Source organism: Hemitrygon akajei, chromosome 32 (assembly GCF_048418815.1).
Source record: "Hemitrygon akajei chromosome 32, sHemAka1.3, whole genome shotgun sequence".
In the NCBI taxonomy this organism is placed as follows: Eukaryota; Metazoa; Chordata; class Chondrichthyes; order Myliobatiformes; family Dasyatidae; genus Hemitrygon; species Hemitrygon akajei.
Window position 1 is genome coordinate 3,474,681 of NC_133155.1, and position 72,089 is coordinate 3,546,769.

At 44.3% G+C, this 72,089-nt stretch overlaps 1 protein-coding gene across 4 annotated transcripts; it reads right to left on the minus strand.

Annotated features, from left to right (window-relative positions):
- Positions 1–13,322: 13,322 nt before the first annotated feature.
- LOC140719632 (platelet-activating factor acetylhydrolase 2, cytoplasmic-like) lies at positions 13,323–56,515 on the minus strand. 4 transcript variants are annotated; one of them, XM_073034379.1, is made up of 11 exons: positions 56,365–56,515; positions 48,434–48,546; positions 33,535–33,682; positions 29,556–29,649; positions 27,051–27,119; positions 24,927–25,071; positions 21,112–21,225; positions 20,260–20,351; positions 19,332–19,502; positions 16,540–16,688; positions 13,323–13,586 (listed from the first exon to the last, which is right to left on the minus strand). In XM_073034379.1, exons 2-11 carry the CDS (start codon positions 48,521–48,523, stop codon positions 13,486–13,488), a joined length of 1,173 nt encoding a protein of 390 aa, XP_072890480.1. In that variant the 5' UTR covers positions 48,524–48,546; positions 56,365–56,515; the 3' UTR covers positions 13,323–13,485. The 4 variants fall into 4 exon arrangements, with proteins under 4 accessions (XP_072890480.1, XP_072890484.1, XP_072890481.1 ...); XM_073034383.1 differs by lacking the exon at positions 16,540–16,688; XM_073034380.1 differs by lacking the exon at positions 56,365–56,515 and having other exon boundaries at positions 48,438–48,546.
- Positions 56,516–72,089: the final 15,574 nt, after the last annotated feature.

A 72,089-nucleotide genomic window follows, 5' to 3' on the forward strand; every position in this document is an offset into this window, starting at 1 on the left:
TTGAATGACAATAAATTTGAATGAGCAATCTAAATTTAAATCGTCACCATGATAGAGGCGCTTTTCACAGTAGTGATGTCTGAAAATGTAACGCACGATGAGATTCGTGCATCCAGCAGACACAGCAACAGTTTATCTGTGCCACATGTGAAAATTCCACAAGCTGTTTGAATAAATGCTTTGTGGCCGGTTGCACCTCGACAGCATTGATGCCTCCAGACCCACCCTCCCATCCCTTACAAAGAGCCGGAAGGCAGAATCTGGTCAGGAAATGATCCAGTTCCTCCAACCGTGATTCAGTACATCAGAGAGGCGACTGTGATCTGAAAAACACTTGGTTAATAACACTTAGAACATCTGCACATGTAGAAAGATGGAGAGGGAGAGAGGTGAATTAGCAATTCCCTGTACACAATGACGATAGGAACGAAATGGATAGGGGTGCAACACATGGGTAGAGAGGCGTGTGAGCACACACAAATGAAACAGATACACCTGCATGCATGTGCACAGACATTTACTGGAGGGGGGGGGAGGGAGGGAGGGGGAGAGAGAGAGAGAGAGAGTGAGAGAGAGAGTGTGTGTGTGGGAGGGAGAGGGAAAGAGAGAGAGAGAGGGAGAGGGAGAGAAAAGGGGGAGAGGGGGAGGGGAAAGAGGGGAGGGGATGAGGGGGAGGAGAGAAGGGACAAGGGGGAGGGGGAAGGGATGGGGGAAGGGACGAGGGGGAGGGGGAAGGGGGAAGGGACAAGGGTGAGGGGAGGGGGAGAGATATAAAATTTGAAAATGCAAGTCAAATATGATGGGGTTTGAATGGCTTGTGAAGTCCCTGATGTGAAGGAAATTATGGAAATTATGAGTAGAGATGTAGAAAGAGCAGAAAGGAGATTCACAAGAATGATCCTGGGAATGAAAGGGTTAATGTATGAGGAGTGTTTAATGTCTCTGGGCCTGCACACACTAGAATTTAGAAGAATAATGGGGAGGGACTGGTATCTTATTGAAACTTATCAAATATTGAAAGGCCTGTATAGAGTGGACACGGAGAGGATGTTTCCACGGTAGGGGAGTCTAGGACGAGAGGGCACAGTCCCAGAATGCAAGGACTTCTCTTCAGAACAGGGGTGAGGAGGAATTTCTTTAGCCAAGACATTGAGTATATTTAAATTGAAGGTTAATTTGGCTAGATTGGTAAGGGGGTTCAAAGGTTATGGGGAGAAAGCAAGAGAATGGGGCTGAGAGGGAAAACGGATGGAAAGGCAGAGCAGACTTGATAGGCCAAATGGCCTACTTCTGCTCCTCTGTTTTATGGTATTAGGGGAGAAGTCATGGAATGATTTGAAAAGAAATGACCATTTTTAAATTAAGTCTTGTCTAAGCTGGGAGGGAGTGTAAGACTGTGAGGGAGGGAGCACACCCTGGGGCTAATATATCCTGACTGATTAACCAGCAGACCTGCACGGTTTTGAGATGCAGGTGGAATCCAGAGCCCCGGGAGGGAGGGAGAACGTGCAAACTCTGCACAGTCAGCGCTGGAGGTCAGGACTGAACCCAGGTCCACCAGCTGACATTAACCGAAAGGGTGATGGGTGAACGGGATGGACAGGGGCAGAGAGTTGGGGAGGCAAGAACAAAGGAAGATGATAAGGTTCAAAGATTCAAAGTACATTTCTTATCAAAGGATGTATACAGTATACAATTCTGAAATTCGTCTTCCCGCAGATAGCCACAAAACAAAGAAACAGCATGGAACCTGTTCAAAGAAAACATCACGATTAGTCAGGGTATCAAGGGGTATGGGAAAAAAGCCGGAAATTGGAACTAGACGGGAGAATAGTTTAGCTCATGGTGGAGTGGCGGAGCAGGCTCGATGGGCCAAATGGCCTACTTGTGCTCCTTTGTCTTGTGATCTTGTGATCAGACACCCAATGCGCTAAAAAAGAACAAATTGTGCAAATGGCAGAAAATGAGCGAATAAAAAACGGAATATTAAACATCAAACCACAGAGTCCTTGATAAACAGCCTGGGAACGTTCAGTCCAGTTCGGTCAATGCATCAATGTGTCGCTGTTGACAGCAGCCACTGAGTCAGTCTGCCCCGATAAAAAAGGAGTAACGAGAAACACAAAACCCATCACAACATGAACTGTAGTCCCCTGAAAATGAGTCCAATCCACCAACTGCATCAATCAGACGTTTACTCTTTTAGACGCTACCTGGCCTGCTGAGTTCCTCCAGCATTTTGTGTGTGTTGATTTGGATTGACAGCTTCTGCAAACTTTTTCATGTTTACAATAACCAATTAGGCTACTAAATGGTACATCTGCGGAATGTGGGAGGAAACCTCAGCAATCCGTGTGCGTTCACAGGGAGGAGCGTACAAACTCCTTACAATTGGCGCCAGAATTGAACTCCCAACTCTGATGCCAAGCTGTAATAGCGTCGCGCTAACTGCTACACTACGGTGGCACCTGCTACTCTTCATGAAGGGAGGATTGTAATTTTTGTATTGTAACTCCTCGGGGTAATATTTAAAGGTTAACTGTTCCCTTCCAAACTATATTCCTAATTATGATGACTCCAAAGGAGTTGTCTGTGTAGTTATTTCGAGGACATTGTTCAATAAGAGAGGGGAGAGTCGAGGCAGAAAATTATCTTTTATAATTAGCTCAGCTCTCATCCCTCACTTAGAACTCTAGTTTCCATTGGGACATTACCTCGACAGCTCCGAAATCCAATAAAATCACTGGTGCTCCTATCATATTTCTATCTGGAGATTCAGTGGAGGATAGGCCCTTCTGGTCCTTGGAGCCGTGCTGCCTAATAACCCCCAACAGCCCCTGATTTAACCCTAGTGTAATCACAGGACAATTTACAACAACCTATTAACCTACCAACCGGTATGTTTTTGGATTGTGGGAGGAAACCGGAGCATCTGGAGAAAATCCACACATTGCATGGGGAAGATGTACAGACCACAGAGGATGCCGGGATTGGAACCCAAACTCTGACACCCTGGTAACAGTGTCACGCTATTGTAGCGCCCTAATATAAACTCAAATCTCCGTGTAAATAAAATTCTGCAGAACACCACGTGGGAATGAATGGTGAAAATATGACCAAGAATTTGAACATTACTGTATTCTCATGGGTCCCTGGTATTATTTCAAATGTTCTATATTGCCCACTCAAGTCTTCAATCTTCATCGAGCCTCCTGTTTTCTCCCAGTTTTAGATTCTCCTCAGCCTTCCTTCAATATGCCTTCTCTCCCAGCCTCCCCTTCCTTCTGGAAATTTCTAGAACTAAAGCTATTCCCTGGACTTCCGCACTGATCTTTGTAACTAATTTATTTCCCATTTATTTCTGCATCTTAGTACAGGCTTATTTTTATGTTCTGTGTGTTTCATCCAGTCAATAACCTAATCCTAATTATTCTCCCCTCTAGTGAATTGTGGTTTGTATTATTTTTATAATCTTTCTTTCAGACTAGAGTGCGGAGCGAGTACATTAAGGATCTGCTCATCTCTGTGCTGGCTTGCAGCCGCTTGGTGCTGCAAATTCACGCTCAGCAGCACGTTGCCACGGTAACCAAGGGCTCGGCCACAACTCAGCTGCTTTCACACAGAGCGCAAACGACACATGTACCCGTGTTCTCACATGACATCTGCATGTTGATCACCCATTTCTATTTTTAATCCTATGTCTACGTGTGGGTGTACCTGAGCACATGTGAAAGGTTGCACGTTTGGCTTGATTTTTGCTTGTGAGCACACTGTGTGTGTGTGTGTGTGTGTGTGTGTGTGTGTGTGTGTGTGTGTGTGTGTGTGTGTGTGTGTGTGTGTGTGTGTGTGTGTGTGTGTGTGTGTGTGTGTGTGTGTGTGTCCTACATGCTCCTCCATCTGTTTGTAGGTTTTTTAAAATTTAAAGATACAGCATGGAACAGACCATTCCGGCAATACAAGCCTCAATGCACAGCAACCCCTGATTTACCCCTAGTCTAATCACAGGGCAATTTCCAATGACCAATTACCCTACTGACCCCTACATCTTTGGACTGTGGGGGGAGGGGGTACCGGAGCACCTGGCGGAAACACACGCGGTCACGGGAAGAACATACAGACTCCTTACAGACAGCCAGGGGGTGGGGGGGGGGATGTTGCTTTGTGTCTTCTTTTTTGTGTGCCTCTTTCTCTAGAGACATGTCGTACATGCTTGTCTACCTTTCCATTTCTTGAGAATGCTCTAGCTAGTGTCTGCACACAGCTCCCTCTTTCCCCTGTGAAGGCCTGCCTCTATGTCTGGCAGAAAGTCAACAACCGGGCAATATTCCAGGGAGAATTAGTCACAGATGGCAGCTCGACAATGGGCAGACACATTAGAAATCAGGGATGAGACATATTACACCCTTGTTTATGACACAGCCATTGCAGAACGTTAGGATTAATCCAGGGAACTGTTACGCACTGCACTTTTTAATCCTTTGGGAACTTTAAGTTAATTAGGCCTCTGACAGCTGGAGAAGGTACTTTTGTATTAATAGTTCTAGAGTTTTCATATCAAGGCATAAATGAAAAATGCAGTGAGGACTTGCCGTGTGGAATTACTGTTAATTATCTGCTCTGGCCAAGGGGTTTAATATACTTTAATATTATGCAGTAACAATCAATACTGGAGAAGATTTAAAAAAAAAACATTTTTCATTAACTGTGGCAGTAATTCAGCTGAAAGATACATTCTCCAGCTGTGAACCCAGATGTTAAACATCTGCAGGCTATTCAGCCACGAATGCTGTTAGCTTCCCGTGTACTCCTAGCCACAGTAAAAAACATTGCCAGCAGCGATAACTCGGCATCGAGCAGTAACCTAAATCTTAGACCAATTACCCGCCTCTCCACTGAGGCCTGCAAGGAAGGACTAAAGCCAGACCAGTATTTGATGTGTAGTGCTGGTGCAGTGGAGGGGGATTAACAGGCAATTTATACACAAGCGTCCATAAACTGGTAGGTGATAAATGTTCATATAATCTGTGCCACTTTGGTCCCCAAAATTCAGTGGTGATAACTGAGGCGCATCTTCTCACATGATGTTCTTGATCTCTCTGCTTTCTGTGCCACGGCTGACCCCGTATCAGCCAGCAGACCCGATGTTGAGCTTCACAGCACAGCATTTATTGAATCCCACGCTGATAGTTCCCTGTGCAGCCAGACCATTACCAGAATTGGTTTCTCTTTTCCACCCCGCAGTTCCGTTGACAACTTCCCCTCACTCCCACAGCCCTTTGACCCACCTCTCACTTTCTCAGGTGTAGCAATGTCAAGGATGCACTTTCATGCACGTGTGCGCACCCACACAAACATGCAGGTGCGCACACAATCACACCCTCTCCGTCCACAACCCTGCAGCAGCACCACTTGAAGCGACGCCATCCGTACACAGTCAACGTTCATCTTCACTGTCCATAGACTCGCCCAGTGAATTCTCTCACCACGTTGTCAGGCATTTGCTTGCGGACATCTGATCTTGAATGGGTTGCATCTTGCTTTATCAGGGTGAGCTGACATTTGGTGTCGTAGAGGTTAGAACACTGAGGGCAAGCAACCAGTAAATCATGATGTGGATGGTCCAAATGTGGTAACAGGGAACCACAGACACAGCCTAGATGTAGAGACATGTTATACAGCAACAATGTCATCCAAGGTTCAGGAGTTTCATTGTGTTATATGCATGTACTCATCTTTGTAATAGAAAACTGGATTTACTGTTAGACCGGTGGACAAACATATTATTCTGTAATCAGGATCTAGTCCGTTACTTAATGAAGTCTTCCTGTAGCCACCATTCTCTTATGCAAATGTAGTTTTAGTGGTAATCTTATCAACCAGGAATGTAAAAGATGTACCAAATTCAGACCCAAGCTGATCAGCTTTGACTGGGGTCCTGGTGTGCACCTATTTTTAATAACTTGCCCATTATTTCAGACACCAACTCCTTATCATCTTGGAGTTTGCTCTTACCCAAGGCATGCCCAGAAATTTCATCCTGTTTTGGTCTGCTAATTAATTACCGTGTTCAGCATAATGCCCATAAATTTTATCCCCCTCTTTAAAAAAAAGGAGATTGTGCAAGTGCATTTAAAAATTGGTTATGATGTTTTGCAACCAGCATCAGATGTTACATGTGAGCCTGCATAATGCGCCTTCCCTGCATTTTGTGCAATTGCAGACACTCTTTCAGCTCGTCATTCCCATAAGGCATCAACTCTTAAAGGCACAGTCCCCTCCAATATGCTGCAGATTCTCCAGGAAATCCCATTTTCATTTGATGGGGATGTGTGCAGCTGCTGAAGCGAAGACCCTGTCCTCAATGCCCACCACCAACCTTCCTGGAATACCTACCTCCCACTCGTGTGACTACTGCGGTCTCCATTGCAGGAGTTATGAACAGTTCCCTCCACTGTCTGCAACGAGCTTGTACGCCCTCCCCAGGACTGCGCGAGTTTCCTCCCACATTCCAAAGGCGTATGGGTTAGGCTTAGTAAGCTGTGGATTTGGGCTACAAGGATTGCGCTGGAAGTGAGGCAAACTTGCAGGCTGCCCTAGCCCATCCTCAGACTGTGCTGGTTGTTGATGCAAATGACAAATTTCACTGTATGTTTAGATGTACATTTGACAAACAAAGCTAATCATCATCTTATCTCTTAAGTACTGTGAGATTCTGAAGACTCCTGTGTCTTGAGTTTTGAAGATACTCTGTCAAATGTCCTAATAGCAGTAATCTCCTTCTAAGTGCCAAATCTCTTCCAAGAGGACCACAACACTATCGTGCTAAGCAGGCCTGCGTGCCTCAATGACCTGGAGAGTTATACTGGCTGGATTCAGGCCTTTATGCTTTGGTTCTTGGTAGGGTCAATCAGGCCAGTCTAAGAGTGGCCTACCAGTCCTCCAGGTTCGGGAGTTCAGCTCAGGGCCAACAATCCTGACTGGTAAAACAAAACTCTTACAGAAACAGCAATGAAGGATCCTTCTACTTCTGAGTGTGACGGTATTCCTGAGTCTCCTCCTGGGATTTGCATGACTGTCAGTAGTGAAAACTGAGAAGAAGCTACCGACATGATGAAGGAAGCTCTGAATAACACCAGAGATAGAAGAGCTTCACGGCTGCCCGAAGCACCAGCAGTGTAACTGACAGTAAAATATCACCACAAATCTGGAGGTCTGTGCAATGTAAACCCAGATGAATGACAGGTGACAAAAACAGTATGTTCCACCCAAAAGACCTGGCACAATGTAGGTGTTTCATTGCTACCCCTGTGAAGCATCTGATTACCTAGTTATTAAACGAGTGGTCAATCAGCACTTTCTCACTGGTTACTGATAACAGGTAATAAGTACCAGCCAGGCCAGAAATGTCCGGAAAGCCAGAATGAGAAAAATGAAACCCTACCTCATCATTTCATTGAATACAATTCAAAAGACAGGAATAACTAATAGGACAACCTAATACCTGTGGCAGCTGAATTTGTTTGTTAGCCATACAGTGTGGAGTAGGCCCTTCTAGCCCTTTGAGCCACACTACCCTAGCAACCCCCAACAGACCCATTTAACCCTGACCTAACCACAGGACAGCTTACAATGACCAATTAACATATCCGAGATGTCTTTGGATTGTGGGAGGAAAACCCACACATTCCATGGGGAAGTCCTGCAGAGACTCCTTGCAGAATGGCGCCAGAATTCAAATCCAATCTCCAGAATGCTGAGCTGTAAGAGATCACGCCAAGCACTGTGCTACTCTGAAGGAATTTCTGAGAAATTAGGCACACTTGCATTTGGAAGGCAGGCTTTGTTCAGGGCTGGCAGCATCCATGGAAATGAACAAGTAGTCGATGTTTCAGTCCGAGACCATTCGCCAGGACTGGAAAGGAAAGGGGAAGACAAAGAAGATGCCTTTCTGGCATCTTCCCCCTTCATTTCCAGTCCTAAAGAAGGGTCTTAGTCTGAAACGACTGTTTATTCATTTCCATGGCTGCTGCCTGTCTTGTCTTTCCAGCGTTGTGTGTGTGTAACTCTGAATTTCCAGTGTCTGCAGAATCTTGTGTTTAGTGTTTGTTTAAGTCTAGGTCAGTTGAGGAGATCACGACTCATGAATCTGATAGTTTATTTCAAGATGTAACAAAAGTGTCATTGAGTGCAGAGTGGTAGATCTAGTCTGTGTGGATTTAAGTAAGGACTTTGATAGCAATATGTATAAGCCTTTTGGAAGGCCTTTGTTTCCTCATGTTAAGCTTCTAACGGACAGTTAGATCAGATTAGGATCCAGAGAGAGCTAACCAATTGCCTTGATGGTAGGATGCAGAGGCTGATGGTAGACCAAAGCCTGTAAGGAGTGGTGTTCCTCAGGGGTCAGTGCTAAGCCAATGGCTTTTGGTGATTGATATCTGGGTAGGACGTGCACCGTGATCGTTAATACACTGGGGAGTGGTGCACTGTGCTCAGCTTTGCAAACCTTGCTGCAGGATACCAGTAAGCTGGAAAAAGTCCTGAGGAGATTTACAAGGATGTTATCGGGAATCACGGGATTGAATTAGGGAGTGAGTTGAGCAGGTTGGAATTATATCCATCGAAGTGTAGGAAATTCAGGGGTGATTTTATAGAGGTGGACAAAATCTATGTGGGGCACAGATAGGGTGAATAAACACAGGTGTTTTACCAAGATGAGGATAGAGAGAGAGAGGAGAGATTTAATAGGAATTTGACAGATAGATATTTCCCCACAAAAGGTGGTCATATGTGGAATGAGCAGCCACATTAAGTGAAAGATACATTAACATTTAAAAGGCACTCAGACAGGACAGGTTTAGAGCTGCGGGGTTCTCAAACTTTTAATGCAATGGACCAATACTATTAACCAAGGGATTGATGGACCCCAGGTTGGGAACCCCCGGCTTAGAGCAATACGGACCAAATGTAGGCAAATGGGACCTGCTTAGATGATCTTAGACAGCACAACACAAAATGCTGGTGGAACGCAGCAGGCCAGGCAGCATCTATAAGGAGAAGCACTGTCGACGCTTCGAGCCGAGACCCTTCGTCAGGACTAATCGAAAGGAAAGATCAGTCCTGACGAAGGGTCGCGGCCCGAAACATTGACAGCACTTCTCCCTATAGATGCTGCCTGACCTGCTGTGTTCCACCAGTATTTTGTGTGTGTTGTTTGAATTTCCAGCATCTGCAGATTTCCTCATGTTTCCTAGATGATCTTAGCATGGCCTGGTTGGGCTGCAGGGCCTTTTCCTGTGCTACACGAGTATGACTTTATAACCCTACATCCGCTGTGAAAACAGTAAGTGCAATATCATCTTCTGGGGCAAGAAACCTTTCAGGCAGTCTGTGGGGGTGACGAAGAAAAAGATCACACGATTCCAGAAAAATAATGCTACTTAAATGTCAACATCACCAAATCAGATTATCTTGTCAGCATCTCTATTGTGGGAGCTTACAGTCCAATAGCTGGCTAAACTGCATCAACAACTACACTTGCCTAACTTAAGTGCTCAACTTGCTGAACTAGATTTGCTGAGTACGCTTACAGGGAAAAGGTTTCTCAGCGTTGTATATGGTGACACACAAGGACTTCGATAATAAAATTTACTTTGAACAACTTCAAAAAGGTCTTCCCTGCCAGTTGTGCCTTTGGGACATCCTGAGGATGTACAACTGAATGAGTCCTTACTTTTAAGTGATACTAATTCTGCATACCAGGTTGACTTGCAAGTTTAATACCCTCAGAAGATGTCAGTGAATTGTAGGGTCAATGAAAGAAGCCGATCAGCTCCAAGTAGGAGTCAGGCATCAAATCCCTTTCTTCTCTTCTCACAGTCATTAAGACAAAACAAGCAAACAGATCAAAGCTGAGATCAAGTCCTTGAAAACTCTTATTGTTTAAAGTTCAGAAGCATAAACATGTAGATCCTCCAATGCTAGTGTTGAATTTACATTTGTAGGAATGATTTACAATTATGACAGCAGGCTTCACAAGAAATAGAAGACAATAGACAATAGGTGCAGAAGTAGACCATTCGGCCCTTCGTGCCTGCACTGCCATTTTGAGATCATGGCTGATTATCTACTATCAATACCCGGTTCCTGCCTTGTCCCCATATCCCTTGATTCCCCTATCCATAAGATACCTATCTAGCTCCTTCTTGAAAGCATCCAGAGAATTGGCCTCCACTGCCTTCTGAGCCAGTGCATTCCAGACCCCCACAACTCTCTGGGAGAAGTTTTTCCTTAACTCTGTCCTAAATGACCTACCCCCTATTCTCAAACCATGCCCTCTGGTACTGGACTCTCCCAGCATCTGGAACATATTTCCTGCCTCTATCTTGTCCAATCCCTTAATAATCTTATATGTTGCAATCAGATCTCCTCTCAATCTCCTTAATTCCAGCGTGTACAAGCCCAGTCTCTCTAACCTCTCTGCGTAAGACAGTCCTGACATCCCAGGAATTAACCTTGTGAATCTACACTGCACTTCCTCTACAGCCAGGATGTCTTCCTTAACTCTGGAGACCAAAACTGTACACAAAACTCCAGGTGTGGTCTCACCAGGGCCCTGTACAAATGCAAGAGGATTTCCTTGCTCTTGTACTCAATTCCCTTTGTAATGAAGGCCAACATTCCATTAGCCTTCTTCACTGCCTGCTGCACTTACTCATTCACCTTCAGTGACTGATGAACAAGGACTCCTAGATCTCTTTGTATTTCTCCCTTACCTAACTCTACACCGTTCAGATAATAATCTGCCTTCCTGTTCTTACTCCCAAAGTGGATAACCTCACACTTATTCACATTAAACGCCATCTGCCAAGTATCTGCCCATTCATCCAGCCTATCCAAGTCACCCTGAATTCTCCTAACATTCTCATCACATGTCACACTGCCACCCAGCTTAGTATCATCAGCAAACTTGCTGATGTTATTCTCAGTAGGCCAGCTGGCTTTTCGAAACTGCTCTGCCATTCAGTAAGATCATGGCTGATTTGGCCATGAACTCATCTCCACCTACCTGCCTTTCCCCTCCATAACCCTTAATTCCCCTTCTATGCAAAAATCTATCCAGCCTCGTCTTAAATACATTACTGAGGTAGCCTCCACTGCTTCATTAGACAAGAATCCCACAAATTCACCACGCTCTGGGAAAAGCAGTTCCTCCTCATCTTCATAATCCTGTTCGAGTTAATGTTGTTAAAGATCCCAATTCCCACTGCAATTGGGGCACAAGAAATAGCATCTGTGTTAGGCTATCTGGTGTTTTGAGCTTACTCCACCATCAGCAGTACCACTTTCCTCTACTATTGTCATATCATCAGAGTCTCAGATAACCCATCTTGAATCATGTTAACACCCATCTCCTCAACCCTGGACCCATCTTGTGCCACAGCCTTGTGGCATTTCATTGAATCATCATTACATGCCATGTAGTATGACATCATTACATGCATGTCATATGACATAGGTAATCATGGTCTTTCCATGACCATGATTATTCTTGGCAAATTTTTCTACAGGAGTAGTTTGCCATCATCTTCTTCTGGGCAGTATCCTTACCCTTCAGGGCATTATCAATACCCTTCAGAGATTGTCTGCCTGGTGCCAGTGGTCGCATAACCAGCACTTGTGATTTGCACCAGCTGCTCATATGGCTTCACCTGACCCTGATCAAACCCTAACCTAATCACAGGACAATTTACACTAACTAGCCTACCCAGCAAGTCTTTGGACCGTGGGAGCAAACTGAAGCACCCAGAGAAAACCCACACATTCCACTGGGAGGATGCAGAGACTCCCAGAGGACACTGGAATTGAACTCTATCTCCCTGAGCTGTAATAGCATCATACTGACTGCTATGCCACCATGAATTCCTTTGAGACATCTACTTTTGAACATCCAGGTGAGCTGAGATCACTGTTGTGCAATGGACCATGAACTTTGCACAGGAACCTCTTGCTCTTCACTCTTTTCCTCAATGCCATAAGCTATAGACACACTGAAGAAAGCAGTGAATTTCATAATGGTTGCCTGCCTTTGTTGAGAAATGCTGCTCAGGATATGGGAATAGTACAGGCTTTCTCTGCTCTTATTACTGACCCTATGATTGGCCAGTGGTATTGTTGAGTGGGGGCTCGTTGCAGACCTTTAAGTCCCATTTTTCATATAGCTGTGTTGAGCCAATAATGACTTAGCGCGCAGTCTTCAACCCTCTGCAAACTTTGCTTCAACAACTGAGATTTTCTCTGGCATGTTAGAGGCCGGGTGGAGACTTGCTAGAAGTTTATAAAATTTAATGAGTAAACAGCCAGATTAGTTTCTCCAACCCACAACTCTGGAATGGGTTCCCAATTGAAACAGTGGCAATCAAGAGGCTTTAGGCTTGATATATGGATATGCAAGGAATGGAAGGACTGAGTGGTGGGGTAGAGATACGTTTCCACCAAAGGAGGTGCAAGGTCCTCCTTCCCTCCTGTAGCCTATAAGTCACTCTTGGGCAAGGGGTAGCAGCTGCTTAGCCCTCTGATCAGGGTCATGTGAAGTCATGGGAGCAGGTGGTGGATGGTCGTACGAGCAGCTGCTGCATATCACAAGTGCTGGTTATGCGACCACTGACACCAGGCAGACAATCTCTGAAGAATATTAATTAGGGCTGGGATCACCCATCTTATAGAGGCTGCCCAGAAGGCAATGGCAAACCACTTCTGCAGAAAAGTTTGTTAGGAATAATCATGGTCATGGAAAGACCACCATTGTCCACATCATATGATGACAATGGAGGGATACGCATCATGTGCGGGTGGAGGGGATTAGCTTAATCTGCCATACTGCTTGGAGCAGGCATCATGCTTTCCTCTGCTGTACTACTCTACATTGAACAACTTTGGTTCTGGAGTGCAGATGACGAGATTAAGTAGACCAGTAAATGAACTGCATGCCAGTGGAAACCTCGCTGACATACAGCATTATATCAATTAGGACTGAGAGAAGCCTTGGAGGTGATGACACAACTATACCATCAGTGTTCATTTTTAAACAATATTGTTAAGCACACACTTCATGCTATCATGTAGCGGACAGTATGGAGACAAATCGCTGCATTTATGAAATTTGAAAGGATTTTCCACAAAATTTCTCCATTTAGAAGGTTGAGACTTTTGCAAGTTCAAACAAGGTTAAGGCTATGTAGTGAGATTGATGAAGCAGATGTGCAATAAAGCTCAAGTCTACTTTAACTCCACGGCTACAGGTTAAGGAGGCAGTACAAGAGAAGCCTGTTAGTAGGGTCAAATTTATTGGCTTGCTTGTACTTGACATCATATTAGTGCAACCTTTGCAGTCAATATTTAAGATCCTTCATACAAGGTATTCTTTCAGTCTTGGAAAGAAAACTTCTGAAGCATTCTCTTTCACGTTAAGGAACTGGTGGGGCTCCGTCAGTCAGCAGCAGGTTTAGTTGAAAGGTGAGGCCCAGAAACCAACTGTGTATCATTTCCTTCAACAAGGGCGTTCCATTTATCAAAATCCTTTTGTAGATCTAAAAATTGAGTTGGAAAAAAAAAATAAATTAACTGGTTCTCTCACATTCTGGCTGGACAGACATGGACACAGACACAGACACCCCCCCTCACCCATCGAATCTCCTCAGTACGTGGTGAACTACACCCCTCACAGGCAGTACTCATCCTGACATCCACTTCCAGCACTGGCCTCTAGATGTCGCTCAACAGCAAGCTGAGCCAGGACAGTTAAAATAACCTACAGAACGGGCTGTCTGCTGAGGGAATTCAACAGGTCACGCAACGTCTCGGAGAGAAAAGGGAAATGTTGACGTTTCGGGTTGAAACCCTGCATTAAGTTTGAAAACTTTTTGTCCCAGTTTCCAGTTTGAAGTAGTGGCAAGCTCAACACAATTGAAGCTCGGAGTGTTCCATCGTTCTGTACGTGTCCTTGTGGAACGTGTGGGTTTTCTCCAGGTGCCCTGGGCCGGAGTTCAACTGCAGCATCGTTCTGTACGTGTGGGTTTTCTCCAGGTGCCCTGGGTCTCACCCACAGTCCAAAGACGTACTGGGTAGGTTAACTGGTCATTGCAAGTTATCTTGTGTTTAGGCTCGGGTTATTCTGGTTTGGTGGGGTGTTGCTGGCGCAGTGTGGCTCTAAGGACCAGGAGGGCCTACAGCATGCTGTATCACTAAATAGCATCCTCCGGTGATGCTTCTGCCTGTACTTTGAGAAAACCAATGAATTGAGTACTTTATTTCATAAAAATCATATGCACAGCATTAACAATTCATTTTATCTGATACTGTTCAACCCAATTTGAGCTCCTGCAGCAGATCGGCAGTTGTTCCAGATTCCTGCATCACACACTGCTGACAAGATTGGGATGTCCGGCCCACCCTGAGCCTTCCATCATCTTCTCCCATTGTGCCACGAGAAGTAACTTCAAGGATTTGGACTCTGTTGCATCGACTCCATAGTTCACGACTGGGAAGGGAGTAGGTGGTGATGTTTTTCCAGGCATCTGCTGCCCTCAGAGCTGAAGGTAAATGTATTATCAGAGTTTGCTCTGCTTTTTGCTGCACTGAAGCGGAGGGCCGCAGGCCTGCTCCAGCAGCTCCTGGCTTTGTGACTGCGGGCTCCGCGGCTGTGTGATGAACTGAGGCCGAGGCTGTGGGTCTGCTCCGAGCTTTGTGTATGCGGACTCACTTTTGGTCTGAATGGTGTTTGCTTGCACGATTTGTTATTTCTCTCTTTGCACATTGGGCGTAGGTTGGACTTCCTCCCTCCCTCCCCCATGGGTTCTTTTGGGTTTGTTTTGTGGCTGCCTGTGAGGAAACAACTCTCAAGGTTTTATAACCTACACATACTCTGATAATCAACGTACTTTGAGCTAGTACACCGTACATTACCTAGGTTCATTTCCTTGCAGCTATTTGAAGAAATGCAATAGGATCAATGAAAAAACTGCACATCAAGACTGACAAATAACCAACTGTGCAAAAGGCAAATTGTGCAAATACAAAAAAATAGTAGATAGTACTTGTAGAGTCTATTGGTTGTGGAATCAGTTGAGTGTTGAGGTGAGTGAAGTTATCCACACCGGCTCACCATGGTTGAAGGATGGTAACCTGATGGTGTGGTATAGCGAGCGTGGTATACCTGCTTCCCAATGGCAGCAGTGAGGAGAGCATGGCCTAGATAGCAGGGGTCCTTGATGATGGATGCTGCTTTCCTGTGACAGTTCACCTTATAGACATGCCCAATTGTGGGGAGTGATTTGCCCATGATGGGCTGGACTATGTCCACCACTTTCTGTATCATTTCACGTACCAGAACCTATAGGTGGAGGGGCCCTGGTCTATACATCAGCAATAATTGTTTATTCTGTTATGAAGGTCAGTAACCACAGGAGAGAAGACAACAGGACAGACATTCCTGCAATGCTACACTGTGGTTGCAGTCTGTACCATGAATAAAATGTACCACACAGATTTACTTCGATTACTGAACCCACAACCTCTGATACCACAAAAAGGGGAAAGAGCAGCAGGTGCTTGGGAATCCCACTAGCCACAAATCTCCTTCCAAGTCGCACATGGTTCAGACGGTTCTGCTTAATATCAGAGAATGTACACAGCAGACCACCTTAAATTCTTGTCTTCAAAGACATCCATGAAAAACAGAAGAACCCCATTGTGGAAATTCAATCACCAACCCATCATCTTCGCATCAAGGAACTCAAGCCAATGTTTCCCAGACACCTTCACCGGTGAGTCCGCAGCTGGTCCCTGAAGATGGCCACACGGTAGTGTAGCAGTTAGTGTGACACTATTACAACTTGGGGCTGAGTTCAAAGTCAGTTCCGGAGTCCTCCAAGTTTGTACATTCTTCCCATGTGGGCGTGGGTTTCCTCTGGTCCTAAGATGTACCAGTTGGCAGGTTAATTAATCATTGTAAATTGTCCCATGATAAGGCTAGATTTTTTTTAATGCCACGGACCCCTACTATTACCTGACGGGTCCGTGGCCCACGGGTTTGGAGCCACTGGGCTACGGGGGGGGGGGGGGGGGGGGTTAAAATAAATCAATCAATCGGTGGGTTGCTGGATGGCATGGCTCAGTTCTATACTGGATCTCTTAAAAACAGAGATCTGTTTCCCGGAGGACAATTATGGAAGTGTGATGAATGAAGACTTTATTAGGGAAGCCCATACTCCAAAATGAGGAAACAAAAAGGCAATTGGAAAACCAGCGAGGGCAGGGGAAGGGAGGGTTTGTAAAAAAAAAAATTAGCTTGTTATCAGTCATGAGTTATATTCTGACAAGCACTGCCTGAAAAACGTGATAGAAGCTAATTCAGTAACTCAAGAGAATAAAATTGTGGGGGTACATGAAAAGAGCAGAGAGGATTTAACTGAACAGAAAGAACCAAGCACAGGCTTGATGGGCTGAATATAATATTTTGTATGATGGTACGTTAGAACCTACCCAGGTGTCTTTGCAGAAAGGCCAACGCTGCCCTGTTGGTGATTTCAAGACCCTTTAGAGGATTGATTGTTCCTCTCGTCTCAAATGCCCTGCTGAGCAAGTCTCCGGTCACCAAAGTGAAGTCTGTTTGGCTCAGATGAACTGAACCCCTGAAAGTAATAACCAGAACAATTACTGCGAATGTTAGTCTTCATGTACAGAAAGTTCAAAGTACATTATCAACGAATGTATACATTGTACAGCCTTGAGATTCATCTAACAGGCAGCTATAAAATAAAGAAACCCTAAAAGAACCCACTCTAACATCCAAAGTGCAGAGAGAGAGAGAAAAAAACCAAATCATGCAAACAATAAAAGCAAATGGTGTTCAGAACAATAGAGAGTCCATAGGTATGAAGTCTGGAGCAGACCACAGCCTCAGTTCAGAACAAAACCAAGTAAACATCATGCAGCAGGGAGCAGAACTGGCCTGACCTTCGTCTCTGGTCCCGACAAGATACCCAGTGTTCTGTGTTGTTAAGCTGAGCATTGTCAGCTGGATACATTAGCAGCAGAGTATATGACAACACTGGAGCTTCCCCCATCACACTCGATCTCCTAATGAAATATAGCCACTGTCTTCTTTTCCTTATAGATGCATCGATATTTTGGGACCAGGTTAGATTCTCAGATCCAGACACCCAGTAACTTAAATGTTCACTCTCTCCACTTCTGACCTCCACGGAGGATTGGCAAGTTGGAGGTTACCCAGATGGAATACAAGGTGTTCCTCCTCCACCATGAGGGTGGCCTCATTTTGGCACAGGAAGTCATGGACCAACATGTTGGAACAGGAATGGGAATTGGAATTAAAATATTTGGCCGGGGAGGAAGGTCAGCTTTTGGCAGATGGAGCGGAGGTGCTGGACAAAGTGGTCTCCAAATTTACGACAGGTCTCAATGTAGAGGAAAGCACCGGATACAATAGAATACACCAGCAGATTTGCAGGTGAAGTATCGCCTCACTGGGGAGAGCAGTTTGCACCCTGAACGGAGGCGGGGGGGGGGGGGGGGGGAGGAAGGTGAATGGGGAGGTGTAGCACTTTGGCTGCATGTTGAGATGTGCTGGGAGGGAGATACGAATGGACGTGGAAATCGGAGGGAGAAAACCCTGTGGAAAGTGGTGGGGAGGAAAGATACGTTGGTGGTAAGATCCCATTGAGATGGCATAACTTGCAGAAAATGTGTTGGATGCGAAGGCTTGTGGGTTGGTAGGCAAAGACAGAGGAACTCTATCACTTTTAAGGCAAAAGGAAGATGGAGTGAGCACAGTTGTCTGGGAAATGGAGATAAGAGTGAGGATAGTATCAGTAGTAGAGGAAGTTCACACTGTTCTTTAAAGAAAGGCATGTCTGATGTCCTGGAATGGAACGCTGTGTCCTGGGAACAGATGTGGTAGAGGCAAAGGAACTGAGAGAAGGGAATGGGATTTTTGCACGAGGTGAGTGGGAAGGGGTACAGTCAAGATAACGGTGGGAAACAGCAGGTTTATAAAAGATGTTGGTCGACAGTTCACCTCCAGAGATGGAGACACATGAGAAAAGGACCAAGGGAATTTACAGGCAGGGTGGAAGTTAGAGAGAAAGTTGATGAAATTGGGTGCATGAAGCAGTGAGGAAGAGTTGGGAGCCCCACCGGGGAAGGTTTGGAACATTGGCTGTTCTACATAACCAATAAAAAGGCAGGCGTAGCTGGGGCCCACAGCTACCCAGAGTCCGGGTAGCTGGGCCACTGGTCAGATGGGTGTGATTGAGCCAGAAGGGCCTGTTACCATGCAGGATCTCAAAGAAAATCTAATATATAACCTCATCTCCAACACACTTGGAGAAGTTTCTCCTTTACTGTTCTCTAATTTTTGTTGTTACAAATCCAGTAGGTAATTGGACCATTGGCAAATTGGGGCATTTGATTATTTGGGTTAATTCTCAAAGAACAAAAACCATTTGAGAAAATAGCCAGGATTCCCTTTATTTATTTGGGACACTCTGCTGCTCAATTGGGGCTGGTAACTGTTGAACAGTTTCTAACTAGCTTCAGTTATGTGACTGTTGGACACTACACCATACTTAGAGCAAAGTTTTTAAATATAGCATCACTTGTGTGTTTGTGTTCAAAAAACAGTTATTTTTGTCACTGAAAGTTGGTGAGAAGGAAGAAGCAAATCAGTTCGGAACTGTTTTGCTGACTGTGGTTTCAAGCACTCAGGCTTGGAGATGCCAGCTACTTGTGTGGCTGTTGGACACTACATCGTACTTGAAGTGACCAGTTTTTAAAATATCATCGTTTATGTGAGCTTGAGTTGTCCACTTGGGCTGAGAGATGCGGATTCGAAAGCAGTGATTAGATAATTTTGTTCTTATTTTAGGTGCCTGTGCGATTGTTCACCGAGTCAACTGGCAGCGTACATGGCAATGGATACTGGAGGAATTCCTCCGTCAATGACTATTAGGTACTAACAGTTTTATAATAAAATTACTATAGTAATAGTGGCAGTTTTCTAATTTGTTCTGTATTTCATTTAAATGCAAAAATTGTTACACAGCTAAATACTAGCTTGTCTTTCACACCCTTTTAACTATTTCCATGAAGCTTCAGCTAATCAGGGTAGCCACTTACTTGGGCCAAAATGCACTGGTCCTGATGTGTCCCAATTAACTGGATCCACTGTACTTCCATTCCCTGACATCAAGCAGCAACACAGAATCTGTACGGGGCTCTTTCTGTAGTATGGAATTCAGACTGATTTTACTTACAAGATGGTGATAATTTTGAGAGCACTGTTAGTGGATTGCAGCCTCTTCAGCTTTTCAATGCTGTCCTCTGTCTGGAACTTTTCAGAGTTAATACAAAATAGAGGACCGAGGTCCTTGGAATAAACGTCTTCTGCTAGTGGCAGCATCCAGGTATCCAGAGCCACTGCACACCTGTGGGAAAGGAATACACTTAGGCCCTGGGAAGTTGCAGCTATCTAATCGAAGAGGAATAGTGATTAGTATTTCATAATGTCCCTCACCGTTAGTGATGCTTTGCTCTGATAGATAGCAAGAACTATTGAGAACCATGTCCAGTTAAACGTATCGTACTCTATCTTGTAAAAAGATGGACAATTGTTTTAGATTCAGTTACACAGTGTTGTTCAGACCAAACATCAGAATGGGGAAGTAATGAGATCTTAGTGACTTTGATCGTGGAATGATTGTTGCTGCCAGATGGGGTGGTTTGAATATCTCAAGTTGCTGGTCTTCAGGGATTTTCACACACAAGTCTTATGCATTTATAGAGAATGATGTTGAAAGCAAAAAAAAAAATCCAGCGAACAGCAACTTTGTGTGTGAAAACCCCTTAATAAGAGGTCAGAGGAGAATGGCTAGACTGGTTCAGGCTGACAAATGCAGACAGCAACTCAAATAACGAGTTACACCAGAGGTGTGCAGAAGAGCATCTCTGAACACACATGTCAAACCTTGGAAGTGGCTGGGCTACAGCAGCAGAGGACTTTGAACATACACAAAGTGGCCACTTTATTAAAGTTCAGGGAGGTATCACCTGCAGACATCAACGCAGATGATAACTGCCTCATTTTACGGCAGGAAGCTGGCACTGAATCCCTTTGTTGATTCTCAGTGGCAACTTTCTCTGAGCACACTCTTCCGTTGACAGAAACCAAAGCAGTGGACATACCTGAACCGCTTGTCCTCGGCAAGCGCCAAGATTGATGTGGAACCTCCAAATGAGTGGCCCATCACTGCAACCTTCTGTAGGTCAATGTAGCCCTGTAGTGAGAAGAGCACCATCTCAAATTCTCAATATAGTCCTCAAAGACACGGATGCAGCTCAAACAGACACTCTTCATGGAATGGAACTACAGATGGGTTGAATAGAATTGTTACTATGCCGGACATTGGTAATGTGGAATGCTGGAAATCTGCTTCACTGGTTTATCAGTGGGACCGATGGCAGGGGAACTGCACGTCCCCAGTCACTGAGGACTCAGCTGCAATCCGCGGGGTGGCCCGTTTGCAGCCGCCCAGGAGCAAGGCGGAGGTGTCGGTGCCTGAGGTGAGGTGGGGTGGTGTGGCGTCCATGCTGGAGTCTGTGCTACCCTCAGTGTTCGGCATAAGACAAGCTGTATCGTTTTTGATTGCAGGCTGTTGCAACATTCCTGAACTCAGTGACTTGGACTTCTGTTTGTGTGACTGTTTTACTGATCTTATATCTGCTACGTTCCTCGTCCTGTGTGCAACTTGCTTCTGCATTTTGGCAAATGAAATGTTGTTTCATTTGGCTGTATTCATGGGTGTGGTTATGCATGGACTACAGCAGCAGAAACCACAAACATACACTGAGTGGCCAGGTTATTAGCTGCAGGAGTACAAAGCACTACACCGCAGCAAACAATCCGTTTGGCACGTCTAGTCTGTGTCAAACTGTTATACTGCCCAGTCCCATCGACTCACACATGGTCCATAGCCCTCAATACCCCTCCCATCCATGGACCTATCCAAATTTCTCTTAAAATAGAGTCATACCCACCTTCAGATCAGAGAGGCTCAAGCTATCGGGAAGGGCGTTTTCGATGGACGTCCCACTGTTGATATCGGAAAGGACGTTCAAAACCTGAACACATTCCTTTACTCGTTGAGACAGCTGGAAGAGTGGGCCGGGGGGAACAAGACAATGCATTAATGGAGTTTGATATAGGGCCTATATATTTTGTTAGTGCTCAGAGTTCAGGAACTATGGATTTGAGGTTCTGCCTGCTCGATATAAATTGGGACAAAAGAGAAGAAAAAAGACAAAAACAATTTTGACTTTTCATTGGCAGTATAATGCACAGAGCATTTGGCCATCCAGTTTCAGATTTATATGGAACTGAGCATTCTAGAATTGCTTTCTAGAATACTAGAGCATTCAGAATTGCTTTCTCAGAAGCATTTCCCTTTTAGAAAGCATCTTCTTTGAAAGTTATTATTCAATTGAGAATGAAAGTGACACTTTCCCTGATCTGACAGCTCAGTAGCCACTTTGTGTTCTACTATCCCAGTGTTAGCTCTGGAGTTCATTGCCCTGCTGCAGTATTGGATTCAGCCACCAGGTGTCAGCAGTGAGGTATTTTTAACCCACAGATACCATTGATTTGCCTGGTATAGGAATGTAAAGCTAGTTAACCAATGGATCACACTGTCTTAGCTCAGCACGATGGATGGTAAAGCCTACAGGCTCCTTTCCTAGCTGCAATGTTTACAGCACAGATTGAAACCATTCATTATGGAAACTGCACTGCGGCAGACAGGAGGGATCTACGATGGGTAATTAAAACCGCCCAATGCATCACCAGCACCAGTCCACCCGCAAGTACATACAGAAAGTTACCAGAGAAAGGCCAGAAATATAACGAAAGATCCCACATACCTTGCTCATGGACTGTTTGTCCTACTCCCATCAGGGAAGTAGTTACACAGCATCCCTGCCAGGAGCACCATGCTCAAACATAGTTACTTTCCCCAAGCAGGAATGCTGATCAACACCACTACCCAGAAACCCACACCACCGTCACTACATACAAATCACCTAGCAGCACTTGACATACGTAAATCCACCTGTGTATACAAGATTTACTTGTATTTTATAGGACTCCTTTTATGTTTTACATTTATTGTGTGCATTTTCAAAAAAAAATTAGATTCTTTATGCTTTGCATCTCCTCCTCCTTCCCTTTCCCCGATGGTCCACTCTCCTCTCTAATCAGATTCCTTCTCCGGTCCTTTACCTTTCCCACCTACCTGGCTTCACCCATCACCTTCCAGCTAGCCTCCTTCCCCTCTCCCACATTTTTATTCTGGCATTTTGCCCCTTCCTTTCCAGCCCTGAAGTGCGGGGGGTGGGGGGGGGGGGTGTCCTCGATCGAACATGTCAACTGTTCATTCGTTTCGATAGGTGCTGCCTGACCTGCTGAGTTCTTCCAGCATTTTGTGTATGTTACTCGTGTTTAGTGTTTTTATGCTGGATCAGATCCAGAGTAACATTAGTTTCGTTCTCCTTTACACTTGTGTATTACATAATGGCAAACAATCTAGAATCTTCTCCAGTAGACTACCAAGGCCAATAGGCTCAACTTCTGAAGCCAGGTTGCATGAGTTGGGTTCACATTTCCTCAAATTTAAAATGTTGAGTATCAATTGGAGGTTTTAAGTGTTTAAAGGATTTGTTAGGTACAGAGAAACAATTTACACTGGTGGGAAAAGCAATGAGGAAACTGTGTTAAAAATCAGGCAAAGGGGCGTAGACATCTCCTCCACCTGCCCATCAAAAATAAATAGCTGTGGAACATAGACAAAATGCTGGAGGAACTCAGCAAGTCAGGCAGCAGCTGTGATGGGGAATAAACAGTCAACGTTTATTCGGAAACTGTGCATTCCCCTGCAAAGATACTGCCTGTCTTGCAGAGTTCCTCCAACATGGTGTGTGCATTGCTCAAGACTTCCAGGATCTGTAGAATCTCTCGTTTATGAAGCAACTGTGGAATCTGGCAAAAAAGAGGGAGATTTTGTGATGGAACTGATTTTTTTTAATCTGGTGAGGGTAAATTCAGGAAAAGTGATCTGGTTACATCTTGGCGGTGACTAGAATGATTAGCAGAACAGGCTTGTTGGATTCAAAGGCCTCCACTTGAACCTCTGACCCAGTAACATTCTCACTTTTTCCAGTGACAGCATCTCTTCCATCTCTCAAGAAACAGATCGATTTGTCTCTTGTACCATTTTGCTCTGTGATTTTCCTATATGAATAAGTTCACTTCTCTAACTTTTGTGAAAACTGTCCCCCAAACTGCATACATCTTACTACCATTTTCTAATCTTTGACAACCATATCCTGGCTTTCAAACCAATCAAGGTTGCTTTAATAAACAGCTACATTTTATTAAGAGGCAGGAAATAAGTCAACACAGCCCTGCAAAATTATGGAGCAACTCAAACTAACTGATAAAGTCATAGAAGAGACCAATTTGGTCTATCCTTGTCCTTAACAGAACTGTGGCATATCAACAGTCAGCCTGCCGGACCACCCTCCACCATTATCTTGTCCCAAGCATTTAGACAACAGTGACTCTAATCAGTTGGTTCAATTCAAATATACCTTGGCAAATGATTCTAGCTTAGATTGGCATCTTGGTCAGAATGGGCCGAAGGGCCTGTTTCTGTACTGTATGTCTATATCCAATTGCAAACAAAGAATCCCTAGCAATGGCTTCTCTTTCCACACACAAGTTACCTCCAGTGAAGTTCAAGGTGCTTTTCATCTCTGATCTGCACGCTGTTCCACAGCAACACTGGCCAAAAACACACCCTCCATTTCCACATGCACACTGTTGACACCCACCAATACCCCATTCTCATCACTCTGGAATCATTCTCTGTCACAAAACTGACAATGTGTTGTGCAACATTCAGTACGGGATGAAAAAAAATCTTCCTCCAGTTGAAAATCTGGGGGCCAAAGACTCATCTCTCTTGTTACGAAATCAAACGAATCTGTTTGCTACGTTTGACTCCGAGAGGAACACCTAACCACAGATACTGTTTTCACCTCAGTGATATCACCACTCTTCAGCAGACCTGCAGCTGAAGCCTTCATCCATGCCTTTCAGTACTTCTACACCTCTTATGGACACCTGCTAAGTTTCTCACAAACAGCTTTAGTATGGGTTGTTTGGTATAGACCAGGAAAAAGGGAGAGAAATGGATAGAGAACAAGGGTTGAAGTACACAAAATCAAATGATGCTGGACCCCAGGTTGGGAACCCATGCCATAGACAAACTGTTCCACCGTTCTTCTGTTCAGCCACCCTCCTGCTACTTTCCAAAGCATTGTGAATTTGGAAATGAGCAAGCACCACTCCTGGGAGCTTGTGGTCAGTATCACTGTTCATGAAAGGATTACTGTTTGTGGGAGTTTGCTGAACAGTTAGACAGATCACGTTCAGTGCACTGCAACTGCAGCGCTAAAATTAGTTTACCAATTGGAAACCAGTCTGGCACACGCTGAGGTCACAATGCAGACAGCAAGGAGAAAGGTTTGCTCTGCTTACGTGGGCCACTTTGATTTTCCAGTGTCTAAAACTCTGCAGAACAAACTTGAGCTTAGAAACCGACTGAGCCCACAAGTACACAGTCATAAGTGATGATTACAACAGATCTTCTAAATCAGCTGGTTGAGAATCCTGTTCCCGTTTTGAACTACATCCAGGAGCACTTGCAGCAAATTTCCCAATCCATTCAGTGAATGTTCTCATGGCAGAGCTGAAGTTTTACTGGACTGCTGAATTAACAACAACATTTTGGAAGCACCTGGCTATTCCGAAGGGGGAACTCCTCCTCGCCTGCGTTCAGCTTTCTGACGGGCAGCCACACTTCTTCCAGTTTGGAGTGAGCATCTGCAGAATGTTCCTCCGCTTGTAACTTGAAGTAATAGGTACAGGCAGCTGATTCATCTCTGATTCAAAACAAACATCCAGAATTATCTAACGCCAAGCAACAGTTCCAAAAAACTCATGAATTTAAAACGCTCAGGGCATGTACAAGATGGGGCTAGATATAGAATGAAGCTCCTCCACCATTCAGCACTCTGGTTAAAAGCAAAAAAAAAAGGCATTTAATAGAGTAAACATCTGTGTGAAGTTAGAGGATTGGGAAATTTTTAAAAACTAACAAAAGGCAACAAAAGAAACCATGGGGGAGGGGAAGATGAAGTACGAAGGCAAGCTAGTCAAAACCAAATGATACTAATCAAAAACGTACCGAAAGTCTTTTTTTTTTAAAGATAAATAAAGAGCAAAAGAGGAGACAGCAGAGATTGGACCCCTGGAAAATGACACCACAGAGATAGTAATGGGGGATAAGGAAATGGCAGATGAACTGAATAAGTCTTTTGCATCAGACTTCACTGTGAGAGACACTAGTAGTGGGCCGGAAGTTCACAAGCATCAAGAGGCAGAAGTGAGTGCAGTTGCTATTAGTAAGGAGATGGTGTTTGCGAAACTGCATGGTCTGAATGTAGACTAGTTACCTGGACCTGATGGACGACACCCCAGGGTTCTGAAAGGGGTAGCTAAAGAGATTGAGGAGGCATTAGTAATGATCTTTCAAGAATCACTAGGTTCTGGCATGGTTCCTGTGGACTGGAGAGTTGCAAACGTCACTCCATCTTTCAGGAAGGGGGAGAGCAAGAAGAAAGGAACTTACAGATCATGCAGCCTGACCTCAGTGGCTGGGAAGATGTTGGAGTCATGGTCAAGGATGAGGTTTCAGGATATTTGGAGGCACATGGTAAAATAGACCAAAGTCAGCATTTTTCCCTTAACTGAAACCTATCAAATGTTGAAAGGTTTAGATAGAGTGGATGTAAAGAGGTGGAGGAGTCTAGGACCAGAGTTTACAGCCTCAGAACAGAGGAGCCTCCATTTAGAACAGAGAGGAGGAGGGATTTTTTTTACATAAAGCCAGAGGGTGGTGAATCTGTGGAATTCTTTGCCACGGGCAGCTGGAGAGGCCAGGTCACTGGGTGCATTTTAGGCAGAGGTTGGTGGTTTCCTGATTAGTCAGGCCGTGGAAGGTTTTGGGGAGAATGGGGTTGAGAGGAAAACGGATCAGCCATGACGAGATGGCAGAGCAGACACAATCGGCTGAATGGCCCAATTCTGCTCCTGTGGTTATGGTGACAGATGAAGCAAAAAAAATTCTTCCTCACTAACCCATCAAGTATTCTCACCCAAACTCTGTGGGAATATTTGATGGATCAATGATGGGAAGAAAAAACTTCAGCAAGTTAACAACGGGATACCCTCTCCCAGGAATGCCAGAGAAAAAGCCCAGTGGATGCCACCCAGTTACCATGTTTTCAAACAATGTGGACCCATCCCCCAAAATTTAAGTTAAAAAAAAATTATCAGAGCACATAGAGGAACCTACAAACCTGAGATTCCTTTTCCTGCAGGCATACTCAAATCTACTGTTATAGAATAGCAAATGTAAACAGAATCAATGAAAGATCAAGTGGACCATAGAAGACAACAAACTGTAAATGCAAATATAAATAAATAGCAATAAATAACGAGAGCAAGAAATAACAAAATAAAGTCCTTAAAGTGAGATGATTGGTTGTGGGAACATCTCAATAGATCAAAGTAAATATCCTCTTGTTCAGGAGCCTAATGACCGATGTTCCTGAACCTGGTGCTCCGAGCCCTAAGGCTCTTGTACCTCCTACCTGATGGCAGCAGCAAGAAAAGAGCACGGCCTGGGCGGTGAGGATCTTTGATGATGCATGCGGCTTTTCTATAACAATGTTTCACGTAGATATGCTCAGGTTGGAATGGCTTTACCTGGCGGATCCACTACGTGTAGTAGGGTTTTCCACTGAAAGGCATTGGTGTTCATCAACAGAAAGCAGTGAATCAACGTCCACAGAAATACCTGTGCTCCACGGCGGCAACAAGAAATCCCTGCGATGCCATTTCCAGACAGATGGAAGAGTACACAGTCCTGTGTCAAGGAAAAACAGAACAATGAGATGCCCAAACAGAGTACCCGCTGTCAGAAATCTGAAAATAACTACATCCTTGTACCCGCAATCGAGGGGAGAGCAGAACATGCAGCAACTTTGATTTAGTAAGTGAACGATGGACCGTAGACATTTTGCAAAGGAACAAGGGTGTAACTAAAAGGGAAGCAGAATATGCAATTGAAATAGGAAATTTAAAAATAACTGTTCAGAACTGTAAATAACTCTGGCTCTTCTAGATTTTTGAAGAGATACAAAACTACCAAAAATACTAATACCATTTCTAAGAATATACCAGAAATGATTGGACAGACATTCAGAAAAGCCAGAGTTATTTTCTGCAGAAACAGAGAAGCGAGCAGACGAAGATTATGGAAGAGTTTGGTTCCGAGCAATCGACCACAAATACACGGTGGTCAGTAATAAATCCAGGAAGAATTGTGATAGAGATCTCACATGTTTGGAATGAGATGTGTGGATGGCATGCAAAACAAGGCATTTCACTGCATCTCAATACAAGTGAAAATAATTATTCAGAGGGTGGATAGAAGGCCAAACTCAGTGTTTAAAGATGATTATTGTAGTTACTTTGATAGAAGTCAGCAGAAATGAGGAAGGATTACATTGGGACGAGATGAAGGAAGGGATAAGGCTTATGTGGAGCTCTGATCACCATGGATCTACGCTGGACACAATGTTTTTTGCACCTCATATCGAAGACAGCTTCGGCAGTCAGGATGGATGAGGTCTAGTGAGGTCCAATGGCTAGGAAGGTGGTACTGCAACATTGCATGGGGACTGAAGGGCACGACAAGGCACAGAAGACGCCGTGGTTATTCACAGCAACCAAGGAAGACCCCAGTTTGTGACCACTGGACCTGGACTTGAGGTTGGGAGTGGGACAAAGCAAAATGAGCAAGTTTTATTAGGGAGTCAAACACAAGAGATTCTGCAGATGCTGGAGGAACTCTGTCCTGATGAAGGATCTTGGCCTGAAACGTTGGCCATTTATTCTCCTGCATAGATGCTGACTGACCTGCAGAGTTCCTCTGGCATTTTGTGGGTGAAATGGGTTCGTGTGTTATCCTATGAAGCAAGATAGAGAAAGCAAATGAGGAAAAGAGTTGTACAGGAGGTAGTGCAGCCTCAACGGGTTCAACCCAGGGTTCAGGTGCTGTCCATACACAAGTACCATGACCATGGGAGTTTCCTCCAGGTGCTCCAACATCTTCCTGGCTGGCTGGCAGGTTAATCAACTACTGTAAATCCCCCCAGTAGAACACAAGAAAGCACATCAGAAATAATAGGTTGCAGGAAAACAGGTGGGAAGATGGGACTAATGGAGACGTTCTGAGAACAGGCAGAAACTCAGTGGACCTTCAAGGATATAAGGAAATGGGGCATACAAGGAAAGAAGGGGGGAGAAACTGAAAACAACACACAAAATGCAGCAGCTGTTGAAATGAATAAACAGTCAACTTTTCAGGCAGAGACCCTCCTTCAGGACTGGAAAACAAGGGAGATGATACCAGAATAAAAACATGAGGTGGGGGGAGGATAGCTAAAAGGTGATGTGAAGCCAGGTGGGTAGGAAAGAAAAGGGCTGGAGAGGAATGGACCATAGGAGAAAGGAAGGAGGGGCGCCAGTGGGAGGTGATAGGCAGGTAGATTAGAGATAAGAGGCCAGAATGGGGAATAGAAGTGGGGAAGGAAGGGATTTTTTTAAACTGGAAGGAGAAATTAATATTCATGCCATCAGGTTGGAGGCTACCCAGGTATTGCTCCTCAACCTTGAAGGTGGCCTCATCTTGGCACAGGAGGAGGCCATGGAATGGCACATTGGAACAGGAATGGGAATTAAAATATTTGGCCCCGGGAAGTCCCGCTTGTGGCAATGGAGCAGAAGTGTTCGATGAACCTCTGGGGCCAGCGGATTCACAGGTGAAGGAGTGTTGCGTCATGTGGAAGGACTGTTCTGGAGGGGAGGGGAGGTAGTGAATGGGCAGGTGTAGCACTTTGGCTGCTTTCAGGGAAAGGCGATGGGAGGGAGATCAGTGGGGAGAGACAAATAGACCAGGGAGTCAGTTCTGTGTAAAGCGGAGAGAAGCGAGAGGTAAAGATACGCTGGGTGGCAGGATCTCTTTGGAGATGGCAGAAGTTGAGGATGATCTGTTGCATGTGGAAGCTTATGGGTGGTAGGCAAGGACAAGAGGAAGGCGGCGTGTAGGCAAGGGAACTGAAAACAAGAATGACAAACCAAATTAATAACAGAGTAGCCAAGAAACAAAACACACTTTAAGGCTAGGGGAATCAGCGAGAAAAAAAAAGGTCAACAGGTGGACCTTTGCCAGAGCCAGAATGCGAGGTGGAGAGGGACTGACATAAGCTGAAGGGTCAGAGATGTGATCACACTCTACCTGAATGCCCCAAGACCATGCGAAAATATAATCACTGGGTATTTCTCCACAGCTCTGAAAGAAGCATTCCATCCAACTGGGACTGAATAATGACCTAAAGGATTAATAAATGAGGCACTAAATATTGACATTGATTGAGGTGTGGGATTCCATTAGTAAAACTAATTTTCCAGCATATCCAATGTCCAGGACTGGAGAATAGTTAGTTTAAAAAAGAACAATCAAAAATACTTAATCCTTTTTAATATACACTCTCATGATGAGGCTATGGTGCATATTTAAATATGCACACACACACACTCTAAGACTTTTGCACAGTACTGCATTTGTCAACGTGGAGCAGAGAGTGAGTTTGTAAATCTGGCAGGAACAAAGGATGTTGGGAACAGTGAGGGTGGAGTGCCACGGGAGGGGTGTGGGACAGGGGGCACAAAAGGAGTGCTGGGGCAGGAGGGTGGCGCAGGTGCAGACACACCCAGCTCTGAGACACCAGGCAAAGTAATTTGATTTCAAACTATTGGTTTACTGACCATTATAGAATGTCTCTCTGGTGCTCCCCTCTCCTTTTCGCCCAACCATAATTTCCCCCTTCCTGCTCCATTCCTACTCTCAGTCCATAATAGAGACCCATATCAGAATCAGATTTTATCACTCACATGTCATGAAATTTGCTGTGTTTTTTTTTTAAACAGCAGGACAGTGCTATACATAAAATTACTACAGCACTGTAAAGGCCTAACTATACATGTGTGTGTATGCCCAAGACTTTTGCACAGTACTGTAATTCTTACAAAAATGGCTCAGCTTTCTTTCCTCTTGTCTGGGTAGAATCTGTTACTCCCCAAGTGTCAATTAATGGATTACCCAACTCCAGGTTACCAAAGCAAGAAAAATCCAAATCCGTAAATCTGAAATTGAGAGGCCGCTGACCTGAAATATCATTTCTCCACAGATTTATTTTACAGATCCTGTGGAACAAGCTCTTCCAACCCAACAAGCCATGCCACCCAGCAACCCATCAACTGAACCCTAGCCTAATCACAGGACGATTTACAATGACCAATTAACCTGTAGTAATGCCAGTATCTTGATGTCAGAGGAAACCTGAGCACCCAGAAGAAATCCACTTGCTCACAAGAAGATTGTACAAGCTTTCTTACAGAGGATACTGGAATTGAATTCAGACGTCTCCAGCTGTAATAGTGACTCTATAATCATTATGCTACCATAGTGCCCTGATGCTGCCCAAATCCATCACTGTCTACTTCATTTCCATGTTTTTGTCTCTGTTTCCATCTCATATTGGGCACTGAAAGCAAATTCCTCTGGGCCAGTACCAGAACTGTAAGAAGAGTGCAAAGGCCCCATCACAGCTACATTTTCCCCATTTAAAATGGAGCCATTAGTTTTTCCTCTTCCTGTGGTGGTAAATTCTCATTAATGCCAATATTTTGTTCTGCACATGATCCTTCCAATCCTACACCATTTGGCATCTTCAGTAAACCTAATTTCAATCGCCAGAACCGCAAACCTCAAGTTCCTGTGCATTTAATTTTACAGGATACACTGTTCTCGTCATCCTTGTGGAGGATAGCAAATTTTCTGAAATTCTTTTATCCCAAAGAGCTTTGGAGGCTGGATCATAGGGGATACTTCTTAAAAGATCAGGGAGTTGAGGGCTATGCAGAACTAACAGAAAAGGTGAGAAGATCGGCTATTATCATATTGAATGGTGGGGCATCCTTGAAGGCCCAAAAGGCTTGAGGCCTACTCCTACTCTTTGTACGATCTTGCGTTCTATACCTTAAAGAACTTCTATCACCCATTTCTACTAACCTCATCCTTAATTTTAATTCTACAACCCAGTTCAGTTCCAGGTTCCCAAGCTCAGGAGATCCCTCCCTTATCCCCACTAATTTTCCCTCAAATCACCAACCTCTGGCCAAGATTTTGATCACATTCTATTAAGTCCTGTTTGGTCTCAAATTGCATTCCATTTTGGGCCCCCATTATAGGAAGGCCTTGGTAACTTTCCAGAGAGTGCAGAAGATTTACCAGGATGCTGCCTGGATTAGAGGGCATATGCTACAACAAGAGCTTGGACAAACTTGGGTTGTTTTCGTGGAGTGGCAGAGGTTGGGGGGGGGGGGGGCGCCTGATAAAAGTTTATAAGATTAAGTGTAGACAGTAGACAGCCAATATTTCCCCCTCCCCCCACCCCGTCCAAAATGTCTGATACATTTGAGGTGAGAAAGAACAAGTTCAAAGCAGATGTTTGGACAGGGTAGAAGGCCAATATATTCCCCCCCACCCCAGGTCTAAAATTTCTAAGGTGAGAAGAGACAAGTTCAAAGCAGATGGGTGGGCCAAGATATTACATCCTGGCATGTTACAGCTTCCAGATTCTGACTAATAACATACTGAGTTAGGAACTTTGCTTCATTAATCCCAGGGAATGATGGGTATAAGGAGTGATGGAAAAAGTAGGAAAGGGTAGTGTCTCTCCAATCCCCTCCCGTGCTTTGAGTCATTCCAGAACAAGTTTGCCATAACTACCAAGGCTTCTTAACTATTGTACTCTCAGACACAAACCCTGTATCCCTACACAATGTCCACATCCTCACTCTCTGTACATTCATGTGCCTTTCTAGCAGGCTTTTAAATACTGTTAAACGCCTCCACTTCCAGCAGGTTCCAGGTACCTGCCATTCCCTTTAAACAACTGTTCACTGGCCTTGATGCAGGTTTAACAATTTAATTTTGCAAGCTCGTTACTGTTGTGATGCAACAGTTGCATATGCACAGCTATAAGAAGAGCATTGACAGGCCAGATCACGATGTAGAATGCAGGATAGGTATTGACCAGGGTTGAGAACTTTCCTGCTCTTCCTCAAAATAAAACTGATTTTCCTTTTGAAAACACGATTGAGAGGGGATTGGGTTAACGACCTTAACACCAGCATTGGTCTGTGCCATAACACTGGCACAAGGTTTACAAATCTACATTTTACACTCAAATTCAGAAGCCGTGATTGTACAATTTACTTCATCACACTGTATGCCTTAAAGTGGGAGATCATGGTGGGTATTTTTGATCCCACGTAAGTTTACAGAGATAATTATTTAGAGATACGGATTAGTAAAAGGCTCTTCCAGCCCATCGAACCCAATTAACCTACACACATTTGTAATATGGGAGGAAACCAGAGCACCCAGAGGAAACTCACAGGGTCTGAGAAGAATGGATAAATTCCTTACAGACAGTGGTGGAACTGAACTGAATCTGATTGAAACATGTAAGATTATTAAGGGATTGAACACGCTAGAGGCAGGAAACATGTTCCCGATGTTGGGGGAGTCCAGAACCAGAGGCCACAATTTAAGAATAAGGGGTAGGCCATTTAGAATGGAGTTGAGGAAACACTTTTTCACCCAGAGAGTTGTGGATCTATGGAATGCTTGCCTCAGCAGGCAATGGAGGCCAATTCTCTGGATGCTTTCAAGAAAGATAGCAGAGTCAAGGGATATGGGGAGAAGGCAGGAACGGGTTACTGAATGTGGATGATCAGCCATGATCACATTGAATGGCGGTGCTGGCTTGAAGGGCTGAATGGCCTACTCCTGCACCTATTGTCTATTGCCTATTGAACTCTGCCACTGGCACTGTAATAGTGCTAAACTACCCTGGAGCCCATCCAAAAATGATTGATGTACCATAGGTGTTGTCACCTGTTAACCAGATGTCCCAAAATCACATCAAACTCACCTCCGAGGCATTTTCTTAGACTACTTTTGGCTGCACTTCGCTATTTTGGTAAGGCAATCTGATATTCCCTTAACCCCATCCCCAAAAAGATCTTCACAAACTCTTCTCTCCTGTGGGCACAAGTTCCTAGCCCCTCCACCTTGCTTTTGGGAGCCCCGCTCCATAATTTTGGAACTGTCGCCCGGCCACGCACAAGCATTGAGAGTCACTCACCAAACGCCAGGGACAACAGAGGAGGAAACCACATCTTGCTCTTATTCAGGTAATCAGCAAGGCCAGTGAAATACTGATATTGTGGTATCCATGGCACTGGCTTTAATTGCTCAGCCTCACATGGGTAATAAAGGCGAAAGAAGCTTCCCTGTAATAAAATGACAAGATCATGGGTGAGTTAGAGACAGAAAGGAAGGCTTCTCATTCTCTTCAAAACATTCAAGACTCAAGATTGTTTATTGTTCTTCTTCAGGGCAAGATTGTTGGGGAGGATGAAATGATTGTTACTCCCTGTCACTGACGATCAACACTGGTGCACCTCAGGGATGTGTGCTTAGCCCACTGCTCTACTCTTTGTATACACATGACTGTGTGGCTAGGCGTAGCTCAAATACCATTTATAAATTTGCTGACGACACAACCATCATGTGGTAATGAGACTTCTTCTATATTATGTATCGCATTGAACTGCTGCAGCTGTTAACAAATTTCACGTCAAATGCCGGTGATAATAAACCTGATTCTGATTCAGCTCTCATCTCCCTTTCACTCTTTATACAACTAAAACTTTTAGTATCTCGATGTACATTATTGGCTAGTTTGCTCTCATATTTCATCTTTTCCCTTCTTAAAGCTTTTTAGTTGCATTTTGTTAGATTTTAAAAGCTTCCCAATCATCCAAGTTCCTGCTCAATTTTGCTACCTTATATGCCCTTTCCTTGCCTTTTATGCTGTTCTTAACTTCCCTTGTCAGCCATGGCTGCCTGCCCCTGCCATTTAAGAACTTCTTCTGTGGGATACATCTATCCTACACCTTGTGAACTATTCCTAGAAACTTCAGCCATCCCTGTTCTGCCACATCTTAGCCAGTATCCTCCTTCAATCCACCTGGGCAAGCTCCTCTCTCGTGCCTCTGTAATTCCCTTTATTCCATTGGGATACTGATACGTGTGACTTATGCGTCTCCCTCTCAAACCGCAGTATGAATTCAATCATATTATGATCACTGCTTTCTAAGGGTTCCTTTACGTTAAGCTCTGTAATAAGATCTGGGTTATTACACAACACCCAGTCTAAGATAGGCTTTCCCTGAGTAGGCTCAAGCACAAGCTGCTCTAAAAAGCCATCTCATAGGCAAACAACAAATTCCCCCTTTAGTGATCCGACACCAACCTGATTTTCCCAATCCCTTGCATTTTGAAGTTCCCTACTACAATTGTATCATTACTTTTGTTACATGCCTTTTCCAGCTCCCTTTGCAATCTCAGCCCCACATCTTGGCTACTCTTTGGAGACCTACGGGTATATATGATTTCCATAATGGTTTTTCACTCCTGCAGTTTCTTAACTCCACCCATAAAGATTCAACATTCTCTGAACCTATGTCACCTCTTTCTAAAGATGTAATTCCATCTCTTACCAAGAGAGCCACACCACCGCCTATGCCTTCCTGCCCTGTCCTTTCGATATAAAGTATATTCTTTGATGTATGCTCCCAACTATGGCCTTCTTTCAGACATGACTGATGCCCACAGCATCATACCGACTAATCTCCAATTGTGCCACAAGTTTGTTCATATTATTCCGAATGCTACACACATTTACATACAGAACCTTCAGTCCTGCATTCTTCACCCTTTTGTATTTTGCTGCTGTGGTATAATGTAACTCTTTGCTCTGTCTGCATTTGTAGCCAATCATTGGCTTGTCCTTCCTTACGTTCATGTTACTCCCATCGTCTACTTGAAAACCTGCTGACTCATCCTCAGCTCTGTCATTCTGGTTCCCATCCCCCTGCCATATTAATTTAAACCACTCCAAACAACTCTAGTAAACCTACCTGCAAGATTGTTGGTTCCCCTCAGATTCAAATGCAACCCATCCCTTTTGTACAGGTTACACCTGCCCCAGAAGAGGTCACAATCATCTAGAAATCTGAATCCCTGCCCCCTGCTCCAATTCTTCAGCCATGCATCTATCTGCCACCCCAGTCTATTCCTACCCACACTGTCACGTGGCACAGGCTGTAATCCCTGAGATTACCACCCTTGAGGTCCTGCTTCTTAGCTTCCTTCCTAACTCCCTGCATTCTGTTTTCAGGACCTCCTCCCTTTTTCTAACCATGTCTTTGGTACCAAGATGTACCACGGCTCCTCTCTTTTCAGGATATTGTGGATGTGCTCAGAAACACTGCGGTCCCTGGCACCTGGGAGGCAAACAACTGTCTGTGTTTCCTTTCTCCACAGAATCGCCCATCTACCCCCGTATCTATAGAGACCCCTATTACTACTGCCATCCTCTTCAGTCCCCTCCCCTTCTGAGCCACAGGGCCAGACACAGTGCCAGAGGCACAGCCATTGTTGCTTCCTGGACCCTACACATCAATGCAGCTACAAAAAAGGTAAAACAGCGGCTATATTAGGAGTTTGAGGAGATTTCATATGTAACCAAAGACACTCAAAGTTCTGCAGATGTATCGTGGAGAGCATTCTAACTGGCTGCATCACCACCTGGTATGGGGGGGGGGGGGGGGGTGCTGCTACACAGGATCCAAATAAGCTGCAGAGAGGTGTAAATTTAGTCAGCTCCATCAAGGGCACCCAAGACATCAAGGAGTGATGCCTCAAAAAGGTGGCATCCATCATTAAGGACCCCATAACCCAGGACATGTCCTCTTCTCTCTGCTAACATCAGGGTGGAGGTATGGAGCCTGAACCCACACACACACACACCGATTCAGGACCAGCTTCTTCCCCTCGGAAAGATTTCGGACAGGAGGAGTGAGGAACGAGGCGGTGGCAGTGCACAGGGGTCCACAGCAGGACAGTCAGTGGCAGTGCTGGGACGGGGTGTGGAGTAAGAGCCAAGTGCCAGTGCCTGGATGACGAAAGCTGCTGATGTGCTGCGGAGAGAAGTGGCTGGTGCTTAACGGCGTTGCTGGGGTGATCCCAAGTACAGGCACTCCCAATTCCCATTTCGGAGAACTACCCATAAATCGACTTATGGAAATGAACAATTTCTCAGATAAAGGAAAACAGAAACAGAAGTTTACTCATTGCCATGGATAGGCCTTTAAGAAGCCCGCTCAGAGGAGGTAACAAATTTCTTTTTAGCTGAGTCAGTTCCCTCTAACAGTTGTCTCCCAATTTCACACTTCCCCCCCTTACCCTGCTCCATCTGTTTCCTCTTTTCGCCTGTCTGTCTCCATCTGTCGTTCACCTGTCATAGTCTTTCAGCTCTGCCCCTACCAGCCACCTCAGAACCCTTCCTTGCCACTTCTCTTTAGGCTGGCAATCTTGTCTCTACACCCAGTCTTGATGCAGGGCTTGGACAAGATTTTTCCTCTCAGATGCACTTCACCCTGGAGTTCCTCCAGCGGATTGTTTGTTGCAACTGGAATGTTGGCCTGTACAGACATTTCCAGCATAAATCATTTAGTGTTATTTTATACTTTGAACAGTCTACAGCAAACATCCGTGAGCAAGTATAACAGTTTTGTTTTCACAGACATTGTCTGTACTTAAGCATTAAATCAGATTTACATATATCAGATCTTCCACAAACTTGGATCATAGTTATTACCGATCCAGAGGTTCTCAGAAGTCAAGAATAATGGTCCAATCATGTAATTATAGTTGTTTTATTGGGCGTTCATAACAAAAACAATAACCAACTCACTCTTTTAATGGAGAAAGAAAATAAATGAGGAAACAAAAAGTGAAAAAATAAAGCTTGTGATTGTCTTAAACCAAAACTGGCTCAAACAGGAAAGAACAAATAACATGTGAACTAGCCAGGTTCTAGCAGTATGACAGCTACTGCAGAAAAATTAAAGAAGCTTCTATTACTGGAAAATCCAAACATTTAACCAAAATCTCACATATAAGGTGACTATACAATATACACACATGAAAAGTTAACTTGCGAGAAAAACAGCAATTTTAGACTCTAATCCAACCCTAACCTTGAATTACTGCTGAAGTGTAAAACACAATTTGAGCACAGCAAGATCTCACAAACAGTGAGACAAAATGCTCTACCAGTGCTACTTGTGACTTTGCCTGCCTGCAACAGATCTTGGTTAGCCATCTCTTTCATGTGACCCACAGATGGTGTTTCTCCATCTACTGCTTATATCATAAATTTCTGACAAATGTGAAAAGTCAACAAGCTGTGGCTGGTGAAATTCTTCATCAGCTGACCCAGGAAATTCCATCATCTGACTGCCAGAGCTCGTGGCTGAGCAAGTTACACTGGCCCAGTGATAAACTGAAGCAGTTCACTGTTACAGAAATTGGTCTTTGGAATTGTTCCACATTTCTTTATAGAACATTTGTGACTGCAGTAAAATCTACAGCCAGTATCATTTTAAAGCAAAACTATTTGTGTCAAATGCATAGACATTACTAAAATACCCGAGCAGGGGATACCGGGATCACAGAGGCAGGAATGGGGAGCAAGATAGAAATTGTGCAAAGGAGAGGATACAGGGAGATGAAGGCAAAAAATACGGAGCAGAATTAAGACCACAGGACCATAAAACATAGGAGCAGAATCAGGCTCTTTGGCCCACTGAGTCTGCTTTGCCATTTCATCAGGGCCAATCAATTTCCTTCTCAACGCCATCTCCTGCATTTGTATTGTAACCTTTGACACCCTGATTAATCAAGAACCTCTGCCGTAAATATGCACAATGCCTTGGCCTCCATACCCGCCTGTGGCAACAAATTCCACAGATTAACTTCCCTCTATTCTGAGGTAGTGCCCTCTGGTCCTAGACTCCCCCGCCAAAGAAAACATCCTCTTCACATCCACCCTATCTAGATTAAATAAACTGGAAGAGGCGAGGAGGGGGCAGGGAGCAGGGGAGATGAAGGGCAAGGAAAATAAAGCTCTCAGACCTGCCCATCATAATGCTGATAGCCAGTGTCATGTGTTGAAGCTGACCATTTAATGAAGGCCATTCATTACTGATAATAACTAAAATAATTGGGCCCTGAACACAAGCTCTTGCGACTTGTTTATTTTACTTGTGCACATCAAGGAAGGAGAAGAGGGGAGTGGTGGTGACAGGGGACTCAATAGTTAGGAACCGACAGGAGATTCTGTGGACATGAACGGGACACCCAGATGGTACGTTGCCTCCCAGGTGCCAGGGTCAGGGACGCTTTGGATCTCGTCCACAGCATTTTGGAGAGGGAGGGACAGCAGCCAGATGTCTTGGTACATATTGGTACCAATGATATAGGAAGGAAAAGCAGAGATCCTGAAGAGAGAATTTAGGGAGTAGGCAGGAAGCTGAGAAGCAGGTCCTTCAGGATAGTAATTTCTGGACTGCTACCTGTGCCACACGCTGATGAGGGTAGAAACAAGATGATTTGCAGATAAGTGCATGGCTGAGAAGCTGGTGCAGGGGTCAGGGCTTCAGGTTCTTAGATCATTGGGATCTCTTCTGGGGGAGCTATGACCTGCACAAAAGGCACAGTGGTCACCTGAACCTGAGGGGGACCAATATTTTCTTGAGTAGGTTTGTTAGAGCTGTTTGGGAGGGTTTAGACTAATTTGGGTGGGGGGGGGGGGGCACGGAACCAGAGTGAAGGGTTTCAGGATAGGATGGAAGGTTAAAATAGCAAAGATAGCACACAGCCAGACTGTCAGGAAGGGAAGGCAGATGATAGGACAAAATTGCAGCCAGCATGGTATCAGTGCATTAGGGATGCAGAATCAAAAAGGGTAGCAAATCTAGCACTCAAAGTGTTTTATCTCAAAGCACGGAGTATAAGAAATGAGGTGAACGATCTTGTTGCACTATTACAGATTGTCAGGTGTGATGTGGCCATCACTGAATTGTGGTTGTAGTTGGGAGCACATTGTATCAGAGGGACAGGAGGAAAGGCGGGACTGGCAAGGCTCTGCTGGTAAAGAACGGCTTCAAATCTGAAGGAAGACTGGACATAGGATCAGAAGCCATTGAATCCTGTTGTGTCCTGCAAGGGTAAAAGGACCCTGATGGCAGTTATATGCTGTCCTCCCAACAGTAGGTGGGATGTGGACTACAGATTACAATTGGAAATAGAAAAGGTGTGTAAAAGTGTCAATGTTGTGATAGTCATGGGAGATTTTAACAGGCAGGTAGATTGGGGGAAAAAAACAGGTTGGTAAGTGAACTTGTTGAATGTTTACGTGATAGCTTTTTAGAGCAGCTTGTCGTTGAGCCTACTGGGGGATCAGCTATACTGGATTAGGTGCAATGCAATGAAATGGAGGGGATTAGGGAGCTTAAGTAAAGGAACCCTTAAGAGACGTGATCACAATATGATTGAGTTCAACTTGAAATTTGATAGGGAGAAAGTAAAGTCTGACGTAGCAGTATTTCAGTGGAGTAAAGGAAATTACAGTGGTATGAGAGGGGAGTTTACCAAAGAAAGCTGGAAGGAAATGCTGGCAGCAATGACAGCAGAGCAGAAATGGCTTGAGTTTTTGGGGGGAAAATATGGGGAAGATTCAGGATAGATATATTCTAAAAACAAAGAAATACTCAAATGGCAAAATAGTACAACCGTGGCTGACAAGGGAAGTCAAATCTGATGTAAAAGCAAAAGAGAGGGCACAGTGAACAGAAAGAAAGAGGATTGGGAAGCTTTTAAAAACCTACAGCAAGCAACTGAAAGCATCATTAGGAGGGAAAAGATGAAATATGAAAGCAAGCTAGCAAACAATATCAAGGAAGATGGAAAAAGGTTTTTCAACTATACAGAAAATAAAAGATGAGAGTGGATATAGGGCCACTAGAAAACAAGGCCAGAGAAATTATAATGAGGGACAAGGAGATGGCAGATGAACTAAATGAGTATTTTGCATCAGTGCAAAACACTAGCAGTGCACCAGGTGTTGAGGATGTGAGGGAAGGGAAGCAAGTGCAGTTAATATTACAAGAGAGAAGTTGCTCAGAAAGCTGAAAGACTTAAAGGTGCACAAGTTACCCAGGCCAGACAAACTGCACCCTAGGGTTCTGAAAGAGATAACAGTAGAGATTGTGGAGACAATTGTAATGATTTTTCAAGAATCATTGGCTCTGACATGGTTCCAGAAGACTGGAAAATTGCAAGTGTCACTCCACCCTTTAAGAAAGGAGGGAGGCAGCAGAAAGACCAGTTAACCTGACCTCAGTGGTTGGAAAGATGCTGGAGTCAATTTTTAAGGATGAGGTGTTGGAGCACTTGGTGACATAGGACAGATAGGATAAAGTCAGCATGGTTTCCTTAAGGAAAAACCTGGCTGACGAATCTGTTTGAATTCTTTGAGGAGACTACAAGGGATGCAGTGGATGTTGGAAATTTAGACTTTCAGAAGGCCTTTGACAAGGTGCCACACATGAGGCTGCTTACCAAGTTAAGACCCATGGTATTACAGGAAAGTTACTGGCATAGTTAAGAGTATTGACTGACTGGCAGGAGGCAGCAGATGGGATCCCCCTAAATTGGCTGCCAGTGATTAGTGGTGTTCCGCAGGGGTTGATGTTGGGACCACTTTTTATGCTGTGTGTCAATGACTTAGATGATGGAATAGATGGCTTTGTTGCCAAGTTTGCAGATGATACAAAGATTGGTGGAGGGGCAGGTAGTGTTCAGGAAACAGGAAGTCTGCAGAAGGACTTAGAACAGGAGAATGGGTAAGAAGGTGACAAATGAAATACAATGTTGGGAAATGCAGTTGTACACTTTGGTAGAAGAATTAAATGTGCAGACTATTTTCTAAACAGGGAAAAAAATCCAAAAATCTGAGATGCAAAGAAACTTGGGAGTCCTTGTGCGGAACAACCCAAAAGTCCAACTGTAGGTAGAGTCAGAGGTGAGCAAGGCAAATGCAATGTTAGCATTCATTTCAAACGGTCTAGAAAATAAGAGCAGGGATGTGATGCCAAGGCTTATTCAGGCGCTGATGAATCCTCACCTTGAGTACTGAACAGTTTTGGGCTCTTCATCTAAGAAAAGATGCACTGGCACTGGAGGGGGTTTTGAAAGTTCAAAAGGATGATTCCGGGAATGAAATGTTATCATACAAAGGACATTTGATAGCTCTGGGTCTGTACTCGCTGGAATTTAGAAGAATGGGGGGGGAGGGGGGTTGAAATCTCACTGAAACCTTTCAAAATTTAAAGGCCTAGAAAATAGATGTGGAAAAGATGTTTCCCATGGTGGAGGGTCAAGGACCAGAGGGCACTGGCTCAATTTAGAGGGGAATCCATTTAAAACAGATGTGGAGCAATTTATTTAGCCAGATGGCGATGAACTTGTGACCACACCACACTGTGGAGGACAAATCATTTAAGGCAGAGATTGATAGGTTCTTGATTAACCGTGGTATCAAAGGATACTAGGAGAAGGCCAGGGAGTGGGAAAAAACAGTATCAGCCATGATTGAATGGCAGAACAGGCTCAATGGGCCAAATGGCCTAATTCAGCTCCTATGTCATATGGTCTTATCAACATCACATCAACAGCATGGCCCCCGTCACCCACATTGTTCTGAAGTCAGAACAGAAAACTGCTGTTTTTATACAGAATTGGCTCAGTTATGGATATTGGCCATTTGGAAAACTGTACATGTCTGAATTCATTACTTGCAAGACCAATGGCCATTCACGACAGAGATGTTAAAAGTCAATCGAAACTTTGAGCTGACAACCAATCATATTTTGAAGTTAGTAAAGCAATTGTCTCTTAGTTGCTGGGTGTTTCACATCCTCCTGTTACTTCCATCTTGTCTGTTTCCAGCACCCACTACTGTGTATAGGGAAGGCATGTTCTAGGGAGATTAGATACCGCCATGGTCTTTCTCACCTGCATCTTCACTACGCAGGTTGCCTCTGCTGGTCTCACTTCAAAGGTCTCCCTTGACTGGGTTTGACTACATGCTGACGAAGATTGTGCCAACCAACAACATGACCAAAGATGACATCCTTCAGAAAGTTCACAAATTTACTTCCATTACTTCTTCTTTCAAATAGGATTCTGCTACTATTGGAACCTGTGCTTTACATCTTGGTGTGTTTCTGGACCAATTGAGTGATTTGGCATTTTGTCTCCAAGGGAGTTCAGTGAGGATTTGAGCAGAGTGGGCAGCCTGGAAGCCAAGAAGCCCAAGCCCAGGATTGATTCCACTTCTCGCCAATCCTTTACTTTATTGTCACCAAACAATTGATACTAGAGTGTACAATCATCACAGCGATATTTGATTCTGTGCTTCGCGCTCCCTAAAGTACAAATTGAATTAAATATAATGAAAATTTAAATTATAAATCATAATTAGAAAATAGAAAAGGGAAAGTAAGGTAGTGCAAAAGTCAGGTCTGGATATTTGGAAGGTACGGCCCAGATCCGGGTCAGGATCTGTTCAGCAGTCTTATCACTGTTGGAAAGAAGCTGTTCCCAAATCTGGCCGTACGAATCTTCAAGCTCCTGAACCTTCTCCCAGAGGGAAGAGGGACAAAAAGTGTGTTGGCTGGGCAGGTCGTGTCCTTGATTATCCTGGCAGCTCTGCTCCGACAGCGTGTGGTGTAAAGTGAGTCCAAGGATGGAAGATTGGTCTGTGTGATGTGCTGGGCTATGTTCACGATCTTCTGCAGCTTCTTCTGGTCTTGGACAGGACAACTTCCATACCAGGTTGTGATGCACCCCTAGAAGAATGCTCTCTACAGTGCACCTATAAAAATTAGATAGAGTTTTAGGGGACAGGCCAAATTTCTTCAGCTTTCTCAAATTAAAAAGTCAAGCAAGATTGAAATCAAAGAGGCGAGAGCAGGAGACGAGCATGCGTGTTCAGTGCCACCTGCCTGCGTTTGACCAGCCTCTCGCTCGCTGCTCCCAGAGGAAGGTGCTCGTGTGTGACCGATCTCTCTTGCTCACTGTTCCCAGAGTAAAGTGCCTGCATTTGAATTTCCCCTCTCTTCCTCTGGCTTGGTGCTGCTGAAGGACTGTGCCAGCGTCCTGGGTCTTGGGCAAGGTGTAATTGACACGGTTTGTGGATTGGACTTTGTAGTTCCTGTTCTGTTTTTGGCTATTCCTTCTCCCACCCCCCATTATCGACAGCGGCCTGCAGTCAATAAACGACACAATGCTGAACTGAACGTTGCCAGACTGTTTCAATGACTTTGTGATTTGATGTTTTATATCCTGCTTGTTTCTCCCTCATTTGTTGCCATTTGAGCGATTTGTTCCTTTTTGTTGCGTGTCAGCCGTTTGATGTTTTCTTTGAAAGGGTTCCATGGTGTTTCTGTGTTTCATGGCTTCTGTGAGAAGACAAATCTCAGGGTTGGACACTACATACATACTTTGTAACACTGCCACGGCCATCCTCACGTAGTCGTTGTCTTTAACACTGCCTTACTGCAGCTTCCACAGCTGCAGCAGTCAAAAATCTTGAAGCTAAACCACAATGAGCAGATCTGTTCTGGTCAGTCATCACATCTCGTCTCTGTGAACCATAGATCTGTGGCCACTTAGCAAACAAACTCAGCAAAATACAAACTTCACTTCCCTCCAAGATGCTCTTTGGCCTCTGTGCTAACTTGTCTGAGTCAGTACTTCTGCAGCTCATCCCACCACTCTCATCTAATTTTCTCCTTATCCCACCCCACCCCTTCCCTTCCCCCATTCCACCCTTCCACTTTTGCGCCCCCAAATCCTATTTTCTACCTCTGCCCTCTTGCTTCTTCCATCTAGATTGCTGATCCCCCCCACCCGTGACCCACATCTCGCCACACTATAACACTAATATTTATGCTCAAAATAGACCTGCTTCAGTGAGTTTACAGCCACTGGATATATTACAATGAGTGGAAGCTTCAAACTCTAGGCAGCTTTTCCTGAGCAAATCTAGGCTGACTGTCTCAGGAAATTATTCCAGGCCATTGTATTTGTCCCTTTCTCTGCTCCAAGGAGTTTAACTTGGCTCTCCCGAATCTGACCATTCACAGTACATTTCCAAACCAGGACTAGTTTCAAGTTTCTAAGGCATCACAAATTTTACATTATGGTGGGTTTGCCAAAAACATCCTTGAAAATTAAAGGGTAGGTTGTGGGAGAGGTTTGCCTGTTAGGATCTGGAATTCCCTAGATATGCCAGCAGGGTGGGTTACTCCAAGGTGCTGGTTCCTGATTCATTCAGAAGGTGCTCTGGAGCGTTAGCACGAGATCTCACAGTGCAAGCTGTTAACTGCAAGATCCGGCTACTGAGTTTGGCAGGTGAGAGTGGAGACAGTCAGCCGAGACTTTCATGGGCACACATCTCTGGTTATGAGCTCAACGTTGGACATAGTATTTGCAAATCATAGAGGTATTACATGTCGTATTTGATACAAAGTTTCTCATCCAGAATGGGAATACTGGCAGATTTCAAAGTAAACTATCAAAATATATACGCTATACAGCACCATATACAACCCTGAGATTCACTCTTGTGAGTATTCACAGTAAATCTAAGAAACACAATAGAATCATAAGAAACACAATAGAATCAATGGGATTCTACAGCCAACAGGCTGTACATATCCACACCTAACAGGATGTGCAAATAACCAGTGCATAAAAGACAAAAAACTGTGCAAATACAAGAAGAAAGAAATAAGTAAATAAGCAATAAGTATGCAGAACATGAGACGAAGAGCCATTAAAAGCAAGTCCACAGATTGTGAGAAGCCCTTCAACATCAAAACCATGAATTTCATGTTCGTCTCTGATAGTTACAGCTATACTCCCAATCTAATTGGAGGGCAAAGTCAGGCCTTTAACCGCTGGATGCTGATTTCCATACTCACTCTCAAATAAAAAGTTGCATTTGATCTATTAAGTCTATACCTGCTCAATCCAAATCTCTCTAGCTTAACCTGTTTTTAATCAACCCTAGTACCTTCCTATCCTAGGGGCAAGTCACATTGGCCAATTAGCTTCCTTGTCTTTGGGAGGTGGGTGGAAACTGAATGGTGTTTCACCACCATTCCAATCATGCCCTCCTCTCACTACTACCATTGGCCAGGAGGAACAGTTTGAACTTTGGAGCAGCTGGGAGAAACCCACGTAGTTGCAGGAAGAAGGCACAAATCCCACACGGGTAGCACCAGGGATCAGGATTGCAGCTGGGGCTCTGAAGCTGTGGGTGATGCATTACTCACGTGGCTGCACAGGCAGCTTTGGGTTGGGCTTTGTATAGGTGAGGTTTGAGTTCTACCCCGAAGGATTTATCATGAGGGGTACGAGTAGGGTAAGTGCAAGCAGGCTTTTTCCATTGAGGTGGGGGGGGGGGGGGGGAATTATAACTAGTCGTGATGGGTGAAAGGTGAAAAGTTTAAGGGGAACCTGAGGGAAATCTTCATTCAGAGGGTTGAGAGAGTGGAATGAGCTACTAGTGCAAGCGGAGTATGCAAGGTTCATTTTAATTTTTTAAGAGAAGTTTGGATAGGTAAAGGAATGGTAGAGATATGGAGGGCTATGGTACCGGTTCATTCAGGTGGATATGACTTGGTAGTTTAAATGGTTCAGCATGGACTAGATGGGCTGAAAGGCCTATTTCCGTGCTGTAATTTTCTATGACTGGTTACATAAAGATTTCATGAAGATCCTTCACCTCAAGGCAAATAATTCTGCAGGCGGCCAGCTGTACTGCTACCACAAAGCACCACATTTCACAGCACTTTAGTGATAATACAGTAAATCTGATTCAGCAAGATACCTGCCCACTGGGTTTTCCCCCAGTCTGGAACTCAAGCTTCCTGCGTGTTAACGTCAAGAAAATTAGTGTCATACGCCCTCCAGTTCATACTCTTCCTGACCTGCTTCCATTGGTCTGCATTTGGCCCATAAACCTTTCCTCGACAATTCAAAGGGAAATGGGGCATTACTCGCTAACCTCCTTTCGGTCCAGCGCTGCAGGCAACCTTACAATATTGCCCACCGAACCCCTTTCATTTCTCTCAAAAATCATCATCAGGAATCATTCCTGATGATGATTTCTGAAAAGGGCCTTGGCCCGAAACTGTTTATACATTTCCATAGATGCTTGCCAAGTTCCACCAGTGTTTTGTGTGTGTGTTGCTTTAGATTTCCAGCAACTGCAGACTATTGCATGTTTATGATTTTCTACTTGCTTATTAACGTTCTTTATCACTTTATACTATCTATTATGTTTTTCAAGATATTACTCCAGCAGCTGTCAAAGCAAATTCTGCTAATGCTAGCTTTCCGTTTACAAGATCTTTATCAATATTTTCACCTACTTTGAAAGTGTGAAGCAAGACTTCTCCCTCTACCTCAGAAAAGTAATTGGGTTTACTGACACTGACATGTCACAAAATTTGCTGTTTTGCAGGAGCAGTACAGTGTAATATACAATTCGAAAACTTACAGTAAGAAATGTACAAGATTGAGTAGTGTTTAAAAAAAGGCAAAAATATTGAGGTAGTGTCCATGGGTTAATTGTCCATTCAGAAATGTGATGGCAGAGAGGAAGTTGCATCACAGCCTGATAAGGAAACACTAATATCCCCCCCAAGTGGAAAAAATCCAACAAAAGTAGTGAATACAGCCCCCTCCCCACCAACGAGTACATCTACACGGAATGCAGTTGCAGGGTAGCAACATCCATTATCAAGGACCCCACCACCCAGGCTAGGCTTTCTCGTTGCTGCCATTAAGAAGGTGACATAGCAGCCGCAGGACTCACACCACCAAGTTCAGGAACAGGTCTACCCCTCAACCATCAGTTTCTTCACACAGAGGGGTTAACTTCACTCACCTCATTACCGAACTGCTCCCACAACCTATGCACCCACTTTCAAGGACTCTTCATCTCATGTTTGATATTTATTGCTTATTTTTTAAATTACTACTTCATTTTTTTCTTTTGTGTTTGTATAGTTTGTCACCTTTTGCACATTGGTCATTTGCCAATCACTGATTCTCTCATGGCTCTTGGATTTACGGAGTATACCAGCAAGAAAGCAAATGTCAGAGTTGTGTAGGCTGACATATGTACTTTGATAATAAATTTACACTGAACTTTTGATGCTGTTCCTAAAACACTGAGTGTCTCTTTTTCTTCCGAAGGTTTCCAAATCAGAGAATGGTTCCTCTTCTGGCAAAATATTTCAACCTGAGAGATTGTACCAGATTACAAGACTTTGAAGCCAAGTGCATAAAAATTGGTTTTATGTCCTTACTCATTATGTAAGTTTCCACACATTGGACAGCCTCAAAGAACAGCGAAAGAAAGTGTTCAAGTGACAATATTGACTACACTGCAAAAACAACACATGAAATACTAGAAAAACTCAGATCCAGCAGCATTTGCTAAAATGAATAAACAGTCAATGTTTCAGGCTGAGACCCTTCATCAGGACTGGACAGGAAATGGGAAGATGCCAGAATAAAAAGGTGGGGGGGGGGGGAGAGAAGTAGCACAAGATAGGTGGGTGGGAGAGGGGGAAGATGGAGAGATGCTGAGAGATGATATGTTGGAAAGGTAAAGTGCCGGAGGAGGAATCCGATAGGAGAGGAGAATGAACCATGGGGGAAAGGGAAGGGTCACCTGGGGGAGGCAATAGGTAGATGAGGAGATTAAGATGCTGGAGTAGGAAATTGAAAAGGGAAAGGGGAAGAGAAGGATAATTACCAGAAGTTGGAGATATCGATTACCATGCCATCAGGTTGGAGGCTACCTGAGAGAATACAAGGTGTTAATCCTCCATCTAAAGTGGCCTTATCGTGGCAGAAGAGGTGGTCGTGGACTGACATGTCGGAATGGGAATTAAAATAGCAGACCACTGGGAAATTCTGGTTTTGTGGATGGAGCAGAGGAGCTGGAAAGAAAGATCAGTGTATTCCATCTCATGGTTCCACTTTACCTGCCTTGTGTGATCAACCATGACATCTGTACATCCCACTTTAAATGGTCCGCTCCCACTCGGCACTCCCAACGACTGGCTGGACCCCATGATCCGGTTGCACGCAACCCTCTCTGGAATGGACAAGATAAAAATAAATTTATTGCTGATGACATTCAAATGGGAGACAACCTGGAAAGAACTACAATGCATTACAAATACACCGAACAAAACGTAGAATCAGAATTCAGTTTATTCTCTCTGACACCACAAAATTTTCTGGCATCATATAGTGAAATACATTACACATTACTATAAAATACATAACAATACATTTTTTTAAATTTCAAAAAGAGCACATTTGTGAGATAATGTTCACGGGTTCATTGTCTGTTCAGAAGTTTTATGTTTGACGGGAAGACGCTAGTCCTGAAATATTAGTGTGTTTGTTCTGGCGGCAGTAATGAGACAGGAGCATGTCCTGGATGGTGAGAGCCCTTTGTGATGGATGCCACGACCTTGCATCAAGGACAGCAGCTCAGTAATAGGTGCTGAATCTGCAGAATGCAGTACTGTCAGAGAATACGGGATCTTGATGTGACACCGGCAAGAACGCAGCTCGAGTTTTTAAGGAACAAATTTAAGTTTGTGGGAATGTTGCCAGGACTTGAGGGACTGAGTTATGGAGAGAGGTTGAATGGAATAGAACTTTACTCACTAGAGCAAAGGGGAAAATGAGGGGCGATCTTACAGAGGCATATAAAATTAGGTGTATGTGCTGCAAGGAGAGGCTGGACAAACTAGGATTATTTTCTCTGGAATGGCGGAGATTGAGAGGAATCCCAACAGACATAGACATATATATGGATCTTATATTAGAGGGCATGGATAAAGGAGCGGGGAGAGAAATTGAAAAGGAGATGTGCGGGGAAAGTTTTGTTTTATGAGCAGTAACTAGTGGGTGCTTGTAATGAGATACCAGGGATTGTGGTGGAGGCAGAGGCAGTCAGAGGATTTTCAACTGGCAGGCGATATTAGTTTAAGTAGTTCTTGTGGTCTGAAGGGCCGGTTCCTGTGCTCTACTGTTCTATAGAAAGCCAAATGTTCAAGTTTGCTGATAACACAAAGATAGGCAGTAAAGTGACTGACCTGGATGGATAACAAGCAGGGAAATACGAACAGAATGCAAACTGGTAAAACGGAAATAAGCAGTTTTCATTGGCAGTAAGTCTGTGCACATTGTTTTTAAAATATGACAAGTGAGAGAATTAATTTTCAGCCATGAAAATGAATCGCTTGTCATGCTCCTGCTCACTAACTGGGCACAGTTCAACTCTTTAGAGCATGAACAGAGTCCCCCGCTACCACAAATTTTGCAGTCGAGTGTCCCATGTTTGAGGACATTACAGGCATCAACACACACAAAGTGCAATGGGACAGCCTCGTCCTGGGGTCAGTCTCTCTCTGGCCGGGTAAGGATAAATAATGAGAAGCTAAAGCGTGACCACAGACACTCAGAAGCTCACTTGAACAAGTCTTTGAAGTTTCAAATGGACAAGTATACAAAATAGTCAAGTAGTCGTAGAATGATTTTAAAATTACAGATCTGGATTACAGTATAGAAGGTATAATACAAGTGATGCAAAGCTTTGCTGAAGCCAATCTGAGGAAGGATTGAAGTTACCTCGCAAAATACCTTTTTCAAAATAAATGTGTATTAAATTATGAGGAAGGGTTGATCCGGGTTCATTTCCCGTTGCTGCCTGCAAGGAGTTTATACGTTTTTTCCAGGTCCTCTGATTTCCTCCTACCGTGCAAAGATCTAGGCTGGCAGGTTTATTGGTCAGTTGTCCCATGATTAGGTTCGGGTTAAATTGAGGGGATTTCTGGGTGGCGTGGCTCTGTGCTGTATCTCGATAAATAAGATTTTAATCTCCAGAAACCAGAAAGTTAATAATTATTCAAAGTATTTAAAAAGGTTAAGGGGAGCGGAACATAGAGGAAAACAGTTTCGCCATGGTGTGTGGTATCCAGGCCTAACTCACAGCAGGTCTTTTGGAAGTGAAAGCAGAAAATACCTCAACTTCCAAAGCCGCTGGAAGTTTAGGGCCAAGACAGAAGTTGAACCCATTACTAATTTTAAGCGTGGGAATGGGACACCAAAACCTCTGAATGTTAAGATAAGCTGGAAGCCACATGCTTCTAGACTGAGATGAAAATCTTCTCCCTCAACTACATGAGTACTGCCATTTTAAAGTTCAAAGTAAATTTATTATAAGTACATCTGTCACCATATACAACCGGACATTCATTTTCTTATAGGCAAAGTAACACAAGAAACAGAATCAACGTAAGTCCGCACCCAACAGGAGGGACAAATGATTAATGTGCAAAAGACACCAAGCTGTGCAAATACAAAGAGAAAATATAAATAATAATAAGCAATAACTACATGGGATGAAGAGTCCTTGAAAGCGAGTCCATAGGCTGTTGGAACAGTTCAGTGTTTGGTTGAATGAAGTTATCCACTCCGGTTCAAGAGCCAGAATAGAATAGAACTCCATTGTCATTAATCAAGACAAGAAGATTGTGATGCAAATCCAGACAATGCAGAAAAGATGCTCAGAATTTTAAAAAATTCCATATTTACTGGTGATTTTGATAATCCATAGTTTGATAGATGGTTGAGGTGTAATAATTGTTCCTGAACCTGGAGGTGTGGGTCCTGTTTGCATTCCTATCTACCAAATGAAAAAGCACGAACATCTTTTTGAACAAAGTCACCAGTAGGACTTGGAATGTAGCATCTTAAAAGACTCCACTGCACACAAACAAGCAACATTCCTGTCTCAAGGATCTTCCTTAATGTACCCAAGACTACGGTCACTGGCACATTTGCCTTTGTTCCTTCACATGTATCACAAGGTAGTTTGATCTGTTAATTCAACTATCCTAAAACATCAGTTCCTACCTTGGGTAGCCCCCATGCAGGAAATATTTGTTATAACACTGTAACAACCTGTGCAGCAAAAATCATGAAGGATCTTCAACAGTTATACTCTCTCAGGAATTGTCTTATCTTCAGTTTTCCTCTGATCCACGGTTCCCAATATTACAGACCTCTACCATTAACCGATGGGTCCATGGGCCCCAGTTTGGGAACCCCAGTCTGATCCAATTACTGTAAGAAAATCCAGCAACACGGGCTTCTCAGATCCATTATCTTTATCAATGGATCAAACCTAATGTTTTCCACAGGAATTTAAAGTGTTACCTGGTGAAGCCATCATCAAGGAGAGCATTTCCATACAAAGGAAGATTTTTATTTTGTGATACAGGGCAGAATATAGGGCCCTTTACAGGGCCTGCATGTCGCAACATCCGATAGGCCCCAACAACCCTGGTTTAAACCTAACCTAATTGTGGAAAATTTTACAATGACCGATCAAGCAACCAATACGTCTTTGGATTGTGCGAAGAAAGCAGAGGAACAGGGGAAAATCCACGCATTCCATGGAGTGTACAATCAGAGTCCTTACAGAGGACGGCAGGATTGAACTCCAAACTCAAATGCTGCAAGCTGTAATTGCATCGTGTTAACTGGTCCGCTATTGTGGCATTTGCTTAGAGCTGCTATTCTCAGTCCCCAAGATTAAGTATTCATTAAGGTAGTAATCTGGCCTCTTATCGGTTATCCAAAAGATATCATCAGGAGAAAATCATCTGTCAGCAATGTTGGATGCTGTGACTTCAGCAGATGCATGTCACACGTCCTCGCTCACAACACCAAACAGATTATCTATTTTTTTTGAATCAGAGGAGATAACTCCTCTCAACTTCATCACTGAACTGTTCCGACAATCTATGGACTCACTTTCAAGAACCTTTCATCTCATTTTATGATGATTTATTATTTCTTTCTTTTGGTATTTGCACAGTTTGGGTGCCACGGTAGTGTCAAGAGCTCAGATTTCAACCCTGGCATCCCCCAAGGAGCCTGTATGTTCTCCCAGTGGGGCTCCTTTGGGTGCTCCAGCTTTCCTCCCACATACTGATTAGTAGGTTCATTAGGCACTGTAAACTGTCACGTGAATATGTTGGGGTTAAATCCAGAGTTGCTGGGCTGCACAAAGGGCCAGAAGGGTCTATTCCACAATATCTCAATAAATAAAGTTTGTCGTCTTTTGCACATTGGTGTGTGTGTGTCCTGTTAGGTGCAGCCTTTGATCGATTCTAACGTGTCCATTGCATTTACTGTCAAAGCTAGCAAGAAAATGCACTGCAGGGGTGTATATGGTGACATACATGTACTGTAATTTACTTTGAAATTTGAGTTTTAATAGCCTAATCTTCAAGAGACCAAATCAACACCACAGGGCCTAGAATCTGGCAAATTTAACTACTGAAATGAGAGAAAATATCATTTTTAATTAACATTCTACTAATTGCAATCTTGGAAAAAGTTTGTAGAGAGCGCCAAATTAGAAAGGGATATCACTGCATCTATGCAAGAGTTCTCTTGGTGGGCCCAGTCCACAATCTCTACAATCATTTCTAAATTATTAACTATTTATTTATCAACCTCCAAGAGGTCCACAGCCTTGCCCAGGTTTGGAGGCTTGCGTGCCTCAATGACCCAGAGAGTATGTTGGCTAGAGTCAGGGCTTTATGCTTTGGCTCTTGTTAGGGTCACCCATGCCAGACTAACAGTGGTCCACCGGTCCTCCAGGGTCAGGGGTTCAGCTCAGAGCCAACAACCCTGCCTGGTCAAACAAAACAATTACAGAAACAGCAATGAAGAAACCTTCTACATCTGAGTGCAACGGCATTCCTGAGTCTCCACCCGGGACTTGCATGACTGACTATGTGAAAAAGACAAGATGATGGAAGTCCTGTACACTGCCAGAGATGGAGGACTTTCATTGCTGCCCAAAACACCAGCAGTGTAATGGACAGAAACATTTATCAAGCTTTCTTGGGTACCACTTCCTCATTTATAGATGAATATTCCAAGTTCCAACATCTTAGCCTACAAAAAATCTCTTTCAGGTAATCACTGAAATTTACACCACTGAAGGTTGCATTCAGCTCACCATGCTCATGTCAATAATGAGTTTCCACTGATAGGCAGTCTTTCACAACGACAAGGGAAACTTTCAGCACATTATGCACAATTTTGAGTGACAGCATTTAGTTATAAATGGTCAGGACAAGAACAGTTTGCCAATATGTTTCAGAACAAAGATAGATTGTGTAGGATAGAATTAAAACAAAGCCAAGGTACCATGTCTCATTTCCTAACCTCCCTGTGTATCTCAAAATGAGCCATTTATTGCTGGAGTGCAACATCAAAAACAAACACATTTGGCTTTAGTTTGATGCAAATTTTCACAATTTCTGCACAAAGCTGCAAGCTTAAATACAAAATATGGTCACCACAACATTTCTCTTCAACCACCATCTCAGTTGCTGAAGGAGGGAATGTAGACTCCATTCATTAAAACAGGGGTTCGCAACCTTTTTTATTGCCATGGACCAACACCATTGAGCAATGTATTCATGGATGTCTCAGGCTGGGGACCCCTGCATTAAGGACAAAAGTCATAATTACAGTTCAATGATTACAAGCAGCACCAATTACTAAATTTGGCTTTGTTCAGTCCCAATAAGAGCACAAAATTTATCAGAAAAATTGTAGAAAAGCTGTTTTAAAATATGATTGAGAATGGAAATTCATCTCTGTGTTATATTTATCACACCATGTCATGAATCCAGCATCTCTTTAACCATTTTCTCGATTTCCCACATTCCAATACCACACCTTGGACCTCCCAAGCCCCCAGATGGGTTGGAATCTGTCCACAGAATGAGTGGATGTTCAACTTCCATTGTCTTCTCTGCAGAATTAATGTCACTCTTTGTTTAGAGGGACTTACGTCAAACACAGGCAGATAGGACTAGCTCGTTGAGCAGAGTCAGTATGGACAAGTGGGACAGCAAGGCCTGATTCCATGCCAAATGACTAGACCTGGTGTAAGTTAAGGGGCTGTTTTGTCAAGCACTGCCACTCCGTCCACCAAAAGCAGCATTTCCCCGGTGAGCAACAATTTAATTTCTATCCCCATTCTGACATTTTGGTCCATGGCTCCCTCTTTTGCCATGATGAAGCCACTCTCAGGATGGAGGAGCAACATCCAGATAGCCTCCAACTTGATGGCATGAACATCAATTTCTCATTCTGCTAATTTTCCCCTCTCCTTTTTTCCACTTCTACCAGGCACACAGGATCATAACCAAAACACAAAAACCCACAAACCCACTAGTAGTTGACGAGCCAAAATAAAATACCCCCCTTCTTCTATTCCCTACTTTGGCCTCTTACCACCTCTCATCCACCTAATTCATTCCCCCAGGTCCCCTCCTCCTCCCCTTTTTGTCCCATGGTCCACTCTACTATCAGATTCATTTGCCCCCCAGCATTTTACCTTTCCAACCCACCTGGCTTCACCTATCGCCTACCAGTTAGCTTCCCTCCCCTCTCCAACCCCCCTCCCCCACCTTTGGCATCTTCCCCCCTTTCTTCTCAGTCCTGCAGAAGGGTCTCAGCCCAAAACATCAACTATTTATTCACTTCCATAGACGCTGCCCAGTTTCCTCAGCATTTTGGATGTTGCTCTGGATGTCCAGCATCTGCAGAACCTCTTGTGTCTATGACACTGTACCCTGTTGAGTTGCAGTTCATGCGTTCAGAAGCAGAGAATACCAGGTTATCACTGATCCTTCCACAGAACCATACACAAAGAATTCACAGCAAATATCCAGACGGTAAAGGTCTCCTCTAACTAAGATCTCTGGCAATTGTTGGTACAGTAAGCTTTAGAAAACCTGGATTGCCATGTATAGCTCAGAGATAATCTCTGAACAATAAGTGTCAGTGATGAACTTTACCTCCAGTGCAATGTTAGAAGCTGTCAAAGACCACGACCTCGGACCTGACACCAAGTTTGTGGCTTACCAAGCAACGATGATCTCTGCTTACCGCATTTCCACACAGCAACTACCTAGTGTGCAACCAAAGCACTTAACAAAAGTCTCCAAATTCCGTGGTAGGATTAACAACTTGCTGCACACCAGATCCTCTAAACAAGTGCCCTGTGCCCCACCAATGAAAGAGACCTCAAGGGAAACAGAAAATGTTTCAAGGACATTGTCAAACTCCCCATGACAAAATGTAATACCCAGTCCAGCCCATAGAAATCCCTGGCCCATGGTCACCCACAATGGAGGAGGTGCTTCCAGGTAGTCTAAAGATCTCCAACATCTAGACCATGCCATCTTCAGGCAGGAGGTAGAGACCCACACCATCAGCTACTTTCCTTCAACTATTTCATCCTTGAACATATCCCCATAATCCTAATCAGTACAGCAACACTCTGCACTACAATAAACTTCCTATTTTAAATGAGTTCTTTCTTGCAAAAATTGCGCATAGAATTTTGATGTACTTTTTTTTGCAAATGTGCATCTAATGCCGTGAGCAGTAAGTTTTTCATTGCACTGTGTATACATGTACTTGCGCATAAGGCAATAAACGCGACTAACTTCGACAGTCTGCACAAACTCAGAACAATCATCTCCAATGTACAATTCCACCTCTCCAAATCCTCCTCCTACCCCCAATTCCTTTTCACCCCTCGTTACCCTCCTCTCTTTCCCAGCGGCACTTGCATATAACCAGGAAGCACCAGGTGATACATCTCTCCAAACTCGAACGCGAAACATTATGTGCAAAATTGCGGAGTATTTCAAATAATATCTCCGCTCTACAGCGTTTCCTGGAACGGATAAATAAAAGGTGTCTCCAATTCCACAACACAAGTAAACTTTCCGAAACAACTTTGCTTAGAAACACTTCACTGTGCCGATGCTAGTTACTCTGGACACGACCTTACCCTAGGCTTGCCCACGCCTTCCTTGTCACCGAACTTTACTGGACTGTCACATCAAGCTTTCTCGCTCCGAGTTCACCCGACACTAACATAACAAGGAACGCTGGTAGCCGTGATCTCCATTACGCAACCTCACAACGACCGCTTTCCGGGAGGACTACATCACCCATAAGGTAGCGCGCTCCCGTCCGCCCATTGGTTCAGCGGCTTCGCAGCCTATTGGACAGAGAAATGGGAACTGCGCCCTCTATGAACTTTGTCTGAGAACTGCCTAACTTCTCATTATGTCTTACTTCACCGTTTATAAGCGTTGAGTTTTTCAACAATACACAGCACACTGTATGCAGTCTAATCTAGTAAAGTACAGACTTGGGAAATTTCCAGAATTGATCCAGAGAAAACTCCTGCCGTTCTCTGTAAAGAGTTTGTACGTTCTCCTCGTGACTGCATGAGGTTCCTCCGACATTCCACAGACCTGTAGTTTAGCAGTTTAATTGGCGTTGGTCACTTGGCTGCAATTGTGGGTGGCGGGGTGGAGATGTGGTTCTACCAAAGGAGGTGTAAGGTGCTCCTTCTCTCCGCGAGGCTGCAGGGCACCCTTGGGCATGGTGTAGCACCTGCATAGCACCCCCCCCCCCCCACACACCCATTAGGGTCACGTAAAGCCATGTAAGCGGGCGGTGGTTTGAGCAGCCGGTGCACATTGCAAGTCCTCATTATGTGACCACTGACGCCAGACAGACAATCTCTGAAGAGTATTGATAATGGCCGCAGTCACTCGTCTTGTAAAGACACTGCCCAGAAGAAGGCAATGTCAAGCCACTTCTGTAGAAAAACATTCCAAGAACAATCACGGTCATGGATTGACCATGGAGAGTTAAGGTTTTGGGCTGAAAACCCTTTGACAGAACCAGGGAAGAGACAAAGTAACTTAGTTCTAAGTTAGAGAGAGTGTGGGGAAGGATGGGCAGGAGAAGACTGAGGCCGGAGTCACTGTGGGGAAATGTTGTGGATGAAGTCGTGTGGTTGATAATTATGGGAAACTGAACAAATATTTAAAAGAAATTCGGATAGGTACATGGATAGGAGTGGTATGGAGGGCTATGGTCCAGGTGTGAGTCAATGGGACAGGGCAGAGTAATAGCTCAGCATAGACTAGCTAGATGGAGAGACCAGTTTCTTTGACTCGATGACTCTATCACAGATCGATGATCTGCACCAATCGCAAACTGTTCCAGCTGCTACTATCTGGGAAATGGCACTGCAACATTAAAGCCAGGACCAACAGGCTTCAGGACAGCTTCCTCCACCAGGCATCAGACTGATTAACTCACACTGACACAACTGGATTTCTAAGCTATATTGACTGTTCTGTTATATATCTTACTATATTACTATTTATTACAAATTACTATAATTTTCATATTGCACATTCAGACGGAGATGTAACGTGAAGATTTTTACTCCTCACGTTTGTGAAGGATTTAAGAAATAAAGTCAGTTCAATTTGATTCAATTCAACAGTACTGGCCAAACAAACTTCCTTTGTTCTCCCTCTCCTGCTGCCTTCATTTCACAAGAAAGACTAGCCCAGACTTCATTACAACTTTGGTCTCAGTACAGATGGAATATCTGAGTTGCAAAGTGTGAATGGAATCAGTGTCCTTGACATCAGGGCACCACTGAAGACTGGAAAGAAACCAGATATCTTGGAGCATGTCTCATGCCCTGGAACCCTACAGTGTTTACACTGTCCACATGACAGGAAGCAGGATGTGATGGAACACTCTCCTCTTGCCCAGACGGATGCAGCTCTGTCAACATTCAAGAAGCTTCTACAATATCCAGGCAAACAGCCTAGTGAATTGGAACCTTATCTGTCACTCAAAGCATTCATTTCATCTTGCAATATGTTGTTACTGTTCCTTTCCACACCATCTGGCACATTGGGCAGTAACCTTGCCATTTCTTTAGAATGTTTTGTCTGTTTTATTTTACGAGGCCGAGGTTAGGAACAGGAAGGGGTCAATAACTTTCTTGGGTGTTTTTTGTAGGCCACTCAATAGTAACAGGGATATTGAGGAGCAGATAGGGAAACAGATCCTGGAAAGGTGTAATAATAAGAGTTGTCATGATGGGAGATTTTAATTTCCCAAATATCGATTGGCATCTCCCTAGATCAAGGGGTTTAGATGGGGTGGAGTGTGTTAGGTGTGTTCAGTAAGGTTTCTTGGCACAATATGTAGATAAGCCTACAAGAGGAGAGGCTGTACTTGATTTGGTATTGGGAAATGAACCTGGTCAGGTGTCAGATCTCTCAGTGGGAGAGCATTTTGGAGATAGTGATCATAATTCTGTCTCCTTTACCATAGCATTGGAGAGGGATGGGAACAGACAGGAAAATGTTTAATTGGAATAAGGGGAATTATGAGGCTATCAGGCAGGAAATTGGAAGCTTAAGTTGGAAACAGATGTTCTCAGGGAAAAGTACAGAAGAAATATGGCAAATGTTCAGGGGATATCTGTGTGGAGTTCTGCATAGGTACTTTCCAATGAGACGGGGAAGTTATGGTAGGGTACAGGAACCATGGTGTACAAAGGCTGTAATAAATCTAGTCAAGAAGAAAAGAAAAGCTTACAAAAGGTTCAGAGAGCTAGGTACTGTTAGAGATCTAGAAGATTATAGGGCTAACATGAAGGAGCTTAAGAAGGAAATTAGGAGAGCCAGAAGGGGCCATGAGAAGGCCTTGGCAGGCAGAATAAAGGAAAACCCCAAGGCATTCTACAAGAATGTGAAGAGCGAGAAGATAAGACATGAAAGAATAGGACCTATCAAGTGTCACAGTGGGAAAGTGTGTATGGAACCGGAGGAAATAACAGAGGTACTTAATGAATACTGTAACTGTCTCAGAGACAGGCTTCATTGAGATGTTTACCTGTTTTTGTCACATATTCATGATTATTTTATCATCTTAAAATATTTTATGTAAGGTTTTATTTAAGGACAAGAGTTTAATGGGTCACATGACTACAGTTTAATAAAGGCTTGACTGTGGTATTATGGGTCAGAACCAACATGGAAGCAGGGTAAGACACGTGGCCCTAAAATAACCTTATTCTGCACGTGGTCCAAGAGGCGCGCACGGGAATTGTTTTACTTATTTATATATTCTGTACAATGTTGTTGATGTGCCTGTATATGGACAGTGTGATATGTTTTTAGTGATTTATTTGATTTCAGCACACTTCTGTTGTGCTAACGTGTTTGGGCCTGTTTATCGGCGGACACTAGCTTGAGAGACTTTAGAAGACTGAGAGATGTATGTTTCAAACCTTTTATGACTTTTATTTTCTTGTAGTTTTCACGGTGTCTACTTAAGAAAGAGAGAGGAATAAAATAAATCTTGAAGGACATCTGTTTGTTGTGTGACCGTTATTTCACTGGACCAGTGCAGTTACAAATACAGGCAGTCCCCGGGTTACGTACGAGTTCCATTCCTGAGTCCGTCTTTAAGTCGGATTTGTACGTGTCGGAATAGGTACATCCGGTATTATTTAGTGTCAGTTAGCCAAATATTTGTCTTGGTATATAGTATATATTTTACCTTTCTATGCATATAAAACACATAAGAAATATATTTCACACAAGAAATATACAGTATATATTACAAAAATTAAACCATTACGTTGCTTAGTAATAATTGTAGCTTTCATCAGGGCAGGGCCTTTCACATACTGTACTCTGTTATTCTCCCTTTATCCTTTAAAATTGTTCCCATTGGTGACCGACTGCAGCCTAACGCTTTTCCAATGACCGAATGCATCTCACCTCTTTCCAAACGCTTCATTATTTCCACCTTAGAGTATTTTCAACTGTGATCGTTTTCCGTCAATGGAACAGATACAGTACAGTAACTTTGCCATCCCTGCTTCATTGAGACGAAAGGCTTCAGTAAACAGTGGTGTGCTTAGGGATCTGTTCTGGGACCCTTTTTCTAAATGACCTGGATGAGGAAGTGGAGGGATGGGTTAGTAAGTTTGCTGATGATACAAAGGTTGGAGGTGTTGTGGATAGCGTCAGAGGTTACAGCAGGACATTGATAGGATGCAAAACTGGGCTGAGAAGTGGCAGATAGAGTTCAACCCAGATAAGTGTGAAGTGGTTCATTTTGGTAGGTCAACTATGATGGCAGAATATAGTATTAATGGTAAGACTTTTGGCAATGTGGAGGATCAGAGGGATCTTGGGGTCCGAGTCCATAGGACACTCAAAGCAGCTGCGCAGGTTGACTCTGTGGTTAAGAAGGCATACGGTGATTGGCCTTCATCAATCGTAGAATTGAATTTAGGAGCCGAGAGGTAATGTTGCAGCGATATAGGACCCTGGTCAGACCCCACTTGGAGTACTGTGCTCAGTTCTGGTTGCCTCACTACAGGAAGGATATGGAAACCATAGAAAGGGTGCAGAGGAGATTTACAAGGATGAGCAGCATGATTGAGGATTGGGGAGCATGCCTTATGAAAACAGGTTGAGTGAACTCAGCCTTTTCTGCTTGGAACGATGGAGGATGAGAGGTGACCTGATAGAGGAGTATAAGATGTTGAGAGGTGTTGATCATGTGGATAGTCAGAGGCTGTTGCCCAGGGCTGAAATGGTTGCTATAAGAGGACACAGGTTTAAGGTGCTGGGGAGTAAGTACAGAGGAGATGTCAGGGTAAGTTTTTTACGTGGAGAGTGGTGAATGCGTGGAATGCACTGCTGGAAACGGTGGTGGTGGCAGATATGATAGGGTCTTTTAAGAGACTTTCCGATAGGTACATGGAGCTTAGAAAAATAGAGGGCTATGGGTAAGCCTAGTAATTTCTAAGGTAGGGACGCGTTCGGCATAACTTTGTCAGCCGAAGGGCCTGTATTGTGCTGTAGGTTTTCTATGTTTCTAGACTGGCTTCATCACAGCCTGGTATGGAAGCACCAAAGCCTTTGAACAGAAAATCCTACAAAAAAAAAGTAGTGGATTTGGCCCAGTCTGTCACGGGTAAAACCCTCCCTACAATTGAGCACATCTACATGAAATGCTGTTGTAGGAAAGCTGTATCATCAGAGATCCTCAGTGCCCAGGACATGCTCTCTTTTTGCTGCTGCCATCAGGTAGAAGGTACAAGAGCCTCAAAACTCACCCCACCCAGGTTCAAGACCAGTTACTACCCCCAACCATCAAGCTCGGGATTGAAATGTTCCCTTTAACAATGATCTTACTTTCAAGGCCTCTTTATCTCATGTCCTCATTATTTATTGCTATTTATTTACATTTGCACAGTTTGTTGTCTTTTGTCCTCTGGTTGATCTTTCATTGATCTTGTTCTAGTTGCGTAGACTTGCTGAGAATGCCAACAGGAAAATGAATTTCAAGGTTGTATATGGTGACATATATGTACTTTGATAATAAAATTTACCTTGAACTTTTGAACTTTGAATGGCCTCACCATTCAGGACGTGCCTTCTTCTCAATACTACCTTCAGGGAAGAGGTACAGGAGCCTCAACACTCACACTCAAAGTTTTAGGAAAAGTTCCATCCTCTAAGTCATCATATTTCTGAATGCTGATCAAATATTGGCATTAAGGTGCTGTGTCCAGATCTCATGTTTAGGTCCTGTTACGAATGTGCCACAGCTCTGAGGGGCCGAAGGGTGCGGGGTAGCCCCCTCCTTTGTGAGAATCGCAAGATCACTATTAAGTCAGTTCAGGGGACACAGGAAATGAGAGAAAGACATGCAGAATCCACAAAAGGGTTGGAATGTGTCCTGGCCTCCGAAAGGCAGACCCATTGATACCGGCTATTGTCTCTTGGAGACGGACTTGTGTATTGCATCCTGTACGATGCAATCAAAGCCCCAGGCAATGAACCAAGGAGGAGGTTGGTGGAGGGATTGCATCATCCCAACCTGATTGACACCTGAGACCCTGTGAGTCAGGATAAAAAGAGGGTCTGTGGGAACAGCCCCTCAGTCGCACCAGAAGAAACGCTAGCGATCCCGTAATAGCGAAAGCTGGTGGAAGGCCACGTGCGTCCGCTTCCATTTGCCCAGAATCAGTGACCTTTGCCACGGAAAAACGGTTTTTAGCTAACAACGGGGAACTCAACTCTCAACGACTCTCGAAGGATTGACATCATAAACGGAATGGGCAAGTTTTAACCCATCTCTCTCTCTCTCTCCAACAATTGCCACACAGGGTCCCCAACGGCTGCAGCCTGTATGAACTGAACGAACTATATATTTCCATCGGACAATTCATTATCCCCTAGACAACGATACATCTTATTTCTTATTGATTATTATTATACCCGCGCTTTTAGATTTAGTATTGACGACGTATATTATCTGTGTGTTTGCATTGATATTATTTTTGTATATTTCTATCAATAAATACTGTTAAAAATAGTACCATCAGACTTCAACGGACCTCTCTATCTTTGCTGGTAAGTGACCCAGTTATGGGGTACGTAACAGTCCAAAGTGGTGAGTAAAATGAATTACAAAGAGGGATTAGAATTCCAGCCAAATAGGTAATTTGTAGATAATAACAAAGTTTGTAAAGAATGTGAAATTTATTTGGTTGGAACGTTGTGTCTTGGCCATCTACATGATACACAAGACAGGGCAGTACAACATAGAAAGCAAGCTGTTGCCCATCTAGCAGTTTCCCCCCTCTCCACGCATCTGATGAATCCAAAAGAACGGCAGAGTCCAATACAGCATTGTAGGAGTTCCCAGAGAGCATTGAACTCAATGTTGGACTGCCTTAGGGACTCCAGCTTCAGATTCTTCCTCTGAGTTTATTCCTGAAGGCTTCCCTATGAATGGGTATAGTACAAGGCACCGAGGTTTGAGGTTGGAGTTTTCCTTCTCTTCGATGAGCTGCCAACCACGGCTGGCGAGCCCCATCTGCACTGTATGACTGGTTTTCAGGTGCCAGTAAGCTGCCTTTGCCTCTTTTTGTGTTAGTAAAAACTAAGTTGGGCTTAGTCGCTAAACCACACATGAAGGCCAGGAGCTGGATTTGTTTGTCAGAGGCTATTTGAGACGCACGCCATTGGGAGCATTTAATAGGTAGTGGGAGCTGTTCCTAACTACCATCCACTGTAAAACTATTACAACATTAAGGAGCCTTTTATATATTCTATAGCTATTTATATATTGCTCAGACTAGGTTTTTAGAAATTCTATATCATTTACTGAAATTAAATTCCACAACTGTAATGATGGAATTTGGACTCCAGTCTGTGTCATTATCCCAGGTCTGTAGGATACCAGCTTGGTAACTCTAACCAGTACAAAACTGCCGTGCCCAATGGTACGAGAAGGATATCATTCACTTGTGCTGGTTGAAGGATAAATAAAGAGTAAGTTAGCATGATGGAGAGAGAGCTAACATTTCAGATTGTTGATCTTGAATCAAAACCGGAAATAGTCAGAAATTAAGCAAGTTGTAAGTTGCAGTGTGGGCGGTGAAGGGGAGGAAGGAAGGACAGGGAAGATCTCTGACAGTTTGAAGTTCAACGTTCAAAGTAAATTTATTATCGAAGTACATATATGTCACCGTATTCAACCCTGAGATTCGTTATTTTACCCAATAAATCTATAGAAATGTAATCATACCAGAACCAATGAAAGACTACCCATCTAGGGCGTTCAACCAGAGTGCAGAAGACATCAAGCTGTGCAAATACAAGAACTAATAATAATAAATAACTAAGCAATAAATATCAAAAAACATAGGATGAAGAGTCCTTGAAAGTGAGTCCATTGGTTGTGGGAACAGTTCAGTAATGGGGCAAGTAGAGTGTAGTCATCCCCTTTGGTTCAAGAGTCTGATGGTTGAGGGGTACTAACTGTTCCTGAAGCTTCTGTACCTCCTTTCTGATGGCAGCAGTGAGAAAGGAACATGTTCCGGGTGCTGCTTTCCTGTGACATCATTATATGTACGTAGATGTTCCTAATGAATTTTGGCACATCATTGTGGGCCGAAGGAAAGGTATTGTGCTGCAGGTTTTCTGTGCTCTATGTTTCTGTTTTTTACCTGTGACGGACTGGGCTGTATCCAATATTTTTTGGTAGGATTTTCTATTCAAGGGTATTGGTGTTTCCATACCAGGCTGTGATGCAGCCAGTCAATATACACTCCACCATACATCTATAAAAGTTTGCCAAAGCTCTACATGCCATGCTGAATCTCCGCAAACTCCTAAGGAAGTAGAGGTGCTGCTGTGCTTTCTTTGTAATTGCACTTGTAATTGGACAGATTCTCCAAAATAATAAAATGAAGGACCCCTTCTACCTCTGATCCCCCAATGTGGACTGGCTCAAGTTGGAGAGGGATTCAATGCCATGAGTGGTGGACGTGCCATAGCATGATAAGGAACTGCAGCACAGAAAGAGGCCCTTTTGCCCATCTAGTCCATGCTGAATGGTTATTCTGCCTAGTCTCACTGACCAGCACATGGATCACCACCATTCCATTCATGTAGAAAGACTTGAAAATCAGTTGAAAGAGTGTACCAGTTGAAAGCTTAGTCAAGAGAAGAATGGCCATCAGAGTTTTAACTTCTAGAGTAACTAGCTGCTTTATGAGAAGATTTACTGCAAATGACCATCTTTATTTACTTGCGATAAAGAGGCCCTTTCAGCCCTTTGAGTCACACCACCCAGAAGCCCCCGATTTAACCCACGGGACAATTTACAATGATCAATTAACCTACTAACCGATACGTCTTTGGACTATGGGAGGGAACCGGAGCCTGCGGAGAAATCCCATGCATTCCACGTACAGACTCCTTACAGGTGACATCGGAATTGAACTCTGAACCCCAATGCCTCGAGCTGTAATAGGGTCATGCTAACCGCTAGGGTCTTTGTTACTGACTCATCAGAATAGACGGTAAAGCACTGACTCTGTGTCAGCCTGGGTTTCAGTGTTCCAGCCTTGTCTTCATCTCAGCGTTACCATCTGATGCCTAACAGACACGGGGAAGGAGGACAAATCACATGATTAGGGTCAGACCACTTGGGAGTGAAATCCAGAAAGATTTTTTTCAACATACCTCCGGCAGATGAGGGAAGAAAGATTGAGTCAGATAAGATATGACAAGGGAAGTGAGCAACATATGGAGCAAGGTTTAACATCACTACACTGACCTCCAAAGGTTGCAAATGACTTCCAGCATCGTTCCTTCAATTTAACATATTTCCAGGCTGTTCCAGACAGAATAGAGTTCTGAGAAATTTCCATTAGAGTCCAAAATGCCTTGAAGGCTTCACTATCTTCATGTCTTCAAAGATCATGACTGCTACTAATAACTTAAAGACATCATTAGAGCTTCCACTGAACATCATGTGTTTCTCAATCTGAACTGAGAAAGAGGATTTTAATTTTGGATTTTATCTTCCAGGCATCACTTTTAATCATGGTTGAATTATACGCATGGAGGTAAGGTCTTGTATTATGATTTCATTCCAGAAAACCAAAGAGTGGTCCTCAGCTGATTAATTCAATATTGGCTCACTGAGGGACAGGACACGATGGGACTGCACTCTAACCTGTCACAGATCTTTCCCTCTTGGTCTCAACTATTTAGTCTGCAACATTAAACTGTTGATTACTAGGATTTTCCAGTTTTGATGAGGGATTACTGACCTGAAGCGTCAGTGACAATAAGCTGATACAGGCATAAGCATTCAGGCTGAAGGAGAAGAGGATTTAGGTGCAAGCTGTGGCTGGGGTGAAAGTGGTCATTACTGGTGGTAATGGTTGATGTATTTCTGTTCAGTGGAAACGCAGATTTGATTACTGAGCAAAAGGGGATAATTTCACTCAACTTTACTCACCCCAACACTGAACTCTTCCAACAACTATTGGCTCACTTTCAAGGACTCTTCATCTCATGTTCTCAATATTTATTGCTTATTTATGTATTATTATTATTATTTATAAACATGAGAAATTTTGCAGATGCTGGAAATCCAAAGCAATACACAAAATGCTGGAGGAACTCAGCAGGTCAGGCAGCATCTGTGGAAATGAATAAACAGTCAACATTTCAGGCCAATACCCTTCTTCAGGACTGGAAAGGAATGGGGAAGACCCCAGAATAAAGGTATTCTGTCATCTTCCTCCTTCCCTTACAGTCCTGAAGAAGGATATTGGCCTGAAATGTCGACTGTTTATTCATTTCCTTAGTTGCTGCCTGACTTAGTATTATTTAGTTTGGATTTTTTTCTTTTAGTATTTGCACAGTTTGTTGTCTTTTGCACTTTGGCTGTTTGCCTGTTTAGTTGTATGTGGTTTTTCATTGATTCTATTGTGTTTACTGTGAATGTCCACAAGAAACTGAATCTCAGGATTGTACCTGGTGACAATACAGTATATGCACTTTGATAATAAATTTACTTTGAACCTTGGAACTTTGATGTGGACCAATGCAACTTGTTAATACTGTGCCTTTAAAGTGCTAAAAATGGTATTTGTGAAACTAATTTCATTCTGTGTATGTGGCTTGAACTAAGTACATGCTCAATTCCAGAGGGAGAATAAATCAGTTACAACAATAACAACAGCTTTTACATATGAAACACCTTCAAAGCAACAAAAAATTCCATCACAATTGGCATTATTTCTGCTCTCCAACCACCTCCTCCATTTAACTATAACTTTTCCTCTCCTGGATCTACATATCACCTGGCAGCTCTGGCTACACCCCTTCTCTTCACCCTTTTAAACGAGCTACCTTCCTTTCAGTCGGAATGAAATATCAATTCAAAATGTCAGCTGTTCACTTCCCTCCAAAGATGTTGCCTGTCTTGCAGAGCTTTTCCAGATTTTCTTCTCTTGCTTTAAAGTAGGGGTTCCCAACTTCTTTTATGCCATGGATCCCTACCATTAGCCAAGGGGTCTGTGGAATTCAAGTTGGGAACCCCTGCTTTAAAGGGTTGTATTCAGTGGGGCATAACTAACCGCCAGCCAAAAATACGGCTGATGAAGATGGCCCAAAAGCTTGGTTATAATTATAAGCAGTTTCAAGGACCAGAGGAAGTTTACATTATAACCTATAGAGCTTAGAGTCAATGTGGGATGGTCTCCAATCAATGATGGAAATCACTAACGCACTAATGGAGCCGTACGGGTAGGAAAAGAGGTTGTAGTTAAAGGAGATGGGAGAGGAGAAAAGGGATTGTAAATTGATCTAATTGTGCAGATTTCCTGAATTCTTGGAGCGAGCCTTCACAACATCTAGATTGGGATAACCAATGTTCAGCGCTATGTACTGTTCTTGCGTTAAAATGCCTTCCTGGGATTACGGGTGGAATGTTCAAGTTCATTTACTGTTACATTTTAGCTTGGGTTATCATTGGTGTTTGAGGGTCACCCTGACTGTAAGTGGGGTGTGCAATGATCACCTCCCCCCCTGAGGGGCTGCGTTCTCTCCCTGGCTCATAGCGACCGGTCCGTTTTTTGTGTTTCTCACAATAAAGACGGTTGTCGAGTTAAACGAGCTTCCTTGCCTGTCATTATCGGCTGAATGCTCGCCTCACTGGTGTCAGGAGTGGGATTAGAAATTGACAGCAGAATGGAAGAGCTATATGACACCGGATGGAGCACCTTAAGGCCCGGGGTCCGAGGGACCGACCCGCATCCCAAAGACGGGACGGGCTTTCTGAATCGGGATGCTAACCCGGAGCGAGCAGCTACGAGCCGAGCATCGTGCCTTCCCAGGGAACCCCTACGGGCTCCCCAATCTGGGGCGCATCACCCATCTCCCCCGTGGCCTGCACCGACGGTCCCAGGACGCTGCAGCCGTGGAGGATGGGCATTAGGCAGGCACCAGCGACGCTGCCGGGGCAAGAGGAAGACCAGCGGGCCTCATGCCACACGGTCCACTCTGAAGCGACCCAGGTACACTGGTGCCAGCCACCTGGTGCAAAAGTCAAACTTGCTGCCTTCATCGCTGGCCGAAGCGGAGAGGACAGAAGCAATTGTAGCACCCCAAGGCGCTCCAGCGTCGCCCCGAGACCTCCAGCAGAATCCCTCCGTTGTCGCCTCCCCGGGTGGGTCGTCACTGTGTGGTGGAGGGCATCGGATCACGGGATCAACCATCACCTCATCTGTCTTCATGTCCTCCCCAACACCGCCCAGAGATCCTGGACGATGATGGCGGTCCAGCTGGCCACGGTCACCGGCGATGAGAGGGAAGGGGTGGCTGAGCATTGCAGTGGGGAAAATACGGCGGAGCACGAGGTGTGGCTGGCTGACACCCGGGAGCCCTGCATCATTGGGCTGGACCTGCTGTCCCTCTGGGGGACCCGTGTGGATGTGCCGGGGGCAACACTGAAGCGTAGCTCCCCGGCGGGGCAGTTCCAGGAAGGGGATTAGGCAGACGCGGCAACAAGCACCACCGGTCACCCCAGTGAGCGCACCGTGCCCCTGTCATCAGTAACCGCATCGGCAGCACCCTCCAGCGAGAGCGCCCGGGCGGTGGGGGTTTGGATTAGCATCGGCGGCGGCAGCTGAAAGAGCCCCTGGACCATCCTCACAGCCCGGGACGTGGGCTGTAGACGCCAACACCACATTAACGCCGGGGAACTGCACAGTGACCGGGGGCGCATCTCTCCAAGTGCAGGTGTTTGGAGAGGTCTGCAGCTGACCGGGAATCACGAAAACGGGGACCACCCCCCTTCACCCGCAAAGTGGTGGGCTAGCGGAGCGTTTAACCGCACCCTGGCTTGCCATCCCAGCACCAGCGCGATTGGCATTGCCACTTGCTCCTGGTAGTGTGGATGAACCGGACCGCAGTTCCGGAGGGCACCAGGTGTATGCCGGCTGTGCACGCCGGTGGACCTGGTGTTAGCCCATCCCCAAGCCAGGGATTCCTGGGGAGGCAGCAACTCGGGGGGTGGGGGCATTCACGATGCAGATCGGCAGAAACAAAGGGCAGCAAGCAGCCACCAAGAACAGGCTTACGATGCCCGCAGTCGGGGACAGGACATTACTGTGGTGTCCAGTGTGGTCTACCGTCCCTTTTGGAGGAAGGGAATATCCCCCAAACTGGGAAGCCTCTGAAAGGGACTGGGAAAGGTGCTCAACCGCATGCCCGATGTGGTGTCTCGGGTGCGGTTGCCTGAGCGGTGGAAGGCAATTGTGGTGCACCGGGACTGGTTGGCCTCCTATCGGACCTTGGCCAGCACCGACCAGCGAGGCTGAGGAAGAAAGTGATACTCCGGGTGCCCTACCTCTTGCCTCACCAAACGGTGCCTCCCCTGGGGGTCTCCGGACCGCCCCCAACCCTAAAGCCGGAGGGTTGACCACCACCGGGGCTATTGGACTTTGTTGGGGACACTGTGGTGGCTCCTCAGGTGAGAGCAGGGTGGAGTGGTCAACAGCCCCACCCCAGCGCTGGTTATTGTTCTTGTGGCATTATGGTGGGATGTTCCAGTTCATTTATCGTTACATTTTAGTTTGGGCTATACAGTTATTCACCCGTGTGTTTGTGGGTCACGCTGACTGTAACCGGGGTGTGTGATGATAACTTCCCCCTTCTTTAGGCGACTGAGAGGGTGCTCTCCCCGGGTCATAGCGCCCGGTCTGTTTTTTTGCGTTTATCACAATGAAAATGGCTGTTGCGTTAAACAAACTTCCTCGTTTGTCATTACGGACCGAATGTTTGCCACAGTATTATTCAACAACACTTTATAAAGCTGTGTTCTCCACCACTTAGAAAACACGGACAGCAAAAACATCAAAACACTAACTCCTATGACAACTATGTAATGCCATAGGGTTTCAATCCAAAACGTCAGTATCTTTCCTCCTACAGATGCTGCTTGATCATCTGAGTTCTTCCAGCAGAATTACCTTGCACCATGTGGTTATGGCATTACTTCATCAATATTGGAACAAAATCCTAGAAGTCCCTAGCAACACGTCATGTAAGAGTCTGCAACCCCTACAGTACTGTGTAAAAGTCTTCGCACACCACATGTCTAAGCCTTTTGCATAGTACGGTAAAGCCTCTGTAATTCAATAAGATTCACTATCAGCCTCTCAGCGGGAGCTAGGAATGTACACTGAACACCTGCCCTTCCAGTGTGAAGAATGAAGATCGAAATAAGTTGATATGTAGTCATGTATATTTGACCCTTATGGGTTACCATCGAGTTTCCCTGTGTGCTACATACTGAACGCCATGGGAGAGGGAATTCTGGGTAGATGACTTACAAGCAAAATAAAAAAAACTGCACATTTGTTCTTCACCTCTCCGTCTCTTGTGTGTTATCCATTGCCACCTGGCTTACCACAGCCCCAAACAAAACAGAAGGCAGTTAAGTTGGCAGATAACAGTCACAACTCAAGGGAGTCGGTGTTTGGACAACATTCATCATGTGCTGTGTTGTATGACGTGGGCGATCATGATCTCATGTCCATGATTGTTCTTGGCAAATTTTCTTTGGAAGTTGTTTGCCATTGTCTTCTCCTGGGCAGTGTCTTTACAAGACGGGTGACCCCAGCCGTTATCAATACTCTTCAGAGATTGTCTGCCTGGTGTCAGTGGTCACATAACCAGGACTTGTGATCTGCACCAGGTGCTCAAACGACCATCCACCACCTGCTCCCATGGCCTCATGTGACCCTGATTGGGGGTGGAGGGGGGGCTAAGCAGGTGCTACACTTTGCCCAAGGGTGACTTGCAGACTAGTGGAGGGGAAGCAAAACCTTTCACCTCCTTCGATAGAGGCATATCTGCACCCCAATGGGCAACATAATTCACCCATAAAACCTTCCATACTGTGTTTGATTGTACTCAGCACACTGCATAGAGAAAGTGAAATAGATTGCATAATTTGAGATATGCTCAAGATCTGATTCAAGTGCCTGGAATAGGTCAATGAATCAGATTAGATTTAAGGAACTGATACTTTTTTCAGGCAAAGAGATGGAGGGATATGATTGGATAAGATGTGGAAGGTGCTGAAAGGGCATTGGTCCAATGCTCTCTTCCTAGTCATGAGGATATTTTGCATTTATAGGATGTCTTTCCCTGAAAAGATGGAGTCTTGCTCACTGGGAGAGAGGAAAGCTTGGCTTTGGGAATCATTAGCTAAAGACTGGGTTGGGTGTGCAGCTTTTCTCTTGGTTGTGGAACTATGTGGGCAAGTTTCCAACAAAGCTCACCAAGCTTCTGAAGTACGGTAGTGTAGCCGTTTGCATAACGGCTGGTTTGATCACCAGAGATCAAGGTTCCATTCCCTCCCACTGTCTGTAAGGAGTTTGTACATTCTTTCTGTGACTGCCTGGGTTTCACCTGGGTGCTCCAGTTCCCTCCCACAATCTAAAGACACACGGGTTAGTAGGTTGTGGGCATGCTACGTTGGTGCTGGCATCATGGCAACAATTGTGGGCTGCCACCCAAGCATATCCTAGGATTGTACTGGTTGTTGATGAAAACAACACATTTCGCTATATGTTTTGGTGACATGTGGCAAATAAAACTAATCTTTAATCTTAAAAAAAGAAAAGAAGTGTGAAAATGGGTCAGATATTCAAAGAGAACAGAAAGGGGAGAAGGAATTTCGAGAGAAAATCCTAAGGATAAACAACTACAGCTTCTCTAATTGGATAAAGCAATCAATATTTAGCCTGATAATCAAATAATACAGATACTCTTAGTTTAGAAA

Excerpts from the sequence above, each read along its gene's own strand:
- LOC140719632 (XM_073034379.1), bottom strand. The coding sequence starts at position 48,523 with ATGGGGTCCAGCCAGTCGTTGGGAGTGCCGAGTGGGAGCGGACCATTT. Across the intron at positions 29,650-33,534 it reads TCTGTTGTCCCTGGCGTTTG|GTCATTATTCAGTCCCAGTT; the intron begins GTGAGTGACTCT and ends TTAATCCTTTAG. Across the intron at positions 21,226-24,926 it reads TCCCCCTTCGGAATAGCCAG|CTGTCTCAACGAGTAAAGGA; the intron begins GTGCTTCCAAAA and ends CCACTCTTCCAG.